At 42.0% G+C, this 72,089-nt stretch overlaps 2 protein-coding genes and 1 long non-coding RNA gene across 3 annotated transcripts; all 3 read right to left on the bottom strand.

The window, feature by feature from the left end:
- Positions 1–15,554: 15,554 nt before the first annotated feature.
- On the bottom strand, positions 15,555–20,155 carry LOC113007440 (olfactory receptor 6N2-like). Its single transcript, XM_080290792.1, has 2 exons — positions 20,010–20,155; positions 15,555–19,699 (listed from the first exon to the last, which is right to left on the bottom strand). The coding sequence occupies exon 2, from the start codon at positions 17,084–17,086 to the stop codon at positions 15,995–15,997; it is 1,092 nt and encodes a 363-aa protein (XP_080146918.1). The 5' UTR covers positions 17,087–19,699; positions 20,010–20,155; the 3' UTR covers positions 15,555–15,994.
- Positions 20,156–30,477: 10,322 nt separating this feature from the next.
- LOC145421116 (uncharacterized) lies at positions 30,478–33,241 on the bottom strand. Its single transcript, XR_013902407.1, has 2 exons — positions 31,351–33,241; positions 30,478–31,155 (listed from the first exon to the last, which is right to left on the bottom strand). It is a non-coding gene; the product is annotated as an uncharacterized LOC145421116 (long non-coding RNA).
- Positions 33,242–62,824: 29,583 nt separating this feature from the next.
- Positions 62,825–67,529, bottom strand: LOC113007437 (olfactory receptor 13C2-like). Its single transcript, XM_080290961.1, has one exon. It carries the CDS (start codon positions 65,873–65,875, stop codon positions 64,784–64,786), a length of 1,092 nt encoding a protein of 363 aa, XP_080147087.1. The 5' UTR covers positions 65,876–67,529; the 3' UTR covers positions 62,825–64,783.
- Positions 67,530–72,089: the final 4,560 nt, after the last annotated feature.

Raw genomic sequence — 72,089 nt, 5'->3', positions numbered from 1 at the left:
GAACTTATTAGCTGTTGTTAGGTTAAGGAAAAAACAGTATGTCTATCTGTTGTATTGAAATGTTTTATTGTGTTACTTTTATTCATCACTGTTGTTACTTGACAGTGAGCAGAGTATATTGAGTTTGCTGCTTTTAATGAGCAGTGTGAATTGCTTTAATGATTGGTGATAGCTACATTGCCATGTAATGAAAACGTTTAGAATTTGATTAGTTGTACAACATTAGAAATTGAAACACATTTTGTTCATGATTTATACTTTAAACAGAAGTGTTAGTTAAGTGTGAACCATGTTCATTTGAAGTAATTCTGACCTCACTCTTAGGTCAGGTTTTTGGAGTTGGAGAAAGGAGCCGAGACTCCCCGGAGAACTTTGGATTACAGACTTTGTGGAAATCCGCAGAAGAGGAATAATTTTCCATTGCAATGGATGGCGAGCCACAGCCCATTTGGAATTGAATCTTGAAGTCTGGTTGCCTGAACTCTGGTAGGACAAAACAGTGCAAACCATACATCGATCGTGGACTGAACTCACACCAATAACTCACCAGATCACCAAACAGGCCTGATCTGGATCCTATTGACACTTTAAAAGACCCGGGTCTAACATTCTTTTCTTTTTTATTTTGGGTATTTGTGCGCGCACACACAATTTTGGTTGTTATTGTAAATGCAATACAGTGCACAAATTTCAAATACAGTTGAACTATTGCTTCATCATTTGCAGTTGTGTTTTCATTGTGGTTACCCATCCTCTGGGCTCCTGTCGTTCCTGAAATCTTCTGATTTGCCCATTGTTTATATATTTTGTTACATACTGGTTACACATAACTAATGAAACACACGTTTCCTTACTTTCTGTGCTATGTTTATATCAATGTTCCCTCTAATTTGCAGTATGTTAACACTATCTGGTTGTTCAGTGATGACGCGACGAATCCTACTTCCGGGTCTAAAGTAGTCTGCGTTTAATATGGCTTTTGTGTTGTTAACATGTTTAATGTTATGTATTTTCTTCTATTTGATCTCAAAAAGCTCCTAAAACAGTCAGTGATCCCTGTTGACCTCCCTTGGCTTTTATTACCACTAATCATTTATTTAAGCTCAGTTTTTAAAACCTTAGGATGTAACTACAGCCCAGCCCATGCAGCAGTATATGAATGACTAACCTCGTATTGTGGATGGAATATCTCAGTTGTTCTCCTGGCTGAAGTTTGGTCCTTTTAAAGCATCCTGCCATGCGATTACATTTGTTTCTGACCACCGAGAACACTCACGTTAACTTTTATCGAGTGGAAAAAAAGTTAGCTTGTTTATATTATGCTAACATAGCTGTGTCGCTAGCGGTCACGTAGCACATCATTATATACCAGCTAGCCCAACTTCAGTAACCCTACAAACGTCACTGCTGTTTAGTTTTCTGTCTTCATTTATGCTGGAAGTGATAGCAGAGCTGTACGTTTTAGTTTGTTTCCAAAACCCCGCAGTCAGGACATGCTATATTGCATTTAGATAGAAGCTAGCGAGCTAACTCCCCCGCCAACTTCTAACTCCGTTAAATGTCATAAATTCCGTTTTCATGGATGCCTGGAAGTTAAACTCAATTGTTACACCTGGTAGAGCAGAACGCTGATCATTTTATTAAAGATGAAAGACTTTAGACAGTTTTTCAACTCTCAGTAATGCCACAGTGATCGTTTGATACTGTATGTGGACCTGCAGCGGAGTTTAGACCCAGACACAGCTAGTGATGTCAGACTGAACAATCGGATTGGAAGTAAAAATAACTTGAACTCCAATTTTCAAAACACAACTTACCGTATTTTCACGACCATAAGGCGCACTTAAAAGTCTTAGATTTTCTTCAAAAAGTACGGCGCGCCCTATAGCGCAGTGCGCCCTGTGTGTTGTAAGGAGGACGTAGTAGAGAACACCATGAGAACGCTAAAGGGTGAAGTGTGGGCGTTGATCCTATATACCGGACAATCACACATATGTGCATTATGTGGAACATCGTTGTTTTAACAACGCTGAAAATGGCAAAGAGACACGCTTATGAAGCACAGTTTAAACTGAAGGCCATCAGCTATGCGGAGGAACATGGAAATCGAGCAGCCGCGAGAGAATTTAAGATTAACGAATCGATGGTTCGCAAATGGAGGAAGCTAGAAAACAAGCTCCGGCAGGTCAAGAAAACGCAGCTGAGTTTCCGCGGACATAAGGCGAGGTGGCCCGAGTTGGAGGAAAGACTCGAGCGGTGGATCATCGAGCAAAGAACGAGTGGGAGAAGCGTTTCGACGGTCACCATTCGGCTAAAAGCAGTTTCACTAGCTGAAGAGATGAACATTGAACATTTCCAAGGAGGTCCATCTTGGTGCTTTCGTTTTATGAAACGGTGCCATTTTTCCATCCGGACCAGGACTACGGTAGGGCAGCAACTTCCAGCGGATTATAAGGAAAAGCTGGCCATCTTCCGCTCCTACTGCAGCAAACACATCGGCAACAAAAACATCCAGCCCAGCCACATCACAAACATGGACGAGGTCCCGCTCACTTTTGACATCCCGGTGAGTCACACTGTGGAGAAGAAGGGGACCAGCACGGTAGCGATACGCACAACGGGGTATGAAAAGTCTTCTTTTACTGTTGTGCTTGGCTGCCATGCTAATGGACAGAAACTGCCGCCTATGGTGATTTTTAAGCGAAAGACTTTGCCTAAAGAGAAGTTTCCAGCAGGAATCATCATTAAGGCAAATGAAAAGGGCTGGATGGATGAGGAAATGATGAAAGAGTGGCTGAGGGAGGTGTATGTAAGGAGACCAGGTGGTTTTTTCCACGCATCACCATCGCTCTTAATCTGTGACTCTATGCGTGCCCATCTCACAGCCGATGTGAAAAAACTAGTGAAACAAATGAACTGTGAGCTTGCTGTCATTCCGGGAGGCCTGACAAAGGAACTCCAACCGCTGGGCAAAAGCCGGCATTATTTCCGAGGAGCCGCACGGCACGGAAAGTGACTCTGACAGTGAAGAAAGTGAACTTGGCATGTTTGATGGAGATTTAGCGCAGCTGTTCAATTCAGACACAGAAGATGAGGACTTCGATGGGTTTGATTGATGATAAAAATGTGAGTACCAAACTTTGTTTTGCTCCTGCTTTATTTTTAAATACGCACACTTGTATGCTTGTGTGTTGTTGATGATGACGATTACCGGTAATAGAAATGTGAGTAAGGTACCGAACTCAGGTTTGCTCCCGCTTTATTTTTAAATACGCATACGGTACTTGTATGCGCCCTATGGTCCAGTGCGCCTTATGTGTGTGTTAAATGCAGTAATGGCACACATAACTGAGACTGCGCCTTTTAGTACAGTGCGTCTTATGGTCGTGAAAATACGGTATATGTATATATATATATTAGGGGTGCAACGATACACAAAATTCACGGTTCGGTTCGGTTCGATACTTTGGTGTCACGGTTCGATATTTTTTCGATACAAAAAAAATATTCATGCCTTTTTAATTTGTCATTTATTAAATTTTCACGGCACATTCTGCACCACATCTCTGTGCGTTCATCGTTTGTTTGAAGCCAGGTCACCTCCTGCAACTACTTTTCCGAGAATACGTGCTTCTTTTGTGGTTCGGACTCCTGTCATTTCTTTGGAGGTGGAGGAACATCACAGTAATTGCTTAAAGGAGCTTCTTCGACATCTTTAAGAGTTCTAAACAAATGTCTGTCCTCCTCCTGAAAATCTTATGTACGCAAACACGCGTTGCAACTTCTTATCTTGTGCGCGTTTTTTATTTTGACAGCGAATGCGCACCTGCAGACCACTTATGTGCAGCCCTGGTTATTTAGCTCGTCATATTGCAGCCACAGAAATTCTTTTGTCCATGAAACCATAAAGCTGCACTTTCTTTTTGCTTTATAGTCTGATTTGTCATAACTTCTCCGTTTTGTGGTAAGCTTTTCTTTGGCTGTCGCTTCTTCACCCTGACCTGTCTTATTTGGCTGAGCAGAACTAAAATATATATCCTGCTGCTTTTACACACGCACTCACATAACGATCAGCGATTCTCTCACATGTTTAAGCTTGCTGCGGGAGATTTCACTTGTCATGTTTGCATAGTAAGCTAACGATTGATAAGACGATGTCAGAGGAATTGGTGCGCAAATTATCATCACTCACCAATCAGTGCTGTCGCTCTCTATACACAGTTCACGCGATTGCAAAGTGAAAGCAAAAAACAAGCGCCAATTCAAACGCAATTTCAATATGTCACATATTGACAGTGGCTCACCGTTGCCAATGACATAATTACCCAGCTACATTTCCGAAAGAATGCAAAAGCATTGACATATATTTTTCCTTCCTACGATAGGCCGACGGGCAGGGCAGAGATAGATTTTGGTAGCCCGACTGGAAAAATCGCTAGCCCCGGGACGTCGGGCTAGCCCTGTATCTGATTGAGGAATCCCTCATCTTTGGAAAAGAGAGTTTAATACAGAGAAATGGCTCTTTCCAAAATAAAAGCTATACTATATGCTTCTTCTGGGCTATATTCTCAGCAGCGTATTAAACATATCAGGTCCCCATAAGGACAATCCTGTGCTAACAGCTGTCTAAATGACTCGGGTAAAGTTTGTAGCATGCGTGCTTTTTGTTTTTGTCTGCTTCCACTTGTCTTTGCACTAAGATGATGTCAGCGTAAATGTGCAGTTGTTGTGCCCTTAAACAGGGGAAATAGTGAGGAGAGGTGAAAGAACGGCACAGACACGCAGCTCTCACTCTCACTCGTCTGTATTGAGTTTCAGAAGCAATACAACTAAAACAATGTTCTTATGGATGCACTCAGTCTCAGGACAACTGTATCCAAACTAAGTCACTATTGTTCGCTGCATTAGAATACTTTAGATAACATGAACTGTAGCATTAGACAAAAACATCTTTTTAACTAGCACATGTTAGCTGACACAGTCACTAACTTTCCACAGCAATGAAATAATACTTTAAGTACTGCATGTCTTCCAGTAGTTAACTTATACAGATAGTAACAGAAAAATCTTCACACAATATGGCGGAGTAATAGCGAAAACTAGCATACACAGCAACAGAGATTAACTGGAACTTCTCAGCAAAATAGCCTGCAATTCACATCTTCCGCTACAATGAACAATGATAACAATGTAATAATCAACAGTAACACACATTTATACAGATTTGTGCATGACAGTTACCTTAAACAGGGGAAATAGTGAGGAGAGGTGAAAGAACGGCACAGACACGCAGCTCTCACTCTCACTCGTCTATATTGAGTGAAGGAGGAAGCGCGTGAACCCACCTACTGGAGCCCTGAGGCATTAACAATGGATCGACGCACAATCAACCCAGGCAAAACTTTCACTACTTATCTCCCTCTATATTCCCACTGCATATTCTATTCGAAAACAGTCAAAGCAACAAATAAAACATTAATAAGGGCATGACATGAAATATAAGAAACAGAGATGTACAACTTCAAAACTAATCAAATTTATGATCCACCACACAGTCATATTCGTTGTGTTCCCACTAGTGCTGTCAGCGTAAATCTCGTTGAAATGACGTTACCACCACAACATGGCAAATCTCCGTTAACGAGCTATCGCGGATCGCCCCGTGCATGGGGTTGGACGGCCAACACGTTAACGAGCTAACTGTGCTAACACACTAGCTCCCACCCATGTAATTGAGGCACATCCAACATACTGTTTTACTTTAGTCTATGACGCGCTTACCTTCAGGGTCATACGTCACATGAAAACCAAAATAGTGCCAAACGCCACATCTGAATGAGGGTGGGGGAGGTTCAATTTGCCATGTTGCAACGAGAGCTTAACTTCTGTCTCGCTAGGTTGCCCTGCGCTCAGTGAATCTGCGTTCGACTACTCCGCCTAGGCTGCACTGTCGAGCGCAGATCCACTGAGCGCTCAACACAGACAGCATCATCAGAAGGAAAGTTGATAAAATAAATAAAAAATTTTGTATTGTTCGATACATATGCGTACCGAACCGAAAGCACTGTATCGAACGGTTCAATATCGATACGAATATCGTTGCACCCCTAATATATACTGTATATATACACACCCAGCACGCCCCTGCGGGCGGTTTATCCTTCAAGCTCAGGTCCTCTACCAGAGGCCTGGGAGCTTGAGGGTCCTGCGCAGTATCTTAGCTGTTCCCAGGACTGCGCTCTTCTGGACAGAGATCTCCGATGTTATTCCCGGGATCTGCTGGAGCCACTTGCCTAGCTTGGGAGTCACCACACCTAGTGCTCCGATTACCACGGGGACCACCGTTACCTTCACCCTCCACATCCTCTCGAGCTCTTTTCTGAGCCCTTGGTATTTCTCCAGCTTCTCGTGTTCCTTCTTCCTGATATTGCTGTCATTCGGAACCGCTACATCGATCACTACGGCCTTCTTCTTCTGTTTATCTACCACCACTATGTCCGGTTGGTTAGCCACCACCATTTTGTCTGTCTGTATCTGGAAGTCCCACAGGATCTTAGCTCGGTCATTCTCCACCACCCTTGGGGGCATCTCCCATTTTGACCTCGGGACTTCCAGGTTATACTCGGCACAGATGTTGCTGTACACTATGCCGGCCACTTGGTTATGGCGTTCCATGTATGCCTTGCCTGCTAGCATCTTGCACCCTGTTGTTATGTGCTGGATTGTCTCTGGGGCATCTTTACACAGCCTGCACCTGGGGTCTTGCCTGGTGTGATAGACCCCAGCCTCTATGGATCTTGTGCTCAGAGCTTGTTCTTGTGCTGCCATGATTAGTGCCTCTGTGCTGTCTTTCAGTCCAGCTTTGTCCAGCCACTGGTAGGATTTCTGGATATCAGCCACCCCCTCTATCTGCCGGTGGTACATACCGTGCAGGGGCCTGTCCTTCCATGATGGTTCCTCGTCTCCCTCCTCTTTCTAGGGTTTCTGCTGCCTGGGGCCATCTTCCCAATGTATCCTTGGATGTTCGCTGTCTCATCCTGGACTGTGGTGCTGACACTCACCAGTCCAATATATATATATATATATATATATATATATATATATATATATATACACACACACACAGTTTTGGGAAGGTTACTTTTAAAATGTATTCCATTACAGATTACAGAATATATGCCCCATATTCTGTTCTGTAACGTATTCCGTTATGTTACTCAATGACAGTAACATATTCTGAATACTTTGAATTACTTAATATATTATCATGCTTTTTACAACTACGTGAATGTACTATTGCTGTGTGATTTATTACTATTACTGAAGGTCTGCGGCTCCGAACCGTAGTAAAGGGACCTCTGACTAATACGGCGGTTTCCGTGTCAGTGTTGGTTGTTTTTGCTCACAGGCAGAGAGTGCTTTCGTTTTTACCGTTTCTTCCCGCAGTAAATATAAACAACGATAGTATTCAGGAAGAAAATCAAACATTGCATATATTTTTATCATGACTCTGGTTTTACATGGACTATCAAAAACAAAATCAAAACTGGTATAAAGTCCACACACGTCAATTGTTCCGTCTGTCCTGTTCACGTCTCCAATGGTTGTACACCAGTGGCGGAGTGGGGGGGTGGCTTACTGGGCTTAAGCCCGGGTTGTTTTTTCAGAAGCCCGGGGTCTTTTGGAGTGTAATTTTTTCATAGTTACAGTAGATGCCTGGCTGACAACTGTATAAAACAAAAACTACACACAATATATATGCACCTAAACGCGTAGTGAGGGTGTGCTGGGAACGTCCAGACCGGGGTGATGGTCCCCATCTTTAAGAAGGGGGACCGGAGGGTGTGTCCCAACTACAGGGGGATCACACTCCTCAGCCTCCCTGGGAAAGTCTATGCCAGGGTGCTGGAAAGGAGAGTTCGTCCGCTTGTCGAACCTCGGATACAGGAGGAACAATGCGGTTTTCGTCCTGGTCGCGGAACACTGGACCAGCTCTTTATCCTCTTGAGGATACTTGAGGGTGCATGGGAGTTTGCCCAACCAGTCTACATGTGTTTTGTGGACTTGGAGAAGGCATTCGACCGTGTCCCTCAGGGTGTCCTGTGGGAGGTGTTGCGGGAGTAAGGGGTGTCTGGCCCATTGCTACGGGCCATTCGATCCCTATACAACCGTTGCAAGAACTTGGTTCGCATTGCCAGCAATAAGTCGGACTCGTTCCCGGTGGGTGATGGGCTCCGCCAGTGCTGCCCTTTGTCTCCGGTTCTGTTCATAATTTTTATGGACAGGATTTCTAGGCGCAGCCAAGTGGCGGAGGGCTTTCGCTTTGGTGGCCTCAGAATCTCATATCTGATTTTTGCGGATGATGTGGCTCTGTTGGCTTCATCGGGTGAGAGCCTCCAGCTCGCACTGGAGAGGTTTGCAGCCAAGTGTGAAGCAGCGGGAATGAGGATCAGCACCTCCAAATCTGAGGCCATGGTTCTCAGTCGGAAAAGGGTGGAGTGCCCACTCCGGGTCGGGGATGCGTTCCTGCCCCAAGTGGAGGAGTTCAAGTATCTCGGGGTCTTGTTCGCGAGTGATGGGAGAAGGGAGCCGGAGATCGACAGACGGATTGGGGCTGCAGCTGCAGTAATGCAGACGCTGCACCGGTCCGTCGTGGTGAAGAGGGAGCTGAGTGTAAAAGCGAAGCTCTCAATTTAAATGGACTGATTCTTATATAGCGCTTTTCTATGGAGTACTCAAAGCGCTCAATTTACCGGTCGATCTACGTCCCTACCGTCAGCTATGGCCACAAGCTGTGGGTAGTGACCGAAAGAACGAGATCGCGGATACAAGCGGCAGAAATGAGGTTCCTCCGAAGGGTGGCGGGCCTCTCCCTTAGAGATAGGGTGAGAAGTTCGGCCATCCGGGAGGAGCTCAGAGTAGAGCCGCTGCTGCTCCACATCGAAAGGAGCCAGCTGAAGTGGTTCGGACATCTGACAAGGATGCCCCCTGGGCGCCTCCTGGGTGAGGTGTTCCAGGCATGTCCCACTGGGAGGAGGCCCCGGGGCAGACCCAGGACACGCTGGAGAGATTATGGGTTTCTCTGGGAACGCCTTGGTGTTCCCCCGGATAAGCTGCACACTGGGAATTTACGACTGTGCGTAAATCCCCCCTAATATTGGTATGATCCGAGCTCAGACGCTAAGTGACTGAGCGAGGGGAGCTGCTGCCTGCGAGTTTGCTGTTGGAGAAGTGGAGACAGGCAGACAGAGGAGAACTGAAGTTTGACCAGGTACCAAAGCAAATCATTCATACTGTACAAATAATGTAAATATGACGGTGTATCATGAAAGATTGATATCAAACTGATTACCCATATTACGTTACTTGTTCTTCAAGTTAATCAACAAATGGCGAAATGAAAAGCCGAACAACAACAATGCTGTTTCCGTAGAGAGTCTTAGCTTACATGTCTGTTTATTTCATATTTTCAGTTGTTACCCTCCACAGCTAAATAAATCGGTTTCAGTAATGTACTGATATACAAGAATGGACATAAGGGGCTTCTTTCAAAGAAAACACTCAGGTAGATGTTATTTTATACATTATGCTTTGTATGTTGTTCACTATATTTCTATGCAAAACAAGAGGAATTTCAATACACAGCAGTATATTTACAGTTTAAACCAGATATTTACATACACTTTATGGAAAACACAAGAGCATTTTTTTTACTGTACAACATCAATTTAGCGTAAACTTGTTTTGTTTTGGATAAATAAATATTGAAATATCTTTTGAATTAGTTAAATGTCAGAATAAAGAGAGACAGAGCTATCTATTTTTTATCACTTTCATCAAATTTAGGAGTACATATACATATACTAAGTTTATTGTTAATTAATAAGAACACTCCAGACGAGTCCATTCTGTCAAGAGATTTATTCTAAAAGACACTTCTTCAGCTGAGTCTAAGAGTGAAGACACACACACGCTGCAGATTTTACTTGCAAGGGCGGTCACAGAGCGCTCACACGTGAGTGGGGGCCCTGTAATCAGCGCTCTGTTCTTGCACTTGTCTTTATTTATACACAAGAAAAGTAATACAATAATGAATACATTTGTACAGTGGAATGTTGGTACGTGCGCATGTGATTTGTGTGTGTGTGTGTGTGTGTGTGTGTGTGTGTGTGTGTGTGTGTGTGTGTGTGTGGTGGAATGTGGGGAGCAGCTCTTATTCCTGGTAAGAGGTCAGAACTGCTTGTTCAGCTTCTTACTATCGCTGTGGGAAGATTCAGATAAAAATATCAGAACAAGTTTTATAAAGAACAATCAGTTCTAAGTAATACAGAGGTCATCATGCAGTATTCTATCACATGTAAACTTATATCATCAAAAGCTTATACTGACTACTAAGTACAATTTTTCATTGACACGTTCTGAGCTGAAGAAGCTTCTGATAGGTTAGTAGAGTCCATGTGAGTAAATTGGTGGCACACCTGTGGATGCATATAAGGCAAAACACTGAGCCTGTTTCTTTGACATGGGAAAATCAAGAGATATTAACCAAAACACCAGGAAAAGAATTGTGGAGCTCCATAAGTGTGGCTCAATTTTGAATACAATTTGGTGCCATGTACAATTAAGAAATATAGATAGTTTCTCTCTTTACTCTTAAAGTTAACAAATATGTTTTTTTATATTTATCAACCTAAAAAAATAAACATTTAGTCTGATTTGATGTTACAATTAAAAAGTGTTTGTGTTTTTATCTGAAGAGTTTGTAAATATCTGGTTTCAAAAAAAATAAGGTTTAAATTCTGCAGATTAAATTTATAACAATGATGCAAAAAATGGAGAATAAATCAAGTTCAGGACTTTAATATTTAATAAAACTATTTTTAAAATAGCTTAAGCATCTTAACAATTTAGAATCAATGCATCAAATTTTTGGGGATGGAGAAAACAACCTGTTGGGTTTGTGTTTCCACAAGTCCCGCTAATTCTAGAGACCCACTAATGACCCCAAATCTGACCTCCTCCTGCTGCCTTTTATTAAGAGACAGTTCACATAAAACACATCACAGCAAAGCCACGCCCACATGGTTCTAAGACAAGGCATTGTATGTATATGTATGAACTTCCTTACGGTGGAGAAACCGTCCTTACCCTCCTTCTATTCGGTGGAGAAACCTCTTTAAACCTCCTTCGGTGGAGAAACCGACTTAACCCTCCTTAAAAAAATCAAAAAGATTAAAACAAAAACACTGGCGGAGAAACCAGGCAGCTTGCGTCTACACGCACAGCTTGCGCACTCACGTACCTGCTTTAACGCACGGGCACGTAGCTGCTCTCTAAGGCCTTCTGTACTCACTGTTTGTTTAAATTCATGGGAAGAAGCTCTGGATCCCATCAATCGCCATCCACCCCGAGGGGAGTTCAGGCGCAAACTTTCTGGCCTGGCAACAAAGAAAAGTACCAGGGCTTTGGTCAATCGTCCCAGACGATAGCTGCTAGCAGACTGCGGTGGCGTACTCTCCCTCTCCTCGGTGGAGCGATGTGTTAGGCTCCGCTCGGAGGACCAAATAAATGTTGGGTCTGTGTTTCCACAAGCCCCGCTAATTCTAGAGACTTATTCATCATGAAGAAAACAAGACAGTCGATCGATCCATTATTTGCGCAAGGGAGGCCTCGTCTGTGTCCACCACGGAAATGACCCCAAATCTGACCTCCTCTTGCTGCCTTTTATTGAGAGACAGTTCACACAAAACACATCACAGCAAAGCCACGCCCACTTGGTTCTAAGACAAGGCATTGTATGTATATGTGTGAACTTCTGTAAGAATGTGTGTGTGTGTGTTATGTGAGAATGTGTGTGTGCGTGTGTGTGTGTGTGTGTGTGTGTGTGTGTAAGAATGTGTGTGTGTTACCTCCTGCTGACCAAAGGGTCATAAAAGCAGGAGCAACATCACAAGAAACAGATCTTCCAGATAGGATGTATCTGCAATAAAACATTACAGCCCCCCATCCAGAACCTCGAGAATTTGGGGAGAAGGACAGTGGAATTCCTTTCATCAGAGTTGGCAAGCATAAAATGACAACATTTAACAATTCACTCTAACATAACCTTTTCAGGTGTTTAAAAAATTCTTCATTTTAAGCCCATATACAAATGGATTAAACAAAGGATGATACAAAGCTAGTTGTAATGTCATTAAGCGTGCAGTTTTTGGAAAATCTGATTTCACTCGGGCTATAACGACATCATAGCAACTTAAACAGGAAAAGCTAATTAAAACTGTAAGGTGGGGTAAAGAGGTCTCTGCAGCTTTCTTCCTAATTTCTTTACAACTTCGATAAGACATGAAGAACATTTTTGTGTATGTGTAAAGTATGAATACTTCAGTAGATTAAAAAGTAGGCATGCTGTTTAATGGGCTGATGGTCACCAACATGTATGTCATGCTTGAGAACTGTGGATTTGTCACCAAAAAGCACAACTAGCTTATCTAAATAGGATAAATAAGTCTCGGGGTCTTACAATATATATATATATATATATATATATATATATATATATATATATATATATATATATATATATATATATATATATATATGTCATACTCACACAGGAACCTGGAACAGATTGCACACACAACCCACCTGCCTCAGGTCTGTTAGTGGGTGACACCACAGTGACATGGAGCCTGAGTCACAGGTGTATTGATTTGACTCTTTCCATAATCAACATATTTCTTCAACATTGATATGCCAATCACATTCTAAATTTTCTTCCTATTAGCTGTTTTATTCAGGTAATAGGTGTCACTGAATTGGCTCTTTACCTCGTTAAGAATCACACAAACAACGACTGAAACCAACCATGGGGAGGAGAACTAGAACACATTCTCCTGCCTGAAAAACTTATAAGTTTCCTTCATTTTAGACTGTGCATCAGAGAGGAAACTATGTGCTAGCTCACACGCAGTGTACAGCCTTTCCCTAAATTAATTTATACAGTCTAACACATTATGTTCTACAAGCAACACTCCAGCAGCATCTTCAGTAGCCCACACACAGTGTGTCCAAAACCAACCTCAGCTGGGCTAAAACCCAACAATGACAGACCCTTATCTCACTCTGCTTTAGACTCGACACTATATTTGCGATGTATAGATTTCAAAGTCTTGTGGAATCTCTTTATCACATCCTGACCTTGTGGGTGATACGCACTGAACACTCACTGCTTAATAGCCAGCTCTGACATGACTTGTGTAAATTAAAAATAGTAGAGCACTCTCTCCTAAGTTTACCTCATTCCTAAATAGCCAGGCAGATGGTGATCACAGGCAAAACCTGAAGACAGTAATCTTTTAGCACCACCACCTGAGTGTCCACATCACACTCTATTCCAGATTCTGGGGAATCTTTTCTTTGTATTTCAGTAAAATTCAATCACCGAATATGTATGACACGGCTGGGTCACATGGATTTTTTTCTGGACAGCAGACAAACAGGTAATCATAGTTGTATTGGAGAGCTTTAATAAGCTGCACTCTATAGCCAAACACAAATGATCAGTGGTATCAGTGGCACTATTTTATTTCCCACACCAACAAATGTGAACCATAGGAAATCTGGTCAGAAAAGGCACTGTACCACATTGTGTCATAGGTATCTCTTAAAATAGTGATGGGAACTTGGTCCACCACAGTGCCAGTCAGTGAGATAATACCTTCAGAAAGTGAAAGACTTTAACACCTAAAAAAAAAAAAAAAAAAAAAAAAGCACTCTCATGAGTCAGGACAGCAGCTTTTGCGAAAGACTCAACCTCAAACCATAACACACTCAAGTTGTTTTTGCTGGCCTTTCTTTAAAAGTCATCACAAGCCACTGCTATACACTGTTACGGCCACTTGGTAGTGTATCTCAGTCAGTGGTGATACATTTTCTCATTTTGAGAAAGAAATCAAGCTAAAAAGTATGTAAAGAAATCAGACCCTACTGCTTGATAAATGGTTATTCAGATGTACCAGGGCTCTAGAGTGCGACCAATTTGGTCGAAAATGCGACCAAATTTTTCAGTGGTGCGACTAAAAAAAAGAAATTTGGTTGCACCTGTGCGACCAACTGTTCGGATAGCAAAAAAAAAAAAAAAAAAAAAAAAAAAATCTGCAACCTTCCCTGTGGTCAACAACAGACACACATTATGCCCCTATTGTGGACTAAACCAATCAGATAGTAAGGGGCAGGACCTCTCTGATTGGCCGTGGTCCAGTTGAAAGCGCAGGTGGAAGTGGGAGGTGAGTAGCTTGAATAAAGCGATATCAATTCATTAAATCCTGAATTGACTGTTAAATATAACTGTGTTTTGCCAGAAACGTCAGATTAAAGCTCACAAAACCATTTCAACAACAACCAAACAGCAAATGAGAGCAGGTACACCGATTCCACACAAAGACGTAAACACAGAATGGACCCGACGCATCAGAATCAACTTTGTCTTTCTCGGCTTTCTCACCCGACGGCCCGTAGACGGACACGCAGTCGGAGATTAGGGATTCTGATGCGTCCGGTCCGCGCTGTGATTACGTCTTTTTGCGCTGATTCTGAGCTGCAGGTTTTGTCTCTCTCCAACCAAAATTCACCGAGCCAGCAGCAAAAGAAGCAGCAAACTGCGCTTCACATTTGATCAATGTCGTCATGAATTTTGCTGTTTTGCTTCCACAACAATTAAAATCACACTCCATGCACAGCTAGCTCTCTCTCTCTCTCTGTACTTCAAGAACAGTTTCCCGTCTCCAATCGCTGTTTTCTGTATTATTCATTCGCTTATTACCCACCAGTCTACAGTTGTTTACAGCGCTGTTGGCTGCTGTCTTTTTCTTTTCTTTTTTTCACTTAAATGACCTCGGACAAGAAAGCCTACTTTTTCTGTTGTTCAATACTGAAGAAATTTTAACTTTATATGCAGAACATTGTAGAATATTTTTAAGGTTATCTGCTATAAAAAGCCAGACCAGGAAAATCTCCTTCATGTTTTTCTGTGTTTTATTCTCAGTTACTTTCACACAAAGGCATCTGCTGTGATGTTCACAATTCTGAAGAAGTCAGTAATGATAAATGATCAGAATTATAATATTTCTGACTGTCTGAGGCTAAGTTGAATCGAATCAGGACTTTGAAAACCAGAATCAAATGGATTATAGAAATCAGTGATGATACCCAGGCCTAGTGAGCAGCCTAGGCACGACAGAAGTGGATGTAGCCGTAATAGGAAAAGAACTATTGCTAACTTTTCTGTTAAGGCCTGATCCTTCTGAAATTCATAGCCAGTGCTCTGACACGGTGTCATCAATCTTTGAATGCTGAAAAAGCACAGTGTATCCAGAAAAACACATTACCGTATATTAAATTATTATAAAATTTGTGTGCGCCTAACTTTTGTGCCGTTAGGCGTACCGGTACGCCCATGGCAAAACGTTAGTCTAGAGCCCTGTGTACTGTCTCTTGCCTGCAGATATTATTTTTCAAGCATTTAGATGAGAAAATCTAAATTAACTGTTGATCCTAACTGTCTGAAGTGTTGGGTGTGAGTGTTAATGCCAAATTTGTAACTTGTACAATTTGTAGTCAAATAAAAAATGCTTTTCCTCATTTTGCCTACTTAGGGTTATAAGTCTAAAATGAATCTGGAAAGCCTTTTTTTCACGAGAACGGAGAGCTGAAAACTCCAAACATTTTACTCATTTACTTTGAATTATATATAACAATTAACAATATATACGATTAACTAATGAAGAAAATTTTCTTGAAGATTTAACATAGTACCTGCCAGCATGGATATAATTTTTAGTAAAGTTTCCACTCTAGCGTTTATGTAAGTATACAAAAAAAAATTATAAAAAAATAAGTAGTATGATCGTAAAACAGACTATGGCATATTTACAATAAACATGCACCCAGAAAAATGTTATCAGCTATTAACAGGCTTAAATTCTACAAATTAAATTTATAACAGTGGTGGACAAAACAAGATTTTTAGATGTTTAGAAATTTCCTTCATTTTAAGCCCATATATGAATGGATTAAACAAAGGATGATACAAAGCTAGTTGTAATGTCATTATTAAGCGTGCAGTTTTTGGAAAATCTGTTTCCATTCGAGCCATGATTACATCATAGATACCTAAACAGGAAAAAGTAATTAAAACTAACATGTGGGGTAAACAGGTCTCTGCAGCTTTTTTCTTAATTTCTTTACAGCTGCGATAAGTGACTATAAATATTTTTGTATATGTGAAAACTATAAAAAGTATAGGAAATACTACGAGATCTAAATAACTAACAATTCCAAATACAGTAACTAACCCTGATTTTACACACTGAAGAGTGTAAATTGTATTGTTACAAAATATTGATTTTAAATGAAAGGAACACAGTTTACTTTTAGCCATTCCTATTGCTTGGACGGCAATATTAGAAGCAGGTACAAGCCAAGCTATGACCAGGAAAATACTCACAGTGCTTTTTCTCATGATGGTTGGATATTGTAGAGGTTTACATATAGCCACATATCTGTCATAGGCCATGGCTGCCAAGAGAAAAAACTCAGAACAACCTAGAGAATAAATTATGAAAAACTGAAAGAGACATGCTGAATATGATATGATTTGTTTTTCAGATAAAAAGTCAATCAGGAGTTTTGGGTAAATAGTTGTGGCGTAAATAACAACATTCAGTAGCAATGCTGCAATAAAAGTGTACATAGGTTTGTGGAGATTTTTGTGGATCAAAATGAGGTATATAATAATAGAGTTACTGCAAGTTATTAGAATATATAATGTGAACATAATAAAAAAATAAACATATCTGTATTTGTTAACTTCCACATGTCCATCAAAAGTTATATAGGTAACATTTAATTCTTCATCCATTGATGTTTTTTTAAAACTACAAAATGTTTCATTAAACAAATTGCACAAGGTGGATAAATGGAAAATACTGAAAAATGCACCATCACGCAAACAGTGAGCAGTTACAGTGTGTGGAAGGTTTTTATCAGACAAATTAAGCCTCCAAGGAGCTGAACATTGGAGGTTCATCTCACCTTTTTCACTCTCTTTTGCTTAGCACTGCACAACTTCAACACAAAATCTTTTTAGCTGAGATCTTAAATCTTACACAGTGGAGTAGAATAAACTAGTTCAACTTGAGAAATGTGGAATTTAGGATGGAGGCAAAGAGTGGCAGTTAATATTAAAAGGTGTAAAAAACAAAAGTACAAGACATTGAAAATAAGCAGACCTCAGTGCAAGAAAGTGTCTTTCAAACACTAACAAGCACAAAGACCAACTTTAACATTGCAAGGTGTAAAAACAAGTACAAGACACTGAAAATAAGCAGACCTCAGTGCAACAAAGTGTCTTTCCAACACTGAATGAGACGTTACTTGTTCATGTGAGAAGAAAACAAGATTGTCCACAATCATTAAGTGAAGCATCCAATTTTTAAAGAAGAGCACCAAATCTCTGCCAAGGCAGCTCACTCTGTGCCAGAGGTGGGTCGAGTATCCAAAAATTGTACTCAAGTAAGAGTGGCATTACTTTAAAATATTATTACTCAAGTAAAAGTGAAAAGTAGTCTTCAAAAAAGTTACTCGAGTAAGAGTAAAAAAGTACTTGATGAAAAGACTACTCAAGTAGCGAGTAACTGTTTGAAATGTCCGATTTTATAAATAAATGCTATCAGACAAACAAAAATAAATAAATATACAAATTTGAGTATTTTCAAAAGGAATATATGTAAAAAGATCAACAAAATGAGGCACAAAATTTTTTATTTCGAGATTTCACATTTTCACATTTTTCAACCAAGCTTTTTTCACCAATACCTACAGTAAATACTATAAATATATAAACAGTGCAAACAATTTCCAGTGACAAGATTTGCTGTAAACTTTATATTCATTTTGCTCCAAATGGCACAGCAGCCTCAGAGAAAACAGAACGAGGCATCTTCAACGCATGTACATACAAGGGAGCTCAGTTTACCATAAATTGTATGGGTGTGCATTTATTTCTGCATATTTAGCAAAAATGTGCCATTTCTTCACTCAGTGAAGTGATGGTTAAGCTTCAGCAGCAGTTTGCTCTCAAGGTTCTTTCTGTGAAGCTGTAACTGTTTAGCAGTGAACAGGAGTCCTGCATGACTGAGAAGTTCTTCACAAGCTCCAGATGCAGGAAGACCTGTATTGACTTTGATCGACAGCTTCTGGATGTGAGGAAAGCCATGCAATAGATCCACACCTCCAGTGAATGGACATGAAAGGTACCTCTCCAGCTCCCCTGCTTCTGGCTTTCCTGACCCCATGGATCCATCATCTTAGTCGGTTAGGCTGCTGTTTGCGCTGGCATCATCCAGCTCTGTGTCTAGGTGATGTCTGATGAAGTTGAGACCTGTGGAAAGATGTAAGGTTTTCAAAAGAATTAGGTCTGGTCATTATAGTGCTGTATACACTACAAAGATGCGGATGTTTTTTACTAACTCTTGTAGAAAAACAAAATCTAGTCATTCATATTCCACACAAACAGTTTGCAATGAATTCCAGATTAAGTTTAAAATAAGAATGCGTGCAAGGCTAAGCAGTCCCAACCAATAGATCCTCCTGTTTGGTTGTTACTCTGGGAAAAGACGAGAAAGACGGTAATGGAAGCGTGACTGGAGCTGCGATGTAGCCTATATAATATTTATATTGTGGACTTCAGGAAGACCAGGAAACACTTGACCCCTGTTTCAATCCAGGGGGTCAGTGTTGACATTGTGGAGGACTATAAATACCTTGGAGTACACATTGACAATAAACTGGACTGGGCTAAAAACACCACAGCACTTTACAGGAAGGGCCAGAGTCGTCTCTATTTTTTGAGGCGACTGAGGTCCTTCAACATCTGCCAGAAAATGCTGAGGATTTTCTATGAGTCTGTGGTGGCCAGTGCGATCCTCTATGCTGTTGCATGCTGGGGGAGCAGGCTGAGGGTCGCAGATGCCAACAGACTTAATAAACTGATCCGTAAGGCCAGCAATGTTGTGGGGATGGAGCTGGACTCCCTCAAGGTGGTGTCGGAGAGGCGGATGCTGTCCAAGATAAAGACAATGTTGGATAACACCTCCCACCCACTCCATGACATGTTGGTCAGTCACAGGAGCTCGTTCAGTGAGAGACTGAGATTACCGAAAAGCACCACTGAACGACACAGGAAATCATTCCTGCCTGTGGCCATCTCCCTGTACAACGCATCCACTTAACACACTGTTTGCTGCTACAACTACACATGTTTCTTTTCCAAATATTTATTTATAAGTGACTTATGTATGTATGTATGTATATATATGTATATATTGTACTATTCTTAGTTAGCGTATTGTCTGTCTTGTCTTAATGTTGGTTTAAAATGGAGCACTGTAACAAAAAATAATTTCCCCCAGGGATCAATAAAGTATTCTGATTCTGATTCTGATTCTGATATTGTACGAACGTGATAATTCTGTATATTGGATTTTTTTTTTTTGTTTTTTTTGTTTTTGTTTTTTTTGGCCTGTCCCGTTTGGCTCTTTTGCCATCAGAATTATTGTCTAAAGGCAAAGAAAGATGCCCAACGGATTTACTTTACCAAATTGACCATCCCAGCCTTGCCATAATGGTCCATTTGATTCACCTCCATCCATCCATCCATTTTCAACCGCTTATCCGAGGCCGGGTCGCGGGGGCAGCAGCCTAAGCAAAGAGGCCCAGACCTCCCTCTCCCCAGCCACCTCCTCCAGCTTATCCGGGGGAATACCAAGGCGTTCCCAGGCCAGCCGAGAGATATAATCTCTCCAGCGTGTCCTGGGTCTTCCCCGGGGCCTCCTCCCGCTGGGACATGCCTGGAACACCTCACCCAGGAGGCGCCCAGGGGGCATCCTTGTCAGATGCCCGAACCACCTCAGCTGACTCCTTTCGATGTGGAGCAGCAGCGGCTGCTTCACCTTTTATTGTTTATTTTATTTTCACTTGCTGATAGGGCTGCCACGATTTGTCGACTAGTCACGATTACGTCGACTATCAAAATCGTCGACGACTGATTTAATAGTCGACGCGTCGTTTGAAGCTTTGTAAGAGGAATAAGTGGCAGGATTTAAGAGTGTAATAACGGACTGAAACAGAAGATGGCAGCATTGCATGTACAAGGATGTCAGCTACCGTTAAACCCCGAAGAAGAAGCAGCTGTGTCCCAGAATTCATAGCGCAGCCCAGCTCAGTTTCCAACAATGGCGGCAGCTAGTTAGTTTTAATATTACTCTTATTATTCTTTCTGGGTCACAAAATAAACATTTAACATATTTTCAGGTGAGAATGTAGCTGTGTAAACCTCAAATATCTGCTCAGTTTACCAGGACACCACATATTTTCAAAAGCGCTCCGACGTTTTCGGAAACGTCTGTTAACCACTAGCTCGTTAGCGAGCCGGGGGCTAGGCTCACTAGCGCCGTGAGAACACCGGACTCCCCGCAAATCGTTTTCAAACCCACCGCCGTCTTTCGCTACTCAGGTTAAATATATATGAGTCACTTAGATAACTTAAAATGTTATTGTTTGGCTTTTTTTTTTAGTATTTTATTTGTTCCTGAGTAAATCAGTTTGTCTGAGATTAAAGTGATAGTTTTTACACAGCTGAATAAACGTCAAGCAGACAGCTGATTATCAGAAGTGTGAGATGCTCCAGAATATACTCCAGTGTCCTGTTATATTTTAGATAGCAAGGAGTTTATTAAACTTCACCGAAACAATCTGCAAATTTCATTAAAATTTAATAAACTATCATCTTGTCTTTATTTTTAGTTAGCACAGACCTTACACACTTAAAGCTGTAAGCTAATGATAGTTATATAAAAGCAGATGCTGCTGGTGCAATAAGCTGTAGTTTTACGTCTAATGGATGATGATCTGATTAGTCGACTAATCGCAAAAATAGTCGGTGACTAGTCGACTATCAAAATAATCGTTTGTGGCAGCCCTACTTGCTGAATACAGGACAGACTTGACTGGAGGAAAGAAGGGGAGAAATAAAGAGGGAATGAGAAACAGCTGAGTAGAGGGACGGGGGAGAAGGGCAAAAAACAAAAACCAACAGAATGGGCAGAAAAAAAAAGAGAAAAAAAAAAGCATATATTGATCACCTGGATCACCTGCTGAGAAAGAAAAAAGAAAACAAGCAGAAGAGAACAAGAGTAATAGAATAAACAACATCACAATGATATATGGGAATATGACAATAAATACTAAATATTAAACATTATTGTGCAGCACATAAGATCAACAGAACACAGCGTGCTTTGAGGTAGGAGCCAAAAAGGGTGTAGTTTGTGGGTGTGATCACCCGTGTGTACACCTGTGAGCATGGACGCGCTTGTTTTTTTGTTTTTTTTAAAGGTTCCTTCATGTAATGATCTGCTAGAGGGTGTGGTGGGGCCACAGCCCCGTCCTCCAGGGCATGAAGCAGGTATGGAGGAGATCAAAACTCCAGACATCCAGAGGCCCCCAGAACACAAGAGACCAAGGAAGACTAACAGAGGGGCAGCCGCGCCACTGTCCCAGAAAGAGCTGAGGAGAGTCCCAGATGAGGGTTCACTCAGCAGCCGCGGAGCAGAAGCCAGGGGGGGGGTTGCAGTGACGCGCCCGTGAGCTCCGCCGACAGCCAGCTGTGCCTGAGTGACCGAGCCCCAGGCCGAGAGGCCGGGGGCACCCCACCTCCGAAGTGGCCCGAGCGAGCCCCAGGCTCCAGGCCCCGATAAGCGGCCGCCAAGGAGTGAGCCCGGTGTGTACCTGGACGCCCATCCCCAGACACAAAGAACCACCAACGCACCGATGTCTGAGGGAGTCCGCCACTGGCAGGGGAAGTGGTGGTGGGGGGAGATAGATCTCCAAACCCTGGAGGGCCTGAGATGTCCCCAGAGAGGTGGCGTCTGATACCCAACCTGACATATAGACACAGACATACAGGCACACACAGATACAAACATCCATTCCCACCCTCATGCTCTCATATGCACTTACTCCACACTCAACCAACGTGGAGACAGACATGAAGAGACGCTGTACACACGATCACACTCCCCAAGCGTACTCTACGAACCGGGTCTAGGTACCCTTGCCCCTGGAGGGGGGAACTGCACCCAGACCCAGGTGGTGTTACCCTTTTCCCTGCGGTGGGGAGAGGCAGACCGCCTCGACTCCGCAGCAGCAGGGAGGCCCCACACCCCAGTCGGACGGCCAACTCCTCCTCCTAGCCCCCCCGTTCCAGCAGGTCGCAGAGAATGGGGGTGAGAGAAGACTCCAAACCTCCCTCCACCCGCTCATTGTAGTGTTGATGCATGTGTGTTCTAAGGTGCATTTAAAACCCAGAAGGGCATGGATCTACCTGCCAGAGAGCAGCAGGTAAGCGCATAGTCCTTCCTGCTAGCCCTCAATGTCTACGTGTATTTAAAATTGAGGGATGGGCAACGACGCCAGGGGTGAGGTGTACACCCTGATGGTCTTTTGGAGTCCGTGTAGCTGTAGCGTGCCCACCCACAGAAGGGGACAGGGGGGGGGGGGGGGTAGCCTCCTCTGCACCCTGGTGACACACCCCTACTCCAAAGCCCTGCATGTGTGGGTGGTTGTGGTGGAGCGGGAAGAGGGAGGCAGCTGGAGATGGGGAGGGAAGGAAGGGAGGGGCAAGTGACCCCGCTGACCCCAGTAGGCACCCCCATACTCCGCGACCCGCCAGGGAAAGGGGGCCCAGGCCCATCCAGACCGGGCCCAGTGCAGCAGCGCCTCCCGGCCCCACAGAGCCCGGGACAGTCCACCCAACCCCACCACAGAGAAAACTGCACCCACCCCACCATCCACTCATCTTCCAGACTACATAAGACAATAGACACCCAGGCTGAGATCTTCCTCCACCTCTCCTGTATCTCCCTCTCCTGCAGAGAGAGTTCCTGAAGAGAGGAAAGCTCCTGCAAGATGTGACAATCTCCCCCACCAGTTGAAGAGCCCCCCAGGTGGCTCTACGCACCGGCGGCACCCTGCGCCAGGGATGGGCCCCCATGCACCCACCCGCCCACAACCCCGGCAACACACCAACCAGGACCCACGCCCCCGAGGCCCGGCCAGGGCCCCAGCCCAGAGACGGAGCGCCCCCAGAACCTCACGCCCATCCCAGACCCACCCAGGGGCAGCCAGGCTACCAGGTCAGTAACCCACGTCCGTCAGCACAGACCCTCCCCTAGCCCCGCTGCACGCAGCCACGAGGAAACAGTCACCTGAGAGCCAACAGAGCCCCTAACCGGACATGACCGCTACCCCGGGTTGAGCCCCCCAAGGAAGATGCCTCCGGGGAACCCCCCGACGCCCTAGGCCTGTCCCTACCCCCACACCAATCACAACAGTGAAGGTGGGACCAAACTAAGACCCCCCCACCCCCATTAGGTGATGGAGCTGATCAAAGGAGCCCAGAGCAATTGATCTGATGTGGTGGCAGAGGCTGTATCAAGACTAATGTAATCTAACAGATAATTTCTATATTGGTTAGAATTAAGATTATTTTTATTTTTCCAGTTCATGAGGACTGTATTCTTGGCTATGCATAGGGCAGTGAAAACCATATGGGCTATATTCTTTTCTGAAGTGACATTATCTAAGCTGCCCAACAAACACACTAAGGGGGAAGTTGGAATGTTACATTTCAGACACTTCGATAAGTCTTCACATATCTCGCGCCAAACCTTCTGAACTGGTGGACAGAACCAAAGAGCGTGGATATAATTGTCCGGTGAATTGGCTTGGCAGTGTGAGCAGTTGTTGGTAGACGTAAAGCCCATCTTGAACATCCGATGACCTGTATAGTGCACTCTATGTAATATTTTGTATTGAATTAATTGAAGACTGGGATTTCTAATTAGATGAAAGGTTTTTAAGCAAATCTGAGACCAGAAGTTTAGGTCTAAGTTAACTGATAAATCCGCTTCCCATTTTGCAATAGGAAGTGATATTGATTCATCTGTTTTAGAAAGCATTCTGTATATTTTGGATAGTAATTTGGGGGTTTTAAGAGTAAGAAATTGACTTGGTGGTGTTTGCAGTTCAACTTGACCCGGTTTAAATTTCTTTTTTACTATGGATTTAATTTGTTGATATTCTAAAAATCTTTTCTTGTTGATCCCATATTGTGTAACTAGTCCGTCAAATGAAATAAATTCTGTTCCTTCTAGTATATGTTCTAAATATTTGATTCCTTTACCACTCCAATCTGAAAAGTTTATCATATTATTGTTTTGTAATATGTCAGGGTTGTTCCAGATAGGTGTACGTTTGCATGGGATTAATGAAGACGCCGTCAATTTTAGAAACTCCCACCATGCTGTCAGAGAAGAGCTGATGTTGATGATTTTAAAGCATTCATGTCGTTGGATGTTTGAGCTGATAAATGGTAGGTCTGAGATCTCTAGATTATTGCAGAGTGCTTGTTCTACATCTAGCCAAGGTTCATCTAAGAGGGTATGTTTTAGCCATCCTGAGATAAACTGAAGCCTGTTGGCTAAGAAGTAGTGCTGAAAGTTAGGTAGTTCTAATCCTCCTCTATCCTTGGTCTTTTGTAGTGTTTTTAAGCTTATACGTGGGGGTTTATTTTTCCAAAGGAATTTGGACATACATGAATCTAAAGATCTGAACCAATGTTGTGGCGGTTTAGTTGGGATCATTGAGAATAAATAATTTATTTTTGGTAAGACCATCATTTTTATTGCGGCAACCCTTCCCATGAGTGATATGGGTAGACATTTCCACCTAGCCAGATCATCTTCTACCTTCTTTAAAAGTGGGATATGGTTTAATTTAGTTAGATCTGCAAGCTTGGGAGAAACATTAATACCTAAATATTTTATATTTCCCGATTGCAGTGGTGTAGAAGAGGAATTATGGAGGGAGCAATTAATCGGTAGGACTGTAGATTTTGACCAGTTAATTGAGTAATCTGATATTCTTGCAAAAGAGTTTATCAATTCAATCACCCCAGAGATATTCGTTTGTGAATTCTGTATATTGTAATAACGTGATATTATATTGTTCAAACGTGAAAAGTATATTGTTAGAACAATATACTTTTCACTTTTCTATTTTTCTTTTGCCTGGGTGGCAGCTCTACGCTTCCGTATTACGCTTCCATATCCAAGGCTTTTCAATGTGGCCTCACAAAATTATCATGACTACAACAACCATGAAAAGAGTTGGATGGACATTGCTGCTCAATCACAGCTGCCTGGTCAATGTTTTCCATTAGTAATTTAGCAAAGTTGATGGTGGTGGTGTGTGTGCCTGTGTGAGTGAGTGAAAGACAGAGAGAGGGAGAGCGAGAGACAGATTTTGTATGATAAGCTTCATGTTATGAATGCACAGTTTGAGCACTCAGGTCGCATCAGAGCATCAGGCCGTATTGTGTGAGACCCTGCACCGTGGCCTATGAACTTCTAACCCCTGAGATTCACTTGTACAGTTTGAGCAGGAGCTGAATAACGCGACTGAAAAAAATCGCAGTGTTTGCCCAGCTTAATGCAGACTGTTTAAACTAAACAAGCTGCTGTTTCACATAACAAACCCTGTCAGCCGCAGTATTGCCTTGTGTTTTAACAGTTAAAGCAGTAGAGACCAGTGGCATGTCTAGAAAATTTTTGTTGGGGGGGCCAGGTAGGGGCACAGATTTGGAGAAGGGTGGCAGGTGTAATTGGCAGATAATGTTTAAAAAAAATTCTACCAACCGTTAATTCAATAATCCTGTAAACCTAATAACTGAATGCGCTTTTAACTCTTATTAGAATGAGATTTTAACCACTACAGTGCAAAGTTTTTAGATACTGCGTTGATAAAGTACAAACGATACAATCAGTGCTTTGTCAGTGTTTACTCAGCATTCAAGGACAGCAATATTTGCATAGTATTTTTACTGACATATAGTGCACATATGTTTTGGGCAAAAACATTTTTGAATATTAAAATACGAACATTTATAACAAACAATTGACAAATTAGCCAATTCCAATGTAAAACTTTGTCTGCCTATTAAAAAAAGAAGATAATCTTCTCACAAACTGGTGTTTGATTTTGAAAAAGGAAAAAAGTGTGGAAACAAATGAAAAAACTAGCATTTGAATAAAACCTGAAAGCAAGTAAATACTTTCTATGCTGCCTTATGGTAAACTTTGGTAATATTGATAAAGAACAACACTGGCTGATGATGAAATACAGTCAGCTGGCATGGTGACACTGCCAGTATTCACCTGCAGGGCCGGACTGGGACAGAAAATCTGGCATTTTGACTAGAGACCGGCCCACCAGGTATTAAAGCCATAAAGACTTTGAATGAAAACAAATGCTGTTGTGACAGTCCCATATGGAAAAGGAATAGTAAAAACTTATATGACTTAACTCATGAAAGTGGCCACTTTCTCATTACTTTCATATATTGTTTTAGTAAGTATCCAAAACATACAAGATTCATTATATAATCTTTCAAGGGATCTTATATCTGTTTTTACTATTGTATGCTTTTCATACAAGTTTCACACAAGACAGATACAAACTTTATAAAATTTATATATATCTTTTCCATATGTACACTGTCTTGTTGGTATATGTATGATTTCTATACATTTTACATCAGATAAAAACTTTGGTTGTAAGATTTAGATAATTATTTAATCAAAGCTAGATATTTTAAATGAGAATAAGAAAGAAAAGTATTTCTTTGTGCCCCACCTTTCCCTGTTAATGCCCTACCTGCCCCCTGGCAAAACTTTCCTAGACCCGCCCCTGCACAGTTACCAGCTGTCAGCTACATAGAAAAGGATCCTGGTGTTATTTGTCTCTCAGAAACAGTTCATAACTTCCCTTCAACTCATTCATGTGACCTGAAAGGTAAACCTGTTTCTCCATCAACTGTTCAGCTCTGATGATTCAGTAAGGACATCTCCTGGTTTCATCTTCATGTTTCCCTCTCACCAGATATACAAACCGACATCATGACCAGCAGCTTTACAGCTGTGGCTCCAGCAAACATCAGCTGATACTAGAAATTAATATTAAATACATTCTAACAACAGCTGATCAAGCTTAAACGTGCTGCTGTTGTTTAGCGCGACATCTGCTGGTTTCCTCTTTCTGGCGCAAAGTGGGCGATAAATAAGCAAGAGAGAAAAGCCGATCAGCTGATCATTGATGAGTTTCATGATTGAAGTAGCAACAGGAGAGGGAGGGGGGGAGAATGAGAGGAGAAGAGGCAGCTGTGCAGCGTAAACACAGAATAACTCCAGCTTTGTGTCTTTTTCCATTCTAACTAAAATCCAGGACAAACTGCGTCTCTTCTCAGCTCAATACGAAACGTGTAATATTTTCTCTGAATGAGGGACCATTCCATTTTTTTAAGGAGCCGTTGGCAACTCTACTAGCTAAACATATGAATAAAATAAAGTTCACTATCAGTAACATCATAGCACCCACCCAACTGTATAAAAACTCCTTCAAGCTGGCTAGAACGCAGTACGAGTTATTGCAACTGACGGTAAAAAGTCAGCATAACGAAAATAAACTCCACCTAAACTTGGTTTATATCTGACCCAGATAGACTGCAGGTCATAACTTCTTACCTGAAGTTCAGTTCACCTGACACTCGGACCGGCGGCTGCCTCGGGGCTCTCCTCCTGCCTCCTCTTCCCTCATCCACCTGCTGGCCTCTGTGGAAGCCCCGCCATAGCCACCACCAAACAACTGAGTTATTTTTACACATCGACCTGCATCTGGCCAACTCACCACCTCTCATTGTTCATGCCCTTACAAAAAAAAATAAAAAATAAGTCACCGGGCATATGCCCGGTATGCCCGATGGCCAGTCCAGCTATGTTAACCTGCAACCAAATCTGCAGCTCCATACAGCAATGTTACGACTTAGATTATATCTTATAACGCATAACTCTTATGTTAGCTCCCCTCAGTAGCATACTGTCTGAAATATTCGACGGCTGCAATAATTCTTTAAGTGTTATTTTTTCCTTGGTATTCTAATTTCACCGAAGTTTACTAAACTCAACAAACTTAATATTACTTACCGGGACATTTATTCTGTCCTCATTTTCTTTCACCGAAAAATTGTTTCCTGCAGTGCCGTCTTTCGTGCTTGGCTCTCCTACCTTTGCTAACGTGATGCGCATAGCGCAGAAGCTGATGCTACATTCACTTACACTCGGATATCTGAGCTTCACCGTGAAAACATAATCGGACATTTGATATTTGATTGAATTTTATTGTTTTGCCTTTGGGGTGGCACCTGGGGTGGCCAGTCTGGTTGGTGGGGTGGCCTGTGGGGTGTGGGGTGGCCACCCTGCTGGACACGCCACTGGTAGAGACGAGCTGTTTACATGTGCGTGGAACTCTAGCATCATTAACCATGCTAGCTGTTAGCTTATAGCTCACGCTAGCTAACCAGCGAGCAGTTAAAAAGACAGCCGAAGCTGCACAAAACACGCACAAACTTATCTCACTACTAGAGCAGGGCGATATGGCCAAAAATATTTATCACGATATATATTTGAAAATTTGCGATAACGATATAACCGACGATATAATTGATGCGAGACAAAATACAACTCCACAACATTACTAGTGCAAAAAGACAACCTTCCATTTATTTTCACTTAAACAAGAAGCTGGTTTTTATGTACATTAAAGCTTTATAAAAATGTAACAGTGCAAATGCAAATTCCTTGCTGAAAGTTTAACCAAAAGGCATTTCCAGTAGAAATGGGCTGACATATCCTGAGCATAACATGTATAATATCCACTGAAGTTAAAAAGAGGTGCTTTGCAACATTAAACTGCAGTGTGCAGTACGTATTTTTCGGACCATAAGGTGCACAGGATTATAAGGCACATTAAGCGAAACAAAGCAGTCAGATAAATCAAACTTTATTAAACTCATTCTTCTTGCTTCCTCCACTTCTGTACCATTGATTCATTAATGTTGAATTCTCTGGCAGCTGCTCTATTCCCATGTTGTTGCAGTATATTAATAACTAACCTCGTATTGTGGATGGATTATCTCAGTTGTTCTCCTGACTGAAGTTTGGTCCATTTACAGCATCCTGCCATGCGATTGCATTTGTCTCTAACCATGAAGAACCTTCACATTAACTTTTATAAGTGGAAAAGTGTTAGTGTTCGTCCTCCAGCTTCACTGCTTATGTTATGCTAACATAGCTGTGTCGCTAGCGATCACGTAGCACATTATTATATACCAGCTAGCCCAACTTCAGTAACCCTACAAATGTCACTGCTGTTTAGTTTCCTGTCTTCATTTATGCTGGAAGTGATAGCAGAGCTGTACGTTTGATTTTTTTTCAGAAATCTCTCAGTCAGAACATGCAATATCATGCTTAGGTAACTAGCGAAACTAGCGAGCTAACTTCCGCTAGCTTCCTGCTAACTTCTAACTCCGTTAAATGTAATAACTTTTGTTTTCATGGATGCCTGGAAGTTAAACTTTATAGTTACACCTGGTAAAGCAGCAATGCTGATCGTTTTATTAAAGATGAAAGAATTTAGACAGTTTTTAACTCTAAGTGATGCTGCAGTGTTGTTTGACCTGAAGTTAACGGAGTTTAGGACCCAGATTACTCCCAGATTTAAGAGCATCTTAGTCCGACAAATACGACAATAACGATGGCCGCTTGCATGTTCTGCAAAAAAAAATGTGCTTTGTTGTGTATCTGACGGACAAACACCAAACCAGTTCCACATCGCTGAAGTTGCACCATTTTTACAAACCAATTCTGGTTCATCTGTTTCACTCAACGACCGGCCATGTGCGTATGAAAACAAAGGCACTGCGCATGCGCGTTTTACTCCCATTCTATCGCGATATTTCATTTTCCTATCGTTGCCTAACATTATACCGGTATTATCGTGAACGGTATAATATGGCCCAGCCCTACTCACTACAACGTAGCACCGAAAATATGACTCGCAGCTCGAGCTCGACACCGCTGCTGTAACATAAGACTGACATCCAGCTAACCACAGCTAAAAAGATATTTAGAGAAAAATTACCGTTTCCTCAGGTTACACGAGCTGAGTTTTTTCACGCTGAAAATTTGTTGTTTTGGCTCTCACTGAAGACACCGACGCTGAAGACATAGCTGTTCTTTTGTACTGCTTTCAAGCAAAACATTCTTTGTATGTATTGTTATATTCAAAAAAGGCAAACAAACAAAGGTATTCAATCAGAGGTGAGAAATTAATTGGGAATATCAATTATAGGTGAACTATTCTTTACCTACTAGCAATCAAGCTTCTTTAACCAAGAAGCTTGAAATATTTTAATGTAAAACAAAATAAATAAATAAATAAATAAATAATAAAAATAACATGATGTAATTAAAATGCACAACTTACATTAAGGAAATCTGCATTTGTATCCACAGGCTAAAAGTAAAACAGTAAATGTGTTAGTAATAGCACAGGTATTTATAAAAAAAAAAAAAAAGAGGCAGTAACTGTGACTCTTCTAGTGGGATGCTAAATGCAGAGATTTATATTTACAGTATAATACTGCATGTACAGGTAGCTGCTTGTGAACTGTAACTGAATATTAGAGAATCTCAGAGAAATTAAATGTATTTATTTTTTGAATTTATCAATCATAAAACCATCTGTTTTGAAGGCCTGTTACGATAACGACTTTTTGTTGGTCAGTATATTGCCCCATAAACAATTGCGACAAGTTATGTCATTGTAATTTTAAGACCATTTTATGTCTTTGAATGTATAATCATAATATAACACCATAATAATGCAAGATCTACACACTTTCAATTGACAAACCAACATCTAATTCTTAAAGTATTTAGATCATTGAAATTAGGAATCAAAATATTAGATACCTTAAAATCCTGAATAAATAGTCTGCTGCCCTCAGGTGAATGTATGGCTATTCACCCTATGCAGCGGGCTTAACATAAGAGGAGATGGTTCCAGGAACGACAGGACACGTCGCTTTGTCTTTGTGTTTTTAACTGAAGACTGGTTTTTTTCCTCTTTTAATTTGTAAGACTGTGAACATACAGTAAAATAATACGTAAGCATCAGTATCAACATATTTTGTAAACAAAACAGAAGTTAGCAACATAGCTTTCCTTATGCTTTACATTCATCATTAACATCTTTCCTTATACGTTCAAATAACCTTTTAAGTAACATGAAAGTAACAAATCTTACAGAAAATGAAGTTAGACATTGCTTACTTACAGATTATGGCTCAACAAACTCCCCAACGATGTAAACTGGGCTTAAAGTTGTGCAGCTTGTTTTCTGCTCCATGCATTTTCTCACACTGCCTGCGTGAACTTTGCCTGCTGCTTACAACACATCACCAAAGGGGGCAGTGTAGTGCACACCAAATAACCAAAGAAGAAGCCACAAACTGAAGGGATAATACTGCCCACTATTGGGAAACCTGAGAAATGCGCCAGCCAAAGAAACCCAACAAAGTAACAACCGAGGGGCAGAATACTCCCCGCCTGACATCCATGGAATGTCACCCTCAACTAACATGTAAAAGGCAAGTGACATACAATGAAACAAAGTTTCTGCTTCTAAGTACAATCCTTAGACACCAATAGCACAACCTCACTTATAGGCCTTATGTAGCACTTGTTTTCACCCTTGCGGAAAATCCTCACCTCTATCTTCCTTACAAGCCCATCCTCACTGGGAAAGGTTTTGGTGATAAGTCCAAGTGGTCAGTTGTTCCTATGTTCGAGTGTCTCTCTTAAAAGAACAACATCTCCTGTTTGTAGGTTAGGCTTTACTATTTTCCATTTGCGGCGGTCCTGAAGTCCTGAGATGTATTCTTTTTTCCATCGTCTCCAGAAGACATCAGCGAGGTATTGTACGCACCTCCATTGATCTTTGAACAGATCACTGTTTCCAAACTGACCTGGTGGGATTGGTGGGGTCGTAATCTCTTGCGTGAGCACCATGGCTGGGGTAAGGATGACTGGGTTATCTGGATCTGCAGAAACTGCTGTTAACGGACGAGCATTCACTATTGCAGTGACTTCAGCCATTAAGGTCACTAGTATTTCATGGGTAAGCTTTGCATTCATGTGTTCTAGGAGCATTGCATCAAGGATTTTGCGCGTGACCCCAATCATTCGCTCCCAGGAGCCAGCCATATGCGACGCATGTGGGGGGTTGAATAGCCATTTGCAGCCAGAGTCTTCAAGAAAGCTGTTTAGTTTGCTGTTGTAGCAGCCCTGTTTGTCTATTTGCAGCTCTTTGCAGGCACCCACAAAATTTGTCCCACAATCGGACCTAAGAAGTTTGACTGCACCTCTGATGGCAAAAAAACGACGCAGGGCATTGATGAATGATGACGTGTCCATTGATTCTATAACTTCAATGTGAATGGCCCGTGTACTCATGCACGTAAATATGAGTGCCCATCGCTTTGCATCCGCTTGCCCACCACGCGTTTTTCTGACAGTGACAGACCAGGGCCCGAACACATCAAGCCCTACATGTGTGAACGGAGGGTCAGTGGACAGCCTATCCTCTGCTAGCTCAGCCATAATCTGTTCCTGCTGTCTGCCTCTTAGTTTTCGACATGTCACGCAGCTGAATATCATTTTGCTTATTGCTCTTTTTCCTCCCACAATCCAAAAGCCTGCAGCTCTGACTGCTCCTTCAGTAAAATGTCTGCCCTGATGGCATACTTTCACATGGAAGTGTCTTATAATGAGCTGGGCAAGGTGGTGTTTGGCAGGGATGAGGATAGGATTTGTTACATCCGAAGTCAACTGTACTCGTCTTAGTCTCCCACCCACTCTGAAGATTCCATTTGTGTCAAGAAATGGGTTCAGTTTGCATAGTGGGCTTGAACTTTTGAGGGGCATACTCTTTTCAAGCTGTCTTATGTCTTCTGCATAGATTTCTCTTTGGACAGTGCGAATGATAATGATCTTAGCTTGATCGAGCTGCTTTTTGGTTAAATGCTCGCTACAGCTGTGCCAGCCCTGACAGGTGCCTTCTATGTTCTGCTTAAAGGACTTAACAATGTGTCGGAGTCTAGATATAGCCTTCAGTAGCACATTCCAACTAGAAAACCTTTCGAATCTGGCACTACTGAGAACATCCTTTGCAAGAGTGGTAACACAAGTAGTTACCTCATGACGCAGTTCGTTGTCAGTCTCTGGGTCTACAAGATCAAACGACTCTGCCTGAGATTGACCTATTTCTGACTTGGTAAGAAAAGCAGGTCCACTGAGCCATGTGGAGGTAGAAAGCTGCTCAGCAGGTAATGCGCGCGTGGCATGATCAGCAGGATTTAAGTGAGTGGGCACATAATGCCACTGGTGAGCTTGTGTGGATCGCCTGATGCGTTCCACTCTGTTGTGCACATAGATGTAAAAACGCCTCTTTGTGTTGAAGATGTACTTTGGTGTCTGAATAGAAGCTCACCTGATCAACTGAGATGTCCAGCTCGTCCACAACTAACTCTGCCACCTCGACAGCCAGGACCGCTGCACAGAGCTCAAGTCTGGGTATGGTGATGTCTGGTCTTGGGGCAAGCCGTGCCTTGCCGAGAAGGAAGCCCACTTCATTATGACCATCTCTGTCTGTGAGTTTAAGGTAGGCAACAGCGGCCACTGCCTTGGTAGAGGCATCGCAGAAAACATGGATTTCCTTAGTTGCTGCTGCAGAGAGTGGTATTGAGGTGAACATTCTGGGAATCTCAAGTTGTTGTAGATGTTTGAGGGAGTGTTTCCACTGTTGCCACTGTTGTAATTTGTCTTTAGGGAGTTCTGTGTCCCATTCACAAATGTCAGTGGAAATGTCTCTGAGTATGACCCTGCCCTCTACAATGACAGGGACAGCAAAGCCGAGTGGGTCATACACACTATTAACGACTGACAATACTCCACGCTTGGTAAAGGGCTTCTCATTCACGGTTATTTGGAACCTGAACAAGTCTGTAGACAGGTCCCAGCCCAAGCCCAAGCTTCTCTGCATGGGTGTCTGCCGAAGGTCAAGGCCCTGCATGTCAGCTGCAAGGTCCTCACTTGGAAAAGCGTTTGTGATGGTAGGACAGTTGGATGAGATTTTATGCAGGCATATGTTACATTTAGCCAGCATCTTCTGAGCCCCTCAGAGAATGTTGATGGCCTCATCAGTGGAAGGAAATGATTTTAGTCCATCATCCACATAAAAGTGGCGTTCAATGAACTCTCTTACATCATTGCCGTGTTCTTTTTCTCCCTCCATCGCTGTTCGTTTCAGTCCATAAATGGCCACTGATGGGGAGGGGCAGTTCCCGAACACGTGGACTCTCATCCTGAATTCCTGTACTTCTCCATCCAGATCATGGTTTTTGAACCACAAGAAGCGAAGGTAGTTGCGGTGGTCTTCTCTGACAACAAAATTGTAAAACATTTGCTCCACGTCGGCCATGACTGCTTATGGGTCGGACCTGAGATGCATCAGAACTCCCACAAGAGTATTATTGAGATCTGGCCCTTTTAGTAGCACATCATTGAGAGAAACATTGTTGTATTGCGCACTTGAATCAAAAACCACCCTAATTTTTCCTGGCTTCTGAGGGTGATAAATGCCAAAACTAGGGAGATACCAGCATTCTTGTTCTGGAGCTAAAGCTGGAGCTGGTTCAGCGTGGCCCTTACTGAAAGTTTTGTCTAAAAACTCAACGTAATGTTCTTTCATTTCAGGTTTCTTTTTCAGTGTTTTGCGGAGCGTCATTAAGCGACTGAGGGCTTGGTCCCTATTGTTGGGTAAACGCTGTCTGGGGGAGCGGAATGGGAGTGGAGCTACCCAATTGTTCGCCTCATCTTTAATAAAGTCTCTGTGCATAATTTCCAGGAATAATGCATCTTCTACTGAAAGAGCCATTTTGTCATCATCTGCTGTTTGCTGGAAAATGTGTCTGCCTACTTCTGCTTGTGTCTTCTCGAATTTAGGACAGCTTTCTGTGTATTTGTCTTTTATATAGATTTTGCTTGCACAGGGGCTAAGGAAGGTAGGGCGCCCGTTATTCAGAATGTCTGTCTTGAAAGAGTTTACCGTGGGTTTGTGGGCACCTGAGAGGCAGACATCGCCTACAACCACCCATCCCAGATCGAGGCGTTGGGCAAAAGGTGCACTGTTTGGACCATTTACCTGACTGCGAACCTTGTGAGCTTGGATGATGTCCCGGCCCAAGAGGAGGAGAATGTCCAGAGGGTCCAGAGGAGGGATCTGTGAAGCGAGTGCGTGTAGATGAGGGTGAGCCGACACAGCCTCCTTGGTGGGTATCTCATCTCTATTATCTGGAATGTGATCACATTCTGTTAGTGTGGGCAGGACCGTGGACACTTCCCCATTTATATCCTGAATAACGAAATTAGTTGCTCTGCGTCCTCCAGCCTCTGACAAACCTGCACATGTTTTCATGGTGTATGGGAGCATAGCGCCTTTTACATTAAACATGTCGAAGAAAGCAGACCTGTGTTGTTGTTGTGGTCCGTATGAAAAATGGCGGAACGAATAAAGCGCTGTGAATGAGAGTACGACGTCGTGTCTTTTGAGTTAACATTGGTAGCAGAGGATGGTTTCCAATTACAAAGTACCACCAAAGCTTGATGAAGCCAGGCCATACGAATGCTGGAAGAATGAAGTCAATATCTGGAGACGAGTTACGGAGCTGGATAAAAAGAAACAGGCACTCGCGGTGGCGCTGGGGCTCGAGGGAAGAGCCAGAGAAACAGCCATGGAGATACCCGCGGAAGATTTGGACAAAGATGACGGTATGGAAATACTACTTGCAAAACTTGACGCGGTGTTTCAGAGAGAAGAGAAAGACCGCGCTTATGAAGCCTACTCGTGTTTTGACTCCATTACAAAGAACCACAGCGTGTCCATGGCAGACTACATTATAGACTTTGAACAGCGTTATAACCGGATGAAAAAGTACAACATGACGCTGCCTGACGCTGTGCTAGCATTTAAGCTTCTAGATACAGCTTGTCTTGATGAGAAAAGTCGACAGCTTGCACTGACAGCGTGCACGGACTTAACGTTTGCGTCTATGAAGTCTGCACTGAAACGGATTTTCGGAGGGAAAGTAACCGGAGTTTTCAGCGGAATTCAACTGAACCAAGAAGCAGTTTTCCTTACGGAACAAAAAGGTCCCAAATACAAACGAAACAACGGTACTTCGTCGCGGAGTGGACAGCGACAACCACTACAAGGTACCAACCCACTTAACAAGTTTGGCAAGCGAACAAGATGTGCTATTTATCAGAGCACTTACCACTGGGCGAAAGACTGTCCTCGTCGTAATGGTGACCAAGTAAAGCTAACTGAAGATGGGAAAGTGGAGGAGTGTAACATTACTTTGTACACTAAAGCCTCAATGACAGACTCTGAAATCTTCCTGACTGAGGCACTGGGGTCAGCCATTATTGATACTGCATGTACACGTACAGTTTGTGGTCAGAAGTGGCTAGATAGTTACATGCGTGACCTCAGCCAAGGCCAAGTAAACAAGCTGTTGCAATCAGAAACCCCCAGCTCCAGACCATTTCGCTTTGGGGATGGTATTGTAGTGTATTCCAGCAGAAAAGTGAAACTTCCAGCCAAAATTGGACAAACAAAATGTGACATTGAAAGTGAAGTAGTTCCTGTTGACATTCCACTACTACTGAGCAAAACGTCTCTCAAGAAAGCAGGGCCTGTTCTAGACATGGAGAATGACAGTGTTGTCATGTTCAAGCAGCCTGTTCCCCTAGAGCTCACTAGTTTGGGACACTATTGTGTGGACATTAGAGATGAAAATACTACAGAAAACTGCAATGAAAATGAAGTTCTCATGGTAACTGCTGAAATGTCTACAAAAGAGAAACAGAAAGTCCTTGTGAAACTTCATAAGCAGTTTGGTCATGCATCTGCAGAGAGGATATTGAGGCTCATCCAAAGCTCTGGCAATACAGATAAACAATGCGCAGTTATTCTACAAGAGATAGTTCGTGACTGTGACATTTGTCAGAAATATTGCAAAACCAAGCCGAGACCTGCTGTTGGTCTACCCCTGGCTTCTGAGTATAATGAGACAGTAGCAATGGATCTACATGAGCTGGAGCCCAATGTATGGTACCTTCACATCATCGACCACTTCACACGCTTCAGTGCCGGCAGCATCGTAAAGACAAAGAAAGCTGCAGAGATCGTCAACTCCTTCATTCACACCTGGATAAGCATTCACGGTGCCCCCAGACGGCTCTACACAGACAACGGCGGAGAGTTCAACAACACAGACATTCGAGACATGGCTGAAAACTTCAACATTGAGGTAAAAACAACGGCGGGGTATAGTCCCTGGAGCAACGGACTACTGGAGAGACATAACATGACACTTACAGAAATCCACCTGAAGGTAAAAAAGGAACAAGGATGTGACTGGCACACTGCGCTAGACTGGGCCCTTATGGCCAAAAACAGTACGCTTAATGTACATGGTTATAGTCCACATCAACTTGTGTTTGGCCAAAACCCCAACCTTCCTTCTGTGTTGATGGATAAGCCACCTGCCTTAGAGGGCACAACTGTAAGTGCAAGAGTAGCTGAACATATCTCAGCATTACATGCTTCCAGGAAAGCATTTACTGAGGCAGAGTGTTCAGAAAGGATCAGGAGAGCACTATGCAAACAACTTAGGCCTACAGATGACAAATATGAGGCAGGAGATAAAGTATACTACAAACGAGTCAACTGTACAGAGTGGAAGGGTCCTGGTGTAGTTATTGGGCAGGATGGAACTGTTGTATTTGTAAGACATGGGGGGACTCTTGTAAGAGTACACCAGTCAAGATTGACTAAAGTGGATTCACAGACTGGAGATAAACAAATACCACACAGTACTACTGATGATGACAACAAAGACGCAGTTGAAAATGATGACACTGACACACCCGATGGTGAACAGAGTATTAGTGAGGAAGAAGACATCACTATTGACAGAGAAACTAACACTACAGAACACATGTCTGTCACACACACTACAGAAAACATGTCTGTCACACAAACTGCAAATGAGCCCTCTACACCCACTGATCATGTCTCTGCAAATGTAAAGTTAAGATCAGGACAGCTGATTGCTTTTACCAACAGAGACAACGGTGTTCAACACACAGCCAGAGTGCTAGGCAGAGCGGGAAAAGCAAAAGGGCAATACAAAAACTGGTACAATGTGCAATATCTTGAGCATGATGGTAGTGAAGGTGAAAAGAAAGCTGTAGACATGTCACTTGTTGATGGTCTTTGCACTGAAGCTGAAAACAGAGATGCAGATGTACTCATAACAAAAGATATTTCCTTTGATTCTGCTAAGCAGCAGGAGATTGAGAGCTGGCAAAGTAATGGTGTGTTTGATGAAGTGAAAGACCTGGGTCAAAAATGTGTGTCTACTAGATGGGCCTGTACACTCAAAGAAACTACTAATGGTGTTGTCCCAAAGGCTCGACTTGTGGCACGGGGGTTTGAAGAGGTAAATACTAAAGAACTACAGAAAGACTCTCCAACATGTGCGTCTGAGTCCCTCAGACTGGTGCTAGCTGTGATATGTCAAAACAAGTGGAGAGTAAATTCAATGGACATTAAATCTGCCTTCTTGCAGGGAGTGGAACTGTCAAGAGACATCTATCTTCGTCCCCCACCTGAAGCTGGCAAGGACAATGTTCTATGGAAACTGAAAAAGTGTGTTTATGGACTTGCAGATGCTTCACTTTATTGGTACAATAAGGTCAAAGACATTATGCTCAAAACTGGTGGTAAAATATCACAGGTTGATCCTGCAGTGTTCTAGTGGCAGAATGAACAATCTGAGGTTACAGGAGTGCTTGCATGTCACGTTGATGATTTCCTTTGGGCTGGTTCAAGTCACTTTGCAACTCATATCATTCCTGTACTGAAATCTACCTTCCTTGTGGGCCATGAAGAACATGACAACTTTTCTTATGTTGGTATGGACATTTGTACAGTTAATGATGTAATAGAGGTGCATCAACAACTTTACATTGACAACCTACAACCGGTTCAGTTACAAGCAGCACGGGCTGTACAGAGGGAGGCTTCCTTAAGTGAAACAGAACGTGAGCAACTCAGGTCAAAAATAGGACAGATTTTGTGGGTTGCCAAACAAACAAGGCCTGATGTTATGTTTGACACATGTAGCCTTGGATCTAATATCAAAGATGCAACTGTACAGTCTATTCATGAAGTGAACAAAATTATCCGTAAACTTAAAGCAGAGAAAGTGACTCTTAAGTTTCAGCACTTGGGTAACAGTGAGGATCTGGCATTGGTTGTTTTCAGTGATGCTTCATTTGGCAACCTTCCTGATGGCAGTACTCAAGGAGGGGCATTAATCGTCCTTATGGGTAAAGGTGGAAAGTTTTGTCCTCTCTTCTGGCAGTCTAAAAAAATCAGGCGCGTGGTCAGAAGTACACTGGCAGGAGAAACTCTTGCCATGTCAGATGGAATAGACAGTGCTGTCTTCCTGGCAACACTTTTTTCTGAGCTTACAACTGGTAACACTGGTCTAAACGCTCTTCCTTTGATCTGTGTAACTGATAATCATTCCTTGTTTGATGCACTCAAGTCTACTAAGCAGGTTACAGAGAAGAGACTGAGGCTAGAAATGAGCAGCATTAAAGAGCTCATACAAGCCAAGAAAATCAGACAGGTTTGTTGGTCAGATTCAAAATCTCAACTTGCTGATTGTCTGACAAAAAAGGGAGTTTCACCCTTAACCCTTCTAAAGGCGCTAGATGAAGGACTCTGGATACTGTAATCCTTTGTCTACAAAGTTGTCTTTGCATTCAAATGTACCATTGTTTATTGTGTGCAATGATAGTATGCTTTAAGTAAAGCAAAGCACTTTTGAAATGTTTTTCACCATTGTATATTGTGTGCAATGATAGTATGCTTTAAGTAAAGCAAAGCACTTTTGAAATGTTTTTTTGTTTATATAAATATATATATACACAAATGTTTACAGAGGTGTGTTTATACTTTTATTTTATTTTTCAAGAAAGAGGGAGATTGTTAACTTGTTATTTTCTGTTTTATCGCGAGAGTACTGTTGCCCGCGAAGTGTTGTTGTTGTGGTCCGTATGAAAAATGGCGGAACAAATAAAGCGCTGTGAATGAGAGTACGACGTTGTGTCTTTTGAGTTAACAACACGTCGACTAAACAAATCTTAGAGCAGGATTTGCCTTTTAGAGCTGGGCCACACACCTCTGTGCAAGCAGTTGTGGTTACAGGGCTTGAAGGATCAGACTCCCCGCCGTGGCTTTGAGGCAGGAGGTTAGAGTCCTTGGTTGCCCACAGAGGTGGACCAGCATGCATGGCAGACACATGAGCGTCACTATTACATTCCGAGCATTGGATAATGGCTTTGCAATCGTTAGCTCGGTGACCTGTGGAAGAACAACACTTATAACAAATAGCATGTTCTTTGAGGATGCTTTACCTTTCATCTAGTGTTTTTGACCTAAAACCCCTGCATTTGGCAAGTGAATGGGGCTTGTGGTGAATAGGACATTGTCTGTCTGGGTTGAGAACTGACGTTCGAGCTGTGACATTTGTTTGACTAATATCTGTTCTGTTCACTGCAACCGCACCTCTGTATTTAGTTGGTTTCAACAATGGCTTATCAGGTTTTGGAGCTACTATGTTTGAACTTTGTAACATAAAGCTAAGATCTGTTTTCATTTCTGCATAATCATTTATAAACTGAACAAAATATGAGAAAGGTGGGTAAACTGCACCGTTGTCCCTTTTGTATTTTGTCCCCTGTTTCACCCAGGACTCCTGGAGTCCGTAGGGGAGCTTTTCCACTATCGGGTTGATCCCCCTTGGGGTGTCCAGAAAGCTAAGGCCGGGTAGATAATTTTCACTTTGTGCATACTCTAACTCCAACAGGTGATCTGCAAGCTCCTGCAATAAGTGAGTGTCCTTATTAGATATTTTTGGAAAAGACTGTAAGCATTGGAAAAGTGACGCTTCGACTACCTCTGGAGAACCAAAACTTTTGTCAAGACGTTGCCACAAACGTTGAAGACCTGCGTGTGGGTTGTTCACATGGACCGCCCTGATCCTCAGCGCATGTTGTAGTGACTCTCCGCTGGGCCACTTGGTGAGGAGGTCAAGCTCTTTGCTGAACTTGAGGTTGAGGCCTTCTATGGCGTTGCGGAAAATGGACTTCCAGGACAAGTAAGACTCAGGACGGTTGTCAAAAACCTTGAATCCCGCTGTCAGCAGATCACGGCATGCTAGATAGGCTGTGAAATCTGAGAGTTCAGTCTGTGGAGGCAATGAAGGTTTAGGCTGGGTTGAAATGTCAGTTTTTCTGTTTATAGGAGGGGACTTTGGTTGCTTCTGATTTACAAAATCAGTGAGATGTTCACCTGGAGAGGAGGCAACTGGTGGTTGACTCTGTCGTAGATGCTGAGCGTCGTTATTACCAACCAGTTGTCCTGTATCAGGCTTTCCGTCTTCATTAACTACCAAGCTGCGGTTAGTGAAGTGAGCGTTCACATAAACTTGAGCGCATCTGATGGAAGGAGGTGTCTTAGAGGAGACTCCTTGTTCTGTGAGGTCAACGGCGTCATGCTCCTCATCGGCTGCCGCTTCCAGGACATGAGCTGCGGCGAGCGCTGCTTCAGCCTCACCCTCCTTCTTTAGAGCGTTTAGTGTTGCCTCGATGCGTGCCTTCTCAACCTCCATGTCGATCTGGCGTTTGGCATACTGTGCTCTGGTGCGGGCGGCTTCTGCTTCTGCTCTGGCTCGGGCTGCAGCTTGACTGGTGGATGAACGACGTGAAGAGCGTGAAGAGCGTGAGTGGCACTCTGACCGGACCACAATCTGGGAGAGAGGCGGTGACGCTTCACGCTGAGACATCTTGGGTGCTTGATAGGTAGATAATCTTCTTACTCTGCTGCCCTCAGGTGAATGTATGGCTATTCACCCTATGCAGCGAGCTTAACATAAGAGGAGATGGTTCCAGGAACGACAGGACACGTCGCTTTGTCTTTGTGTTTTTAACTGAAGACTGGTTTTTTTCCTCTTTTAATTTGTAAGACTGTGAACATACAGTAAAATAATACGTAAGCATCAGTATCAACATATTTTGTAAACAAAACAGAAGTTAGCAACATAGCTTTCCTTATGCTTTACATTCATCATTAACATCTTTCCTTATACGTTCAAATAACCTTTTAAGTAACATGAAAGTAACAAATCTTACAGAAAATGAAGTTAGACATTGCTTACTTACAGATTATGGCTCAACAAACTCCCCAACGATGTAAACTGGGCTTAAAGTTGTGCAGCTTGTTTTCTGCTCCATGCATTTTCTCACACTGCCTGCGTGAACTTTGCCTGCTGCTTACAACACATCACCAAAGGGGGCAGTGTAGTGCACACCAAATAACCAAAGAAGAAGCCACAAACTGAAGGGATAATACTGCCCACTATTGGGAAACCTGAGAAATGCGCCAGCCAAAGAAACCCAACAAAGTAACAACCGAGGGGCAGAATAAATAGTAAATTTTCTAACAAATAGAAAACAATGTTATTTAATGTTATTGTTTTGTTATCATTATATTTTATTTTTGTAAATATAATGGCAGATAAATTACATCATCAACAATTATTGAGGTCATGTACATGTATTGTGTGTTAAGTCGATATATCGATTATTGTGATAGGCCTACTGTTTTGGTATCATAACGAGCTTGTCAAACATGCATGACCACTAAGCAATGTCTAAGCAGTAGTATTGGTCTGAATGACAACAAACATAACTAGTGTTTTGGAAAATCTGTTAGAAAACAGTTATTTCAATAATTATGATTAGCATGTGACACAGACACTGCAACAACAAATACTTACTTTAGGAGGATGGGGGAGGGCAGCATGAGGTTGAGACTTTGACATCTGTAAGAAACAAATTCATGTATTACAAACAAGACACTTAAAAATACATTAATGTGGCAGACTGTTCCCTGTTCAGATGCAGTGTATAAGTACAATCAGGGCTGTCACAACAATGGGGTGGGGCCAAGTGGCTGCAACCCTAGGTACAATGTGCAGGTATATACAGGGAGTGCAGAATTATTAGGCAAATCAGTATTTTGTCCACATCATCCTCTTCATGCATGTTGTCTTACTCCAAGCTGTATAGGCTCGAAAGCCTACTACCAATTAAGCATATTAGGTGATGTGCATCTCTGTAATGAGAAGGGGTGTGATCTAATGACATCAACACCCTATATCAGGTGTGCATAATTATTAGGCAACGTCCTTTCCTTTGGCAAAATGGGTCAAAAGAAGGACTTGACAGGCTCAGAAAAGTCAAAAATAGTGAGATATCTTGCAGAGGGATGCAGCAGTCTCAAAATTGCAAAGCTTCTGAAGCGTGATCATCGAACAATCAAGCGTTTCATTCAAAATAGTCAACAGGGTCGCAAGAAGCGTGTGGAAAAACCAAGGCGCAAAATAACTGCCCATGAACTGAGAAAAGTCAAGCGTGCAGCTGCCAAGATGCCACTTGCCACCAGTTTGGCCATATTTCAGAGCTGCAACATCACTGGAGTGCTCAAAAGCACAAGGTGTGCAATACTCAGAGGCATGGCCAAGGTAAGAAAGGCTGAAAGACGACCACCACTGAACAAGACACACAAGCTGAAACGTCAAGACTGGGCCAAGAAATATCTCAAGACTGGTTTTTCTAAGGTTTTATGGACTGATGAAATGAGAGTGAGTCTTGATGGGCCAGATGGATGGGCCCGTGGCTGGATTGGTAAAGGGCAGAGAGCTCCAGTCCGACTCAGACGCCAGCAAGGTACAGGAAGAAGTCTGCATCCTTCAAGGAAAAACATGATTTTCATGCAGGACAATGCTCCATCACACGCGTCCAAGTACTCCACAGCGTGGCTGGCAAGAAAGGGTATAAAAGAAGAAAAACTAATGACATGGCCACCTTGTTCACCTGATCTGAACCCCATTGAGAACCTGTGGTCCATCATCAAATGTGAGATTTACAAGGAGGGAAAACAGTACACCTCTCTGAACAGTGTCTGGGAGGCTGTGGTTGCTGCTGCAAGCAATGTTGATGGTGAACAGATCAAAGCACTGACAGAATCCATGGATGGCAGGCTTTTGAGTGTCCTTGCAAAGAAAGGTGGCTATATTGGTCGCTGATATGTTTTTGTTTTGTTTTTGAATGTCAGAAATGTATATTTGTGAATGTGGAGATGTTATATTGGTTTCACTGGTAAAAATAAATAATTGAAATGGGTATATATTTGTTTTTGTTAAGTTGCCTAATAATTATGCACAGTAATAGTCACCTGCACACACAGATATCCCCCTAAAATAGCTAAAACTAAAAACAAACTAAAAACTACTTCCAAAAACATTCAGCTTTGATATTAATGAGTTTTTTGGGTTCATTGAGAACATGGTTGTTGTTCAATAATACAATTATTCCTCAAAAATACAACTTGCCTAATAATTCTGCACTCCCTGTATATACAGTGTTGGCAAGGTTACTCTGCTGTTGGACACATGAACAATAACCATATGACTGTTCCCGCCACTAACACATGACCCTACGCTGTGTTCACTGCATCATTCCATGTTTGGCACTGATCACCACCTGCACTCATGTATATATCTTTCTACGTAGCACTCTTAATTCTTATTCTCATGTATATATCTCATGTATATCTCATGCATATATCTTTCTACGTAGCACTTTTAATTCTTATTCTTACTTTTATTTTTTTATGTCTATTTAAGCGCAATTTATGACAGCATGTTTGCACTGAAGCACCGCAGCAATTTCCTAATGTTGTAAACCTGCTCAACATTTGGCAATAAACCCCTTTCTGATTCTGATTCTGATTCTAAAATGTATTCCATTACAGATTACAGAATATATGCCCCATATTCTGTTCTGTAACGTATTCCGTTACATTACTCAATGACAGTAACGTATTCTGAATACTTTGGATTGATTAATATATTATCATGGTTTTTAGAACTACGTGAATGTACTATTGCTGTGTGATTTATTACTATTACTGAAGGTCTGCAGCTCCGAACCGTAGTAAAGGGACCTCTGACTAATACGGCGGGTTCCGTGTCAGTGTTGGTTTTGTTTTTGCTCCCAGGCAGAGAGTGCTTTCGTTTTTACCGTTTCTTCCCGCAGTAAATATAAACAACGATAGTATTCAGGAAGAAAATCAAACATTGCATATATTTTTATCATGACTCTGGTTTTACGTGGCCTATCGAAAACAAAATCAAAACTGGTATAAAGTCCACACACGTCAATTGTTCCGTCTGTTATGTTCACGTCTCCAATGGTTGTACACCAGTGGCGGAGCGGGGGGGTGGCTTACTGGGCTTAAGCCCGGGTTGTTTTTTCAGAAGCCCGGGGTCTTTTGGAGTGTAATTTTTTCATAGTTAGATGCCTGGCTGACAACTGTATAAAACAAAAACTACACACAATATATACGCACCTAAACGCGTAGTGAGGGTGTGCTGGGAACGTCTAGCAGAGGCCCCAGTCCGCAAGATCTTCAACGCACACCTCCGGCAGAGCTTCAACAGCATTCCGAGGGAGACTGGGGACATTGAGTCCGAATGGACCATGTTCAGCGTCTCCATTGCCGAAGCTGCTGCATTGAGCTGCGGCCGCAAGGTGGTTGGTGCCTGCCGTGGTGGTAATCCCCGAACCAAATGGTGGACACCAGAGGTGAAGGGAGCCACCAGGCTGAAGAAGGAGTCCTATCGGGCTTGGTTAGCCTGTGGGACTCCGGAGGCAGCCGACAGGTATCGACAGGCCAAGCGGAATGCGGCTCAGACAGTGGCTGAAGCAAAAACTTGGGTGTGGGAGGAGTTCTGAGAGGCCATGGAAAAAGACTTTCGGACTGCCTCGAAGAGATTCTGGTAAACCGTCAGGCGGCTCAGGAGGGGAAAGCGGTGCTCTACCTGCACTGTGTATAGTGCTGGCGGAGTGCTGCTGACGTCGACTGAGAAAATTGTCAGGCGGTGGAAGGAATACTTCAAGGACCTCCTTAATCCCACTGACACGTATTCCGAGGAGGAAGCAGAGTATGGGGATGAGGGGAATGACCCGCCAATTTCCGGGGGCGAGGTCACTGAGGCAGTTAAACAACTCCTTGGTGGCAGAGCCCCTGGTGTTGATGAGGTCCGCCCCGAGTTCCTGAAGGCTCTGGACGTTGTAGGGCTGTCCTGGTTGATACGCCTCTGCAATGTTGCGTGGAGATCAGGGGCATAACACGTGGACTGGCAGACCGGGGTGGTGGTCCCCATCTTTAAGAAGGGGGACCGGCGGGTGTGTTCCAACTACAGGGGGATCACACTCCTCAGCCTCCCTGGGAAAGTCTATGCCAGGGTGCTGGAAAGGAGAGTTCGTCCGCTAGTCGAACCTCGGATACAGGAGGAACAATGCGGTTTTTGTCCTGGTCGCGGAACACTGGACCAGCTCTTTATCCTCTCCAGGATACTTGAGGGTGCATGGGAGTTTTCCCAACCAGTCTACATGTGTTTTGTGGACTTGGAGAAGGCATTCGACCGTGTCCCTCAGGGTGTCCTGTGGGAGGTGTTGTGGGAGTATGGGGTGTCTGGCCCATTGCTACGGGCCATTCTATCCCTATATAACCGTTGCAAGAGCTTGGTTCGCATTGCCAGCAATAAGTCGGACTCGTTCCCGGTGGGTGATGGGCTCCGCCAGGGCTGCCCTTTGTCTCCGGTTCTGTTCATAATTTTTATGGACAGCATTTCTAGGCGCAGCCAACAGGGCTCTAGACTAACTTTTTGCCATGGGCGTACCGGTACGCCTAACTTTTTAAAGTTAGGCGTACTGGCACAAATGTTAGGCGTACACAAATTTTATAATAATTTATATAATATAATGTGTTTTTCTGGATACACTGTGCTTTTTCAGCATTCAAAGATTGATGACACCGTGTCAGAGCACTGGCTATGAATTTCAGAAGGATCAGGCCTTAACTTAACAGAAAAGTTGTAAGTTTTAATCTGAGAATCTGGCATTTCTGGCAAAACACAGTTATATTTAAAAGTCGATTCAGGATTTAATGAATTGATATCGCTTTATTCAAGCTACTCACCTCCCACTTCCACCTGCACTTTCAACTGGACCACGGCCAATCAGAGAGGTCCCGCCCCTGACTATCTCTGATTGGTTTAGTCCACGATAGGGGCAAAATGTGTGTCTGTTGTTGAGCACAGGGAAGGTTGCAGATTCTTTTTTTTTTTTTTTTTGCTACCCGAACAGTTGGTCGCACAGGTGCAACCAAATATTTTTTTTTAGTCGCACCACTGAAAAATTTGGTCGCATTTGCGACCAAATTGGCCACACTCTAGAGCCCTGGCCAAGTGGCAGAGGGCTTTCGCTTTGGTGGCCTTGGTGGAATCTCATATCTGATTTTTACGGATGATGTGGTTCTGTTGGTTCTAGTATCTCGGGGTCTTGTTCGCGAGTGATGGGAGAAGGGAGCCGGAGATCGACAGACGGATTGGGGCTGCAGCTGCAGTAATGCAGACGCTGCACCGGTTTGTCGTGGTGAAGAGGGAGCTGAGTGTAAAAGCGAAGCTCTCAATTTAAATGGACTGACGGACTGATTCTTATATAGCACTTTTCTACTCTCCCGGAGTACTCAAAGCGCTCAATTTACCGGTCGATATACGTCCCTACGCTCAGCTATGGCCACGAGCTGTGGGTAGTGACCGAAAGAACGAGATCGCGGATACAAGTGGCAGAAATGAGCTTCCTCCGAAGGGTGACTGGCCTCTCCCTTAGAGATAGGGTGAGAAGTTCGGCCATCCGGGAGGGGCTCAGAGTAGAGCAGCTGCTGCTCCACATCGAAAGGAGCCAGCTGGGGTGGTTCGGGCATCTGACAAGGATGCCCCCTGGGCGCCTCCTGGGTGAGGTGTTCCAGGCATGTCCCACCGGGAGGAGGCCCCGGGGCAGACCCAGGACACGCTGGAGAGATTATATCTCTCGGCTGGCCTGGGAACGCCTTGGTGTTCCCCCGGATAAGCTGGAGGAGGTGGCTGGGGAGAGGGAGGTCTGGGCCTCTTTGCTTAGGCTGCTGCCCCCGCGAACCGGCCTCGGATAAAGCGGATGAAGATGGATGGATGGAAGGATGGATGGATGGACACACAATATTCGAAGCACATAGTGCACACTGGGAATTTACGACTGTGCGTAAATCCCCCCTAATATTGGTATGATCCGAGCTCAGACGCTAAGTGACTGAGCGAGGGGAGCTGCTGCCTGTGAGTTTGCTGTTGGAGAAGTGGAGGCAGGCAGACAGAGGAGAACTGAAGTTTGACCAGGTACCAAAGCAAATCATTCATACTGTACAAATAATGTAAATATGACGGTGTATCATGAAAGATTGATATCAAACTGATTACCCATATTACGTTACTTGTTCTTCAAGTTAATCAACAAATGGCGAAATGAAAAGCCGAACAACAATGCTGTTTCTTTAGAGAGTCTTAGCTTACATGTCTGTTTATTTCATATTTTCAGTTGTTACCCTCCACAGCTAAATAAATCGGTTTCAGTAATGTACTGATATACAAGAATGACATAAGGGGCTTCTTTCAAAGAAAACACTCAGGTAGATGTTATTTTATACATTATGCTTTGTATGTTGTTCACTATATTTCTATGCAAAACGAGGAATTTCAATACACAGCAGTATATTTACAGTTTAAACCAGATATTTATATACACTTTATGGAAAACACAAGAGCATTTTTTTTACTGTACAACATCAATTTAGAGTAAACTTGTTTTGTTTTGGATAAATAAATATTGAAATATCTTTTGAATTAGTTAAATGTCAGAATAAAGAGAGACAGCTGTCTATTTTTTATCACTTTCATCAAATTTAGGAGTACATATACATATACTAAGTTTATTGTTAATTAATAAGAACACTCCAGACGATTCCTTTCCGTCAAGAGATTTATTCTAAAAGACACTTCTTCAGCTGAGTCTAAGAGTGAAGACACACACACGCTGCAGATTTTACTTGCAAGGGCGGTCACAGAGCGCTCACACGTGAGTGGGGGCCCTGTAATCAGCGCTCTGTTCTTGCACTTGTCTTTATTTATACACAAGAAAAGTAATACAATAATGAATACATTTGTACAGTGGAATGTTGGTACGTGCGCATGTGATTTTTGTGTGTGTGTGTGTGTGTGTGTGTGTGTGTGGTGGAATGTGGGCAGCAGCTCTTTTTCCTGGTAAGAGGTCAGAACTGCTTGTTCAGCTTCTTACTATCACTGTGGGAAGATTCAGATAAAAATATCAGAACAAGTTTTATAAAGAACAATCAGTTCTAAGTAATAAAGAGGTCATCATGCAGTATTCTATCACATGTAAACTTATATCATTAAAAGCTTATACTGACTACTAAGTACAATTTTCCATTGACACGTTCTGAGCTGAAGAAGCTTCTGATAGGTTAGTAGAGTCCATGTGAGTAAATTGGTGGCACACCTGTGGATGCATATAAGGCAAAACACTGAGCCTGTTTCTTTGACATGGGAAAATCAAGAGATATTAACCAAAACACCAGGAAAAGAATTGTGGAGCTCCATAAGTGTGGCTAAATTTTGAATACAATTTGGTGCCATGTACAATTAATAAATTGTAATGGAGACCAGGGGTTCCATTACCTGGTTGGTATTGTTAATAATAAATTGTTGGATTGGGAATTTAAAATGCGGTAATAAAGAAAACACATTAGTTTTTATGGAGTCTTTTATTAGGTTATTTGACATATGATAGGTTTGTAGCTTGAACCCATCTGCTGGAACGTTGAAGACAATATAATTACACTGCTAAGCAAGACACAAATAGGCAAAGTTCTTCATGTTACTCGTGCACGGGAGAGAACCGGACAACCGCTTGACTCCAGTTGGTCTCGTCCGTCCTCCCGTAACACTGTCCTTTTATTGAGGTTACATGAATATGCATAGGTTCATTAACATACGACGTCTACATACAAACAAAGAGTACCTTGCCTGTGTGTGTGTGTGTGTGTGTGTGTGTGTGTGTGTGTGTGTGTGTGTGTGTGTGTGTGTGTGTGTGTGTGTGTGTGGCTGATCAAAGGGTCAAACATCCTTGGTCAGGAAGAGGGTAGACTAGACCCCCCCCGGTGAGGAAGTCCAGCAGTTCATCTAAACAGAAAAGCACTTAGACTAGAACAGACGTAGCTACGTTAATCCTACCATAAAACAATTAAAACAAGATGCGACCTCTTCCCGTGCTCCCAGGATGTAGGTGTGCATTCTAGTGTGGAATGCACACCAAGCCTCTGTAGCCTGTTAAAGATCACACAACTTATCACTACACAATTGATTATACACCTCTAAGCATCTATGGTTAAATATTTCTAAGCATAAATGACAAACAATACAAACTCTAACATTCCCCTGTTTTTGACCTTTATGCTAGAAAGTTCCCAGTTATGCATACCTCATGTCTGACAGTTTCAATGTAAACATTTTTTTTACTCAGCATATGTCAAATCACCCTAAATTACTGTAAAAGGTACACAGTTTAATAAATGTATTAGCAGTTACCCCATTCATTGAGCTCATCTCATGGCAAACTGCATCTTACGAGCAACCAAAGAAATTGTTAATTTAATAGTGAAACTAAGAAAGTAACATTTTCAAAAACATCTCAGCTTGGTGGTGCTTCCTCCGGGTGTGCAAATCACATGTCTCTCTGCAGAGTGGTTTGAGTTCTGCAGGGCGTCATGAATGTCTCTTCTAGTTGTTTCGTTGTCCATAGGACCAGAGTCCAAATGTATGTAGAATAAACATTCAAACATACCAGTTAGTTTTGTTGTTTGTCAACATGGGTCTCAGCTATTTCCAAAGCTGCAGACCTCTCAGCACTCTAGTTTTATGGCCTCTTACCAGCCCCCATCACCTGACTTCAGACCTTCGTCTTGTGAGGGGGATATTTATGACTCCTTAATTGTCCACGCTCTGCAGAGAAACACCTCTGTGGAAAGGATGCTGGGTTCAGTTGTCTTACTGCTGTTATGATCCCAGCAGCCTTCAGAGTGTCATCGTATGCACAGTATAGTGGCACAGCATTAGGTGATGTTCATAGGAAACTGCTGTCATCACCACCATAGCTTCTGGTTCCTGTGCTTTCACAGAATCATGATGTCATCCTCGAACTCCTTCTGCGCTGTCGATGGAGCTTGGCACGCTCCCCTCATCCCATGAGTTTTCATGTTCCAACGCTGCTGAAGGTTTAAGGCAGAGCACGTCGTACACCTTAGTTGTCTTCCTCAGCGTCAATATTGAATCTTTCATTTTATTTAAAATCTCCTGGAAGCTCAGTAGCACAGCTCTCTGTGTGATGTCTGCTGTGCTGAAGATGATCTCTGATCCTCCTGAAGCCTCTCTCCTGGCCTCAGCTCCCATCTTGTGGACGATCCTCTCCTCTATTTTGCAGGCAGTTTCATGGTCCTTGCTGTGGCTCCAAGGTCTGATCTCATGATGGGCCCCAACCAGCTTGACCTTTGACCTCAACCACTGCCTGGCTGTCGGCTATGCCTGGAATGGTTCACGCTTCTCACTGGGCCTCTGAAGATTTCTCAGGAGATTACTGCTGCACCTGTATTTCCTTGCTAAGAAGAAAAACTTCTATTTGGAGAGCATGTCAACAATCATCAAACCACATTCTTTAGTTCAGTGAACTTCACTTATAGGCCATCAAAGCCTCATCTGAACATGGGTGCACCACTTGCATAGGTTTAATACTTGTAAATAAACGGCTAATCACACAAATCACTGCAACAATAATAGTAAACATTGTTTAATGTTAATCCTTGCACTCCACCTCTTGACGCATGGACATTCCCATGCGTCAACTCACCAAACCTGGATCCCTGTCTTAAAGAAAAAGATTAGCTAGATCATGTCCCAGGCAACATCAGGGCATCTCCTCTGGAGTAGCTCCGTAACCCTGCAATAAAAGATGTTAGCGTGTGTTGCATATTAAGTTTGCTTAACACCTGGCTCTCCCAGGAGCCTGCATACACACCATCATGGCCTGGAAAGCAAAATCTGGAAGTGAAATCAAACTTCATACCTGTAAACAATTGTATCATAAGAGTAATAAGCATTCAACATCAGCAAGACAAGTGTCATGTGCAGGTTTTCTCAAATCAGTAACTACAACTATTACCCTAATTCACCTCAGACATGGATTATCCCATGTACTCTGTTAACATTAATGTAATCAGTGACTTCTCTTAAGCAAAGTCACTCCACTCATATATTATTATTATGGGTTCAAAAGTGGCCAGCAAATGAGCCCATAATAAACTATTCCATAATTACCGCAATCTCTTATTTGTTTTACTCATGTCACTTGTCCGCTTCAGCTGATTCTTCTAAATGCAGTCTCAGAAAAACAAACATTAGCAATACACATTGACCATCCTGGTGGGCAGGCGTCGGCCATCCACATTCCAGAGGTGCCATAAAACACCATAAAGTTAACACTCGCTGTGGAAAAAGTAACACTGGTCTCATCACAGTATGTCTCAAACTATATTAATTTCTCCATCAACATATAGCCTGTAACTACAGTTTTCTTCACACATAAACCCAGAAATCTTGTAGTAGAGAAACATTAGCCAGTATTCCTATAAATCACATGATCAAACACATGAAGAACCGTAATGCTATAAAAACGAAAATGCAAATGTTAGCGCTTGCGCAGGCGTATGCATACTTTGTCATAGTTATCTCTGTGAACACACAAGCTAGTGAATGACACACACATAGTAAATTCACAGACACAGAAAATGGCATTTAAAATGTTAAATCATCACGCAACCTCGAGTGTTGCTGTCATCTTTCTGCTCCTGTAAAGGGAAGCACACACAGACTCATCTGCACCCCTGCCAGGCGGGGGTCAACTTCACACAGTCGTGTTACATCAGTAAAGTCTTGTCAACTTTTGTCAGCTTTTACCAGTCAGTCAGTTTGTTTTCCTTTCACTCACTCATTCATGCATTCATTCTTTCTTTCTTTGCTGATAGTGGAACCTATCGTCGCATTTAGTTTCCACTCTCAGCAAAATGACGTCATTTCAAAAAGAAAAAGAAGAACTTTAGTTTGGATTACATCGCTGAATCCTTTTGGACTGGGACTGTCATTTAATAATTGTCCCAAATAAGTGGCTTTCTCCAGAGTCCATTTAAATGTGGAGAACTCACTTGGCACAATTTTCTCGACGACGTGTAGCGCTTTTAATTCCCGACTTGCAGATCTGCTTAAAGAACAGAGATTATCAAACAAAACTTTCAGTGCACTGTGAAAGTATCAAAATAAAAAGGCCTTGTTAAGTCATGACACAAACTCCTCATCTCAGGTAAATCATACCATTAGCATGGTTTATCATACCATCATACTAATCGGCAGGCTCGACTTCACAACAGAAGAAGAAAAATCATCAGCTAGATTCACTCCAAATCAACCATCAGCTGCACAACACACAACATAATCCTAATGTCTTATTAGCTATGAGTTTAATTACCAGGTCTGTGCTCTTCACTCATTTAGGCCACAGATCTATTTTATTCAATTTACCTTTTTCCTTCATCATAAAACATGTGACATGCTGTCATGCACTTCACAAAAAACGTTCGTTCTGATGTATTCAGAGTTGTGTATCTAAATACAGGAATCACTCGCACATCAAAGCAGGAAACTCAGTGTTTTAGAGTCTCCACTCAACACACAACAACTCCAACACATCTCATTCACTCATACTAAAATTCAGTCACCTTTCATTAATCTAAAACCAATCAACTAATTTGCATATCAGCTATTAACCCACTAAGTTGACAGGACGACAGAAAAGCATGTTCAAAATAGTATCACAAAAGACAATTTCCCTCATACAGTAAATTACTTATGCTGCCTCAATCAAGCAGGAAGCTTCTCCCAATTTACCATTTTAACACTAAATTTATTGTCTGATCACTGATTTATCAAACCAGGATTTTTTTTTTTTTCCCCACAAAAGTTAAATTGTTGTCCTGCAACTTGGAGAGTCAATTTTTTTTCTTTAGGATAAATTCAGCATTTGATAACAAGTGTCTGCTAAATTGACACTATTGTAACACTGATGAAAGATAACAAGCTAATTTTCATTACATGTGTTTGTGTTATTAGGCAGGTCTAATGCATGTCTGTGGAGCTGCATCTCCAGCAGAGCATGTTCTTAAAGCTGCCTTTCCTACACACTTCTCTGCTATTATTTAATCATTTCTTAACTAATGTGCTATGAGTCTTCATGAGTCATTTTGTGTTTGGAATTGTTAGTAGGGTTAATGCATGTTCTGCTTGTGTGTGTGTGATTTTGTATATGTTTCTATTTTCGCAATGTTTCAGACTCCGTCTCAATTTTCCAACTTAAGCAGTCAGTTTTCTTTTCCCCAGGTTTGCTAACCCAAATTTTGATTTCCCACATTAAATAATTCCTATGTGTTCTCACCTAGTCTTCTCACTCTGTTGTCCTCTCACTCTTTTGTCCTCTCCCACTTCAACAGTCCCGGCAGTTCTCCTTCAGCTTTGTCCTGTCTAGTAGCTGAAGTGCTGCTGCTGCCTTCTTGGGCGACTTCTTAGCAGCTGCTGCCGGTTTCTTGGCTTTGGCCGCAGCGGGCTTCTTGGCTTTGCTCTCAGTAGCCTTGTTCATCTTGAAGGATCCGGAGGCCCCGGTGCCCTTGGTCTGCACCAGAGTGCCCTTCGCCACCAGACTCTTGATGGCGGTCTTGACACGGGCCTTGTTCTTGTCCACATCGTAGCCTCCGGTAGCCAGAGCCTTCTTGAGAGCGGCCACGGCTTTCACAATCAGCTCACCCACGCTGAGGCCGACCTTCTTGGGCTTGGAAGTCATCGTCTTCTTCTTCTTGGCCTGAACCTCGGCACAGGGCGCAGGGCGTGTTTATGATGGAGCCTTTCCCACCACAGCACTGGCACGTTGAACGCATCATGAAGGGTCCATTTCTTTCATGTCGCTAGCCAGCATGCTAGCTGCATGTGGCTTGCCCGAGTCACTCAGTCCTTTTTGAGCATTTCAACATGCTGCCACCGCCATCTTGCTCGCCCCTCCGTGGAATTCATCCAATCAGACAGGAAGATGGGTTTGCTTTCTTCTGCTGCTGTTTGTCCACATTGCTGCTGCTTTGCTGGGACTTTTTGTGCTCAGGACTTGCTGCTGTCTCTTTATCATGTTATTGCTTTGGAGCTGCATTCCTTATCTTCAGGGAGGAGTGAGCTCGCTTGTGAGGTTGAGAAACACATGGCACTGTAAATAAGTCAGCCAGAAACTTGGCCTGCATGTTTCCAATGATGTTAAACTATAACTTTCTTCCGACCGCTGCATGTGGGAAATTGATTCAGGTCTGCTTTTCACCTGAAAGTGACAAACTAAGACATTTCATTATTATCATCACTGCTTAATCAACACACATCTCTCTCTCTCTCTCTCTCTGTGTTTGTGTGAACAATCCTTTCTTAAAAGCAGAAAATGACATTGTAGTTGTTTTTCGGCTGATCAACACAAAACCTTTTTCCTATGATTATTTCTCTTCGTCTACAATGTAATTTGTCTCTTTTTCACTCTTTTTTTTTTTTCTTCACAATAGCTGGTGGTCTGCAAAATCACCGCTCTCACTCACAATCAGAGGCAATCACTTTTGCACAGTGCACAAAAACACTGTGATGTCAGACACATTCACACTCACTTTTTCATCTGCATAAATAAACCATATGGCTGGAGATATGTGCCATGGTGATCCATAAGCATGATCACCAGTTTATTTAATTATTTTTAATCCAACAAAACAAATAAACAAAAACATGATGCTGATGCTATGAACACTCCACACACAAGAGTCAAGATTCAGGAAAACTGCTCATGGAAACGCTGCACACTCCAGTTATCACAGTTAACATAGTGCTGTTTCCCTCTCTTAGAGTAGTTCTCAGACAGCTCTCGATCTGATAATGTGTAGCCTGCTCATCAGCTCAGAAGAAAAAAAAAAAAACTGCAACGCAACATCACACAGTAGTTGCTCTGCCCACAGTGGCAAAGTCTTACACTTTCATATTCAACTCAGCTTCTCCATCATGTACTTTTAGATGTTTCATACAGGGTTCAGCATATTAGTTGTTTTCACAGATGTGCTCTATATCTCAACAATGGCTCATAATAAGACGACAGTCTTCCACACAGGTCAAGTGCCTCTATACACTTCATTAGTTTAAATATTTATCTATATCACTTCACCTCACATGTCATCGTACTGAATTTAAGCAACCACAAGCGTAATGTAGATGACTTTTAACAACTATCCACCTCAATTACGTCTATGGTCTGGCACACAGGCTGAAGAGTTAACGTTTTGTGTCAGCAAGGGGTGGGGGGACAGCCACCCACCAGAGCATAGCTGCTGATGTGGGCTGGCCTTCTCCACACGCTCTTCAAGGCTGGTGTGTTTCCTGAAAACTTCTAACATTTTAATCTCTTCCATTTTTAAGCCTGCGATTAACCGCACGGCTCAGGTCCGCGCGAAACCCGCGTGACCGCGCTCGCGTGAACCCGCGCAGCTGTGGAGCCATCGCTCCCTCTCTTTTTTACATAAATACTTTGTGCTGCCAGGAGCAAAGTCCAGCACAAACGTCTGTCTCCCTCCGACTCACTCTTGGTTGCTTAGAAACCCATGATAACAACAACAGTCGGTGTCACAGACCACATGTTCTGCTCCGCACACACCCACACAACAACAACAACGACGACGACGACAATGACAACAACACAAAATAGGCCTACCGTCCAGCACAATCTGGACCCCGCGGAACTTCTCAACGCCCCACAAAGTGGCGGAGAACTCACCTCTAGCCACACAAAGTAGCGAGGAACCTCTTGCTCCACAAAGTAGCAAGGAACCCGGGTATCGCTCCACAAAGTAGCGAACTTCTCAACGCCTCACACAGTGGCGGAGACTGCACAACGACACAGTTATAGAGTCGGCCTCTTCTCAACGCCTCACACAGTGGCGGAGACTGCACAACGACACGGTTATAGAGTCGGCCTCTTCTCAACGCCTCACACAGTGGCGGAGACTGCACAACGACACGGTTATAGAGTCGGCCTCTTCTCAACGCCTCACACAGTGGCGGAGACTGCACAACGACACGGTTATAGAGTCGGCCTCTTTAAACTTACTTGGCGTTGCTTAGAGTGTAATATCAGCCCGAATCCCGCCGACCGTCATTCATCGAGGAGAAAAGACAGACCGCGAATCCACAGGAACTTCCTGGCTGACGTCAGTCTTTCAGCGTGCCTCTCCTCCCCTCGGTGAATGCGATTCCAGGGCTCCGGCATCGAAGGACCAATTAATGATAGGTTTGTAGCTTGAACCCATCTGCTGGAACGTTGAAGACAATATAATTACACTGCTAAGCAAGACACAAATAGGCAAAGTTCTTCATGTTACTCGTGCACGGGAGAGAACCGGACAACCGCTTGACTCCAGTTGGTCTCGTCCGTCCTCCCGTAACACTGTCCTTTTATTGAGGTTACATGAATATGCATAGGTTCATTAACATACGACGTCTACATACAAACAAAGAGTACCTTGCCTGTGTGTGTGTGTGTGTGTGTGTGTGTGTGTGTGTGTGTGTGTGTGTGTGTGTGTGTGTGTGTGTTGCTGATCAAAGGGTCAAACATCCTTGGTCAGGAAGAGGGTAGACTAGACCCCCCCCCCCCCGGTGAGGAAGTCCAGCAGTTCATCTAAACAGAAAAGCACTTAGACTAGAACAGACGTAGCTACGTTAATCCTACCATAAAACAATTAAAACAAGATGCGACCTCTTCCCGTGCTCCCAGGATGTAGGTGTGCATTCTAGTGTGGAATGCACACCAAGCCTCTGTAGCCTGTTAAAGATCACACAACTTATCACTACACAATTGATTATACACCTCTAAGCATCTATGGTTAAATATTTCTAAGCATAAATGACAATCAACAATACAAACTCTAACAACATACGATTAAATTGACAGCTTGTAACAGAAAAGAGACAGTGGGACTGGCCGTCCTACCTGTGTCGAAGAAGAGCCAAAGTTAGAGCTGCTTGCAGTTAATCATTTATCAATAACCTAAACATATGTGAAATGAGAACTTGTAAAGGTACTCACCTGTCCTGGTTGCTTCTTGCAGGATGTGGAGCAAAAGAGTGAAAGCGGCTCAATCACCTGTTTAAGAGCTCTTAGAGCAGACCAGTGTGCCAGGTTAGGGAGTGTGGTTAAAGAGGGTTTTAATTTAGATAGAAATGAGTGAAGCTTATGTTATTGGTTTGTTTATAGTATGTGTTGGAAATATGTATATGTTTGTGATGTGCTTTAATGTTATGGTATGTTTGTTTGGGTGGAGGGTTATGTTTCATGTTGATTAGTTAACCCCCATACTTGGGCTATTCCGGATACTCACCTGAAAAGGTAGAGTATAAAAGGAAGCCATTTTGTTTAGTTGTGGTTAGTGTTTTGTGCTGTTATCATGCTCCTTCTTTAATAAAGTGCCAATCCATGGATGTCTTTTACTCCAGTCTCGCGTCATATTATTGGACAGAACCTATGACCGCCGGCCAAAACTGACATAAATATAGATAGTTTCTCTCTTTACTCTTAAAGTTAACAAATATGTTTTTTTATATTTATCAACCTAAAAAAATAAATAAACATTTAGTCTGATTTGATGTTACAATTAAAAAGTGTTTGTGTATCTGGTTTCAACTGTATATTTGATGATGTTGTTGTTTGGCTAGATTGTCAGCACTAAGAGGGAGAGAGACGAACAGAGAGGGAGAGAGAGGAGAATGAGGACAGAACAGAGAGGGAACAAAAGCAGGTGACACACACGTTAGTCAAATGGTCGTTTACCAAAAGTATCACCGTATCATAGGTATTCATGTATCTCGTACCTAGTGTTTCTTTTTAGGTTTGTTATTTTTCAAATTCTATATTTATTAAGTTATGCAGGCTTGTTTGCACAACAAGGCTAAATAATTATATAAACTTTTCTCAATCTAAATAGTGTACTTTGGTAGAATTAAAAAATAAGTGTAGTGCAGGTCTATGATGATTTTTAGTGCTACTGTCATCTAGTTCTGATTCTGGTTCTGTTTTGGTTAAGTCCTGAGTAGTCCTGATTTTGAACTGTTGTAGTTCTGTTTTAACTCCGGATCAGTTCTGGGTCTGGTTGAATTGGGGTTTAGTCCTTGTGTCTTGATACAGCCCCGACTTTGTTCTGCCTTGCTGCTTAATTAAAAAACTAGTTTAAGTTGTCCTGCATACTTGATATATATTTTTCCCTACATGAAGTCATTCTTTTTTGAACAAAACTCAAAACAGAGCCTATTACTCTTTCAGTCATTTCTACCCCCATCCCACATGCATACTATCCTTTAGGGCTAAGCCCCGGGTGTAACAAATGTCTGCCTCCGCCTCTGCTAATGCTCTTAACTTATAAGGAATCTTAAATCCAAGTAAACCTGCAGCAAACTGTTTGTGCTCTACAGATGCTGAAACTATTGATTGCTAAATAGCAGGTAAAAACACTGAAAGTACCATGAAGAAATAACTTTTGTTATTTGTAAATTGTGTCATCAAACATAAAAAAGTTCTTATTTTGTGGTAGAATATTTTCTCCACTAAAACATCTTGAAACGCCACACATTGCTTATTTAGTTTGAGTTACAGTAAGAATATTGCTGTATACAGTTAACTGATACAGAAAATTCTCTTGGAGATTTAACATAATACCTGTCAGTTTAATTTATACTACTGGAGTTAGTAGATTTTTCACTCTTGAGTTCCTGTAATTCAAAATATAAAGCATAACACATTTATGTTCATGATCAAAAAACAGGTTAAAAAAAAGGTTTAAATTCTGCAGATTAAATTTATAACAATGATGCAAAAAATGGAGAATAAATCAAGTTCCGGACTTTAATATTTAATAAAACTATTTTTAAAATAGCTTAAGAATCTTAACAATTTAGAATCAATGCATCAAATTTTTGGGGATGGAGAAAACAACCTGTTGGGTCTGTGTTTCCACAAGTCCCACTAATTCTAGAGACCCGCTAATGACCCCAAATCTGACCTCCTCTTGCTGCCTTTTATTAAGAGGCAGTTCACATAAAACACATCACAGCAAAGCCACGCCCACATGGTTCTAAGACAAGGCATTGTATGTATATGTATGAACTTCCTTTCGGTAGAGAAACCGTCCTTACCCTCCTATTCGGTGGAGAAACTGACTTAACCCTCCTTAAAAAAATCAAAAAGAATAAAACAAAAACACTGGCGGAGAAACCAGGCAGCTTGCGTCTACACGCACAGCTTGCGCACTCACGTACCTGCTTTAACGCATGGGCACGTAGCCGCTCTCTAAGGCCTTCTGATCCCGTCAATCGCCATCCACCCCGAGGGGAGTTCAGGCGCAAACTTTCCGGCCTGGTAACAAAGCAAAGTACCAGGGCTTTGGTCAATCGTCCCAGACGATGGCTGCTAGCAGACTGCGGTGGCGTACTCTCCCTCTCCTCGGTGGATGCTGTCGAGATGAAATATTATTTTACTTTCATAATCTATGTTACATCCATAATCCTTATTATTACTGTTGCATCATTTATGATTTATCATTATTATCATTTCATTGACACATTTATTGAAACTGATGATGTTATATTAAAGTCTGTATTTCAGGTGTTAGCATAAGCACATAATAATCTTTTATTACAGGTGCAAATGTAATCATGTTATACGCATATTGCATAATTAAAGGGTTGAAGCTCGGTTAAGTTAATTAATGGTTTGAAGCTACGGGCAGCGCGATGTCTGGCCAATCAATGGAGCAAAGTTCAGCTATTGAAAGGTTGCCTACATGTTTACAGTATAAATTTACTACATGTTGCCTGTGTGCATTCAGCAGGCTGCTATGGATGTTTGCCTGGTAACAGATGATGTAGAGGGGGGTCATGCACTTAGATTAACGACACAGACACATAGCCTGTCTGGGTAAACTGATGGCAAGGGTTGTCTAAGTCTAGAAAAGTGTAATAACAGGATGCATCTGGGAGGCGGTGGAGGAACTGAAAGAGGAACTGTTCTGTTTTAGTGACGTGAGTTACTGGTCATCATAAGAATAAATATTACACCCACCTATTGTAAGGGGGGAGATGGAGCTTGATGTTTTGCAGAGCCTATCTTCGCCACATATATGTGTTTTAATAAAATAACTTGTGTTGACCCACTATGGACTTTCAGTCGTATGTCTCTTCCTCAAAATTCGAACCGCGACAGTTCAATGTGTTAGGCTCCGGCTCGGAGGACCAAATAAATGTTGGGTCTGTGTTTCCACAAGCCCCGCTAATTCTAGAGACTTATTCATCATGAAGAAAACAAGACAGTCGATCGATCCATTATTTGCGCAAGGGAGGCCTCGTCTGTGTCCACCACGGAAATGACCCCAAATCTGACCTCCTCTTGCTGCCTTTTATTGAGAGACAGTTCACACAAAACACATCACAGCAAAGCCACGCCCACTTGGTTCTAAGACAAGGCATTGTATGTATATGTGTGAACTTCTGTAAGAATGTGTATGTGCGTGTTATGTGAGAATGTGTATGTGTGTGTGTGTAAGAATGTGTGTGTGTGTTACCTCCTGCTGACCAAAGGGTCATAAAAGCAGGAGCAACATCACAAGAAACAGATCTTCCAGATAGAATGTATCTGCAATAAAACATTACAGCCCCCATCCAGAACCTCAAGAATTTGGGGAGAAGGACAGTGGAATTCCTTTCATCAGAGTTGGCAAGCATAAAATGACAACATTTAACAATTCACTCTAACACAACCTTTTCAGGTGTTTAAAAAATTATTCATTTTAAGCCCATATACAAATGGATTAAACAAAGGATGATACAAAGCTAGTTGTAATGTCATTATTAAGCGTGCAGTTTTTGGAAAATCTGATTCCACTCGGGCTATAACGACATCATAGCAACTTAAACAGGAAAAGCTAATTAAAACTGTAAGGTGGGGTAAAGAGGTCTCTGCAGCTTTCTTCCTAATTTCTTTACAACTTCGATAAGACATGAAGAACATTTTTGTGTATGTGTAAAGTATGAATACTTCAGTAGATTAAAAAGTAGGCATGCTGTTTAATGGGCTGATGGTCACCAACATGTATGTCATGCTTGAGAACTGTGGATTTGTCACCAAAAAGCAAGCACGACTAGCTTATCTAAATAGGATAAATGAGTCTCGGGGTCTTACAATATGTATATATATATATATATATATATATATATATATATATATATATATATATATATATATATATATATATATATGTCATACTCACACAGACACCACAGTCACATGGAGCCTGAGTCACAGGTGTATTGATTTGACTCTTTCCATAATCAACATATTTCTTCAACATTGATATGCCAATCACATTCTAAATTTTCTTCCTATTAGCTGTTTTATTCAGGTAATAGGTGTCACTGAATTGGCTCTTTACCTCGTTAAGAATCACACAAACAACGACTGAAACCAACCATGGGGAGGAGAACTAGTACACATTCTCCTGCCTGAAAAACTTATAAGTTTCCTTCATTTTAGACTGTGCATCAGAGAGGAAACTATGTGCTAGCTCACACGCAGTGTACAGCCTTTCCCTAAATTAATTTATACAGTCTAACACATTATGTTCTACAAGCAACGCTCCAGCAGCATCTTCAGTAGCCCACACACAGTGTGTCCAAAACCAACCTCAGCTGGGCTAAAACCCAACAATGACAGACCCTTATCTCACTCTGCTTTAGACTCGACACTATATTTGCGATGTATAGATTTCAAAGTCTTGTGGAATCTCTTTATCACATCCTAACCTTGTGGGTGATACGCACTGAACACTCACTGCTTAATAGCCAGCTCTGACATGACTTGTGTAAATTAAAAATAGTAGAGCACTCTCTCATAAGTTTACCTAATTCCTAAATAGCCAGGCAGATGGTGATCACAGGCAAAACCTGAAGACGGTAATCTTTTAGCACCACCACCTGAGTGTCCACATCACACTCTATTCCAGATTCTGAGGAATCTTTTCTTTGTATTTCAGTAAAATTCCATCACCGAATATGTATGACACGGCTGGGTCACATGGATTTTTTTCTGGACAGCAGACAAACAGGTAATCATAGTTGCATTGGAGAGCTTTAATAAGCTGCACTCTATAGCCAAACACAAACGATTGGTATCAGTGGCACTATTTTATTTCCCACACCAACAAATCTGAACCATAGGAAATCTGGTCAGAAAAGGCACTGTACCACATTGTGTCATAGGTATCTCTTAAAATAGTGATGGGAACTTGGTCCACCACAGTGCCAGTCAGTGAGATAATACCTTCAGAAAGTGAAAGACTTGAATACTTTAAAAAAAAAAAAAAAAAAAAGCACTCTCATGAGTCAGGACAGCAGCTTTTGCGAAAGACTCAACCTCAAACCATAACACACTCAAGTTGTTTTTGCTGGCCTTTCTTTAAAAGTCATCACATGCCACTGCTATACACTGTTACGGCCACTTGGTAGTGTATCTCAGTCAGTGGTGATACATTTTCTCATTTTGAGAAAGAAATCAAGCTAAAAAGTATGTAAAGAAATCAGACCCTACTGCTTGATAAATGGTTATTCAGATGTACTGTCTCTTGCCTGCAGATATCATTTTTCAAGCATTTAGATGAGAATGTATAAACCTCTTAATATATTTTTCTTCACTACTTATTTAGTCTCCATTCACAACACACATGCAAAACAAACCTATAAACTGCAACCAAGTTAACTCCTTTCTGCATTTCCCTGTTCTACAAGTGTAGTACTGGTGTATTGTAAACACTGTCATAGCATCAAGGTTCTGATTTCAAACATGCTTGTGGCCTCTGTTGACTGTCAGTCAAAAATAATACAAGTTTATCTAAATTAACTGTTGATCCTAACTGTCTGAAGTGTTGGGTGTGAGTGTTAAATGCCAAATTTGTAACTTGTACAATTTGTAGTCAAATAAAAAATGCTTTTCCTCATTTTGCCTACTTAGGGTTATAAGTCTAAAATGAATCTGGAAAGCCTTTTTTTCACGAGAACGGAGAGCTGAAAACTCCAAACATTTTACTCATTTACTTTGAATTATATATAACAATTAACAATATATACGATTAACTAATGAAGAAAATTTTCTTGAACATCTAACATAGTACCTGCCAGCATGGATATAATTTTTAGTAAAGTTTCCACTCTAGCGTTTATGTAAGTATATAAAAAAAAATTATAAAAAAATAAGTAGTATGATCGTAAAACAGACTATGGCATATTTACAATAAACATGCACCCAGAAAAATGTTATCAGCTATTAACAGGTTTAAATTCTACAAATTAAATTTATAACAGTGGTGGACAAAACAAGCTTTTTAGATGTTTAGAAATTTCCTTCATTTTAAGCCCATATATGAATGGATTAAATAAAGGTTGATACAAAGCTAGTTGTAATGTCATTATTAAGCGTGCAGTTTTTGGAAAATCTGTTTCCATTCGAGCCATGATTACATCATAGATACCTAAACAGGAAAAAGTAATTAAAACTAACATGTGGGGTAAACAGGTCTCTGCAGCTTTTTTCTTAATTTCTTTACAGCTGCGATAAGTGACTATAAATATTTTTGTATATGTGAAAACTATAAAAAGTATAGGAAATACTACGAGATCTAAATAACTAACAATTCCAAATACAGTAACTAACCTTGATTTTACACACTGAAGAGTGTAAATTGTATTGTTACAAAATATTGATTTTAAATGAAAGGAACACAGTTTACTTTTAGCCATTCCTATTGCTTGGACGGCAATATTAGAAGCAGGTACAAGCCAAGCTATGACCAGGAAAATACTCACAGTGCTTTTTCTCATGATGGTTGGATATTGTAGAGGTTTACATATAGCCACATATCTGTCATAGGCCATGGCTGCCAAGAGAAAAAACTCAGAACAACCTAGAGAATAAATTATGAAAAACTGAAAGACACATGCTGAATATGATATGATTTGTTTTTCAGATAAAAAGTCAATCAGGAGTTTTGGGTAAACAGTTGTGCTGTAAATAACAACATTCAGTAGCAATGCTGCAATAAAAGTGTACATAGGTTTGTGGAGATTTTTGTGGATCAAAATGAGGTATATAATAATAGAGTTACTGCAAGTTATTAGAATATATAATGTGAACATAATAAAAAAATAAACATATCTGTATTTGTTAATTTCCACATGTCCATCAAAAGTTATATAGGTAACATTTAATTCTTCATCCATTGATGTTTTTTTAAAACTACAAAATGTTTCATTAAACAAATTGCACAAGGTGGATAAATGGAAAATACTGAAAAATGCACCATCACGCAAACAGTGAGCAGTTACAGTGTGTGGAAGGTTTTTATCAGACAAATTAAGCCTCCAAGGAGCTGAACATTGGAGGTTCATCTCACCCTTTTCACTCTCTTTTGCTTAGCACTGCAGGACTTCAACACAAATTCTTTTTAGCTGAGATCTTAAATCTTACACAGTGGAGTAGAATAAACTAGTTCAACTTGAGAAATGTGGAATTTAGGATGGAGGCAAAGAGTGGCAGTTAACATTAAAAGGTGTAAAAAAAAAAAAAAAGGTACAAGATATTGAAAATAAGCAGACCTCAGTGCAACAAAGTGTATTTCCAACACTGAAAGGCACAGAGGCCAACTTTAACATTGCAAGGTGTAAAAACAAGTACAAGACTTTTTACTTTTACTTGAGTACATTTGTGAAGAACTGTACTTTTACTCCGCTATATTTGCAAAATTTGACTCATTACTTTTAAAAAAAAATAATTAGTTTAACACATTAGATAGCATGCCGCCAGTGGAGTTTCCCGTAACTTTTTTACCAATCAGATGAGGCCATGCAGTCACATGACCAGTTTGAAACTGTGGCGGGCAGAGCGGCCCAAGCGTTTCAAAGTAGCGGACACACGGAAAGATGACTCATTGTCACGGTTTGCTTGAGGACTCACATGCAGGACTCAGAGGCACAGTCAGTATTTATTACAGTTCCACCAGGTGTATATACAAACAGTGCAGGGGATAGTGCTATATACAAAGCGGTGACAGGGAAAGGGCTCCGGGGAAATCCAGGTAGGGAAAAGACACTTGCTCCTCTTCTGGCTCTCTTTCCAAACACTCACACAAAAGGGAATCCACTCGGGGAATGCAGGGTCGGGTCCAGGGGATGCGAGTCACACACAACGATCCAGCGATGAGTAGAAGCCACACCCTGGCTTAAATGCTGGCTGCGCTGATGAGGCCCAGGTGTTTCCTCTTCAGAGGGGCGTGGGCCAAGGACGTGAACCCACCATGAGTTCCGCCCTGGCGAGAGAGAGAACACTACTAGTCAGCGGCCTGCTGATCCTCTGGCCGTGACACCCATGAAATAACTCCAAATAACTTTTTGTGAAAGAAATAGACAGAAAATATTGTGAAAATTGGTTTATTTTATATCTCCTAGTTTTAACTGAAGAGATAAAAACATGTATGAAATATCACAAACTGCAGTATTGCATAAATGCTTACATCCTGCTGATACAATGGAGACATCTTCTAGTGACAGTGTACATCCGTGTGTGTGTGAGGAGGTTCCTAAACTCACTGACACAGAAATGGATGTCCACAACTCCCTCTGTGCAGGTGGGGTCAGGACCCTCCTCATGTTGGGTGAAGAGGGGTGGTGCTGGGGCCGGTCAGATATAAAGTGCTGAGAGTGGATCTTTGGTCCTCTGTGCAGCTCTGTCCACTCTCAGCTGTTCCAGGATTGCTAAAGACACTGCCCTGCAAAGCAATAACACAAGAAAGTTGTCATTTTAACACAAAACAGATTTTCATTGTTGGTTGTTGCAACAATTTAAATGTTGTTAAATGGTAAATGGCCTGCATTTATATAGCGCCTTACTAGTCCCTAAGGACCCCAAAGCGCTTTACATATCCAGTCATCCACCCATTCACGCACACATTCACACACTGGTGATGGCAAGCTACATTGTAGCCACAGCCACCCTGGGGCGCACTGACAGAGGCGAGGCTGCCGGACACTGGCGCCACCGGGCCCTCTGACCAGTTAAACACAATTTAAATCCAACATACACACATGAAAACTAAATAAACTTAAACCTACAGTGCTGCTGACATCAAACCATGATTTATACCAACTACTGGAAGAATTTAGTCTTCCAAGACTAAATGTATGATAACTTACATAGTTGGAAAACAGCACCACTCTCCGGTTTGTCCTTTGGTCATCCATCTTTCTCATCAGGTCATGGTAAGGCTGTCGTCTGGGTGGGGTGTTGAGTGTCTGAAGTGCTGAATGCTGGGAGATGAAAAGTGTAAAGCAGCTTTATTGAATTTAAAGACAAAAAATAAAAATATGAATTCACAGATCACTGATTTGTTAAATTTACTTTTCTTCTCATGTGTTTTTATCTTACCTCTGATCCCTTAGCCACAGGCTATACCTTATGTAAAAAGAGACTACTGTCAGTTCACTACATCATTTTTAAACCTTTTCTACTTATTTGTGTTGACATTAAGTATGGGCTGTCATGGCTAACCGATGGACACACCTGCAGCCGGAGTTCTGGCAAGCAAAAGGTGACAGTTTATTTACAAAACGGGAATCCACACACGCGCTCTCCTCTTCAGCACAATAACCGCCGCTACTCATGCTGCCACACTCAGGGATCACAGGGAAGGGTACTTCACCAGCTCCGGGGAAATGTGTACACAGAGAGCACGATTAGATCCAACAGGCAAAATACACAGAGAGAGTTTGCTCAAGCTGTGATTCAATGTTCCAGCGAAGACTGCTTCGTGCCGAACACTCATACGGAGCTCCAGCAGATCAGCAACAGATGGAGGCAATCACCGCAGGTGCATGGGTCAAGAGGGAGAGCCCACAATGAGCTGCGCCCAGGCAAGCAGGAGAGATTGATTTTCAAAAACACATTTATTCACTTAATAGTGAATCATACAAAAATTCTGCTCAAACCAACACATTGCTAAATAAAAGTTCAGAGTTATTTAAAGTAAAGAGACTACCTTTATAGTCCTCTTGCTTTTTAATCTAATGACTGCACTGACTTCTTTTTCATTAAATGCTTTTCTTTGTAATCTGATGTATGTCATGCATGTATTATTTTAAGACAGGTGGGGATTATGTGTCCTCACTCTGTCTTCACCATTAATGACCTATTTACTTGGGTGTGACTTAACCAATGAACCAGTACAAACCTGTTATATGTCAGCTGGTTTATCCATGAAGATGTGATTGGTTAATTGGAATTTTTTTCTGTTTACTGTTTTTAATTTAAGCACACTTCTACTATGTAGCACAGATTAACTAATTTGTCTGGACCTGTGGCTGCAGAATGTGTGAGGTGGTGAGAAGACCCAAACACAGGAGAAAAGGAACTACTTAGCAAAAAGCGAGCTGTTTATTTAGGCTGAACATTAAGGTACAAAGAAAATCCCCCAACCAACCAAACAAACAAATAAACTAAACTGGGAAAATACTAGGGACATGGACCCCGAGAGACACAAAAACTGATGAGAAGAGAATCGGACAAGGGTCAAGAGGCTACTGAGAAAATTTATACACAAGGGGAAGAATAGACGAGTGGAGACAGCTGGGAAACACAGCAGAAACAAATAAGATATAATGAGAGACAAGGAGTATCGAAAACATATGAACGTCACACTAGGACAGGGATTAGGGAACACTGCAACATGACAGACTAGAGAGACAAGGACGAATCACAAAAAGAGAGGAACATGGGAACAGGTAAGAGAGACAAAACACAGAGATATGAGTAAGACCTAGAGCGAGAGAAATAGAGAGAGACCGCTAGAGAGGGAGAGCGATAGACAGAGAGAGAGAGAGAGAGAGAGAGAAAGAGAGAGAGAGAGGGTCACACAGAGAGGCAAAGTGAGCAAGACAGAGCGAGAGAGCGAGAGAGTGACACAAGGAGGTACACTAAAATGGAGACAAGACACTGAGGACAAGACAGAATGAGAAAAGCTAAAGTAAACTAAATACCCTAAAATAAACCTGAATCAACAGGGATAAACTGCATAATCAGAAGAATATAAGAACAAGAAAGATTAAAGATTAAATTACCAATAATCATCCCACAGATGTAATATTATCTACAGCTACTCTTAGTACCATTGATGTTAGGTTAGACTCTTTTTCTCCAATTGATCTTTCTGAGTTAAGTCATAATTACTTCCTCCAAACCATCAACGTGTCTTTTAGACCCCATTCCTACAAAACTGCTCAAAGAAGTCCTGTCATTAATTAATTCTTTGATCTTAAATATGATCAACCTATCTCTAATAATCAGCTATGTACCACAGGCCTTCAAGCTGGCTGTAGTTAAACCTTTACTTAAAAAGCATCTCTAGACCCAGCAGTCTTAGCTAATTATAGGCCAATCTCCAACCTTTCTTTCATATCAAAAATCATTGCAAGAGTAGTTGTCAAACAGCTAACAGATCATCTGCAGAGGAATGGTTTATTTGAAGAGTTTCAGTCAGGTTTCAGAGTTCATCACAGCACAGAAACAGCTTTAGTGAAGGTTACAATCTTCTTTTGGCCTCTGACAGTGGACTCATCTCTGTGCTTGTCCTGCTAGACCTTAGTGCAGCATTCGATACTGTTGACCATAATATCCTATTAGAGCGATTAGAACATGCTGTAGGTATTACAGGTACTACACTGCAGTGGTTTGTATCATATCTATCTAATAGACTCCAATTTGTACATGTAAATGGAGAGTCCTCTTCACACACTGAGGTTAATCATGGAGTTCCACAGGGTTCAGTGCTAGGACCAATTCTGTTTACACTATACATGCTTCCCCTAGGCAGCATCATTAGAAGACATGGCATAAATTTTCACTGCTATGCAGATGACACCCAGCTCTATCTGTCCATGTAGCCAGATAACACACACCAATTAGTTAAACTGCAGGAATGTCTTAAAGACATAAAGACCTGGATGGCCGCTAACTTTCTGCTTCTTAATTCAGATAAAACTGAGGTTATTGTACTCGGCCCTGAAAATCTTAGAAATATGGTATCTAACCAGATTCTTACTCTGGATGGCATTACCTTGGCCTAACGCTGTGAGGAACCTTGGAGTCATTTTTGACCAGGACATGTCCTTCAACGCACATATTAAACAAATATGTAAGACTGCTTTCTTCCATTTGCGCAACATCTCTAAAGTTAGAAATATCCTGTCTCAGAGTGACGCTGAAAAACTAGTTCATGCATTTATTACTTCCAGGCTGGACTACTGCAATTGATTATTATCAGGATGTCCAAAAAACTCCCTGAAAAGCCTTCAGCTAATCCAAAATGCTGCAGAAAGAGTCCTGACAGGGACTAGAAAGAGAGAGCATATTCCTCCTGTTTTGGCTTCCCTTCATTGACTTCCTGTTAAATCCAGAATTGAATTCAAAATCCTGCTCCTCACATACAAGGTCTTAAATAATCAGGCCCCATCTTATCTTAATGACCTTGTAGTACCATATCACCCTATTAGAGAACTTCGCTCTCGCTCTGCAGACCTACTTGTTGTTCCTAGAGTATTTAAAAGTAGAATGGGAGGGAGAGCCTTCAGTTTTCAGGCCCCTCTTCTGTGGAACCAGCTTCCAGTTTGAATTCAGGAGACAGACACTATCTCTACTTTTAAGATTAGGCTTAAAACTTTCCTTTTTGCTAAAGCATATAGTTAGGGCTGGACCAGGTGACCCTGAATCCTCCCTTAGTTATGCTGCAATAGATGTAGGCTGCCGGGGATTCCCATGATGCATTGAGTTTTTCCTTTCCAGTCACCTTTCTCACTCACTATGAGTTAATAGACCTCTCTGCATTGAATCATATCTGTTATTAACCTCTGTCTCTCTTCCACAGCATGTCTTTATGCTGTTTTCCTTCTCCCACCCCAACCGGTCGCAGCAGATGGCCGACCCTCCCTGAGCCTGGTTCTGCCGGAGGTTTCTTCCTGTTAAAAGGGAGTTTTTCCTTCCCACTGTCGCCAAAACGCTTGCTCATAGGGGGTCATATGACTGTTGGGTTTTTCTCTGTATTTATGAAGCGCCTTGAGGCGACTTTTCTTGTGATTTGGCACTATATAAATAAAATTGAATTGAATTGAAGCAGCTAAACTAAGAAACTGTTGAGGGAGAGAGAAGACAATATGCTCCAATTTTAAGTTTTCAAAATTTATCATCGAAATATTTAGAATTTTTAATTGTTTTACATGGCGCCATGGATCTCCTTTCTCTCGCTCAGAAACAAAGGTACTGTGCCAGGGCGGTATACACTTTTATGAATCAAAGAAACTGAATGTTAACATGATTGGTCAAATGAGTTGAGAGTGGCCTTAGGTCTCATACCAGCACATGTTTCTTCTTCTGCAGCTCTCTGGGCATCTCGTTATATGGAGACGCCCTTTTGCAGGCAACACCCTCGTTACCATGACAACCACCTCTTACGCTCTGGTCAGGCCTGTAGAGTTAAAGAAGGGGTGTAGAGTGCATGCCATAACAACAGATTTATGATCAATGCCACATTCCTGTGAGGGTTTGTGAGGAAGTGCTGTA

The sequence above is a fragment of the Astatotilapia calliptera genome, chromosome 16 (genome assembly GCF_964374335.1).
Source record: "Astatotilapia calliptera chromosome 16, fAstCal68.1, whole genome shotgun sequence".
Taxonomy (NCBI): domain Eukaryota; kingdom Metazoa; phylum Chordata; class Actinopteri; order Cichliformes; family Cichlidae; genus Astatotilapia; species Astatotilapia calliptera.
Note: the sequence above shows the minus strand (reverse complement) of the source record. Positions and strands in the feature narration are given on the sequence as shown.

What these genes read in the sequence shown, in the direction of transcription:
- LOC113007440 (XM_080290792.1), bottom strand. Translation starts at nt 17,086, where the DNA reads ATGAACCTCCAATGTTCAGCTCCTTGGAGGCTTAATTTGTCTGATAAA.
- LOC113007437 (XM_080290961.1), bottom strand. Translation starts at nt 65,875, where the DNA reads ATGAACCTCCAATGTTCAGCTCCTTGGAGGCTTAATTTGTCTGATAAA.